At 43.8% G+C, this 61,187-nt stretch overlaps 1 protein-coding gene across 2 annotated transcripts; it reads left to right on the top strand.

The window, feature by feature from the left end:
• The first annotated feature begins 34,512 nt into the window (after positions 1 to 34,512).
• ddhd1a (DDHD domain containing 1a) lies at positions 34,513 to 60,246 on the top strand. Of its 2 annotated transcripts, XM_069662049.1 has the most exons (14): positions 34,513 to 35,771; positions 37,213 to 37,389; positions 42,397 to 42,498; positions 47,383 to 47,511; positions 49,525 to 49,672; positions 52,017 to 52,126; positions 52,664 to 52,770; positions 52,858 to 53,120; positions 54,223 to 54,298; positions 54,551 to 54,700; positions 54,995 to 55,059; positions 55,158 to 55,330; positions 55,772 to 55,969; positions 56,528 to 60,246. In XM_069662049.1, the coding sequence occupies exons 1-14, from the start codon at positions 34,976 to 34,978 to the stop codon at positions 56,713 to 56,715; spliced, it is 2,682 nt and encodes an 893-aa protein (XP_069518150.1). In that variant the 5' UTR covers positions 34,513 to 34,975; the 3' UTR covers positions 56,716 to 60,246. The 2 variants fall into 2 exon arrangements, with proteins under 2 accessions (XP_069518150.1, XP_069518151.1); XM_069662050.1 differs by lacking the exon at positions 42,397 to 42,498.
• Positions 60,247 to 61,187: the final 941 nt, after the last annotated feature.

A 61,187-nucleotide genomic window follows, 5' to 3' on the forward strand; every position in this document is an offset into this window, starting at 1 on the left:
CCTCTCATTACCAGCCATGTTGTTCCTATTACGCCTCAACATCCTCTGCTCTTATCAAGATGAATGCGCTGAGATATCATTTCATGTTCCCCCTGTTTTGCTCATTGCCAAACACAGAACACAGGTTCACTGCACTGAACTCATTTGCTGCATGGTTGTGGTGTGGGAGATTTTTTTTTTTTTCCTTCCATCCCTCCTTTCTCTCTTTTCTGTGAAAGCTTTTCCTCTGACTTTCCTGGCTTCTCCGCTCATTTTTTCCCCCTTTAACATAAGGAGTTGTTTACTTAGCTCTTGTTAAAGATGGAACTCAAGCCTCAGAGACTCGAGTGATGCAGAGAAACGTGACAGATATCCATAACACGGAGGACGGTCAGTGAGCTCAAAGAGGATTACAGCTAGGTTCCACATCAGAAGAAGAATCGGGAGATTCTTATTTTGAAATTCCAAGTTGTTTACAATTTTTTGGTCCCCGACACTAACTGAACTTGCTCATAAAACTCGTGAAGGAACAGTTTAGTATCCTTCGGGAAAACATCTTTGATGGACGATTCCAAACCTCAGGATTTAGGTCTGCAATCAATTCTGATTTAGGAGCATAAAAGCTTTTATACACAACTCTGTAATGACCACCATATTTATCAAAACCTTTATTTTGATCGATATACGGCGGTCAATGATGATTGAGTCTTTGGCCCATTAAAAAGCCCTTGTATTTGCAGCATTCTTCAGTATTCCCAGCTGTGTGTTGCACCAACGTCCAAGTGAAAATCCAAAGTGGTGTCCATCATTAGGCAGGGGTTAGTGGGCCACAGATAGCATACTGGTCATACTGTTTTGTCTGGTCTCTGCTTCCTTTACCTGCCTTTCCGAAAGAAATGCAAATGTCCTCAGGTTTTCTGTCCAACTTTTGTACAGCTTACAATTACAATGGGGTGTGTTTGGACCCAAATGCAGCACACTGAAAGCAGGGGCTGTAGGTAATAACCTTTAATCTTAGCTACGGCAGGTACGGGAGCAAACAGGCAACAGAAAACACAGCTCAGTAAAAACTACAGGCTAGAACCATAAGAGTCATGGACTGGGATGGGCTGGGTGAGTGCTATAAGGTGATGGCTCACACACAACAGTTCATGGAAGGGCAACAGTAACGTGGAGGAGCAGGCTGGAGTCATGGTCAAGGGAGCAGCGTGTCCAGAACCGGGATAGCACTCAGCTGAAGCCGACAAATGAACCAAAAGGGAGCAGGCAGAAGGTAAGTTGGGGCCAGGTGAGGAGTCTCTGAGCAACAGTAAAGCAAAGGTAGGTTACAGTAAGGGAAAGATTGTAGGTTGCTGAACAAATGTTGTCACCATAATCCATCCATCCATCCATTTTCTTCCGCTTAACTGGGTCTGGGACGCGTTGGCAGCTGGCTAAGCAAATTAGCCCAGATGTCCTTCTTCCCAGCAATTTCCAGCTCCTCCTGGGGGAAACTGAGGTGTTCCCTGGCCAGGTGGGATATATAACCCTTCCAGCGGGCTCTGGGTCTATCTCAGGGTCTACTTTCAGTTGGACTTGCCCGGAAAACCTCCAATGGTAGGCACCCCGGGACATCCTAATCAGATGCCCGAACAACCTCAACTGGCTCCTTTTGATGCGAAGGAGTAGCGGCTCTACTCCCAGCTCCTTCCGGATGTCCAGGCTCCTTGCTGTATCTCTAAGGCTGAGCCCAGACACCCTGAGGAGGAAACTCATTTAGGTCGCTTGTATCCGCGACCTCATTCTTTCAGTCACTAGCTTGTGACCGTAGGTGAGGGTTGGAACATAGATCAACTGGTAAATTGAAAGCTTCGCCTTACAGGTCAGCTCCTTCTTCACCGCTACGGTCCAGTACAACGCCTGCATCACTGCTGATGCTGTACCAACCCATCTGTCAATCTCACGTGAACAAGGCCCCAAGATACTTGAACTCCTTCACTTTGGGCAGTACCTCTCTTCCCACCCCATGTCACCATAATGTTAAAAGAAAAGATTGTGCTTATGGCACTTTTTTCTGGTATGAACAAATGTATTTATATCCCATGTAAGATTAATAACCTTGCTTTACAGGTAGGGAGACAAACGGGACACTACCAACTGCTCTGTTTCTCAATGTTAAGCTGTATTTGAAGGAAACAAAGCGCAGTGACTGGTTACCATGTAAGATGTTGATGTTTAACCTGCAACAATCTTGGTTTTGGGAAAATTATGTTTGCCAAAGGTGGCTAAAACTGAAAATGAAACAATGATTACATCTTATTTTTTTAATTGCCATCCCTGTCTAGACAAATGAAGCCACTGGATTAAACCATATCATACAGTTAAGCAAGATTATGTTGTAACAGCCATTGTAGAATCAGGTTTTTTCTCCTGGTACAGATGTCTGGTTTCTCCTCATTTCTGTTATTTTCTATCTTGTCCTTCCCCTCTATATTAACTGCAGTATTGAGAGAGAGAGGACGGGAGATAGTTAGAGACCCAGCGCGAGAGGGAGGGAGAGAGGGAGAGGACGGACAAGTCCGAGCACAATTAGCCAGTGTGTGAACAAGCTCTTGTTTATTGACTTTCAGGGAGAAACTTTATTAACCTACCCTGCGCTGAATGGAAGACACCTGCTGTTGGCACTTAGGCTGTCATTACTCTGGTAGAGAACCACAGGGAGGCTCCTCGCCGTGCCCGGCGCCGCCTGCTGTTCCATTGTCCAACACCCCATCATCCAGCAATTGAGTGCTACAACGTTTACAATGAGATTGCCCTTTGTTGGGTATCGGCGCTAAGCTGACAGACCCTTTTTCCCCTCTCTTGTCAGCAATCAAATTATAGAGGACGAACCCACCGACTCCGGTTTTGTTCCTTTTGTCTGACGGTAAAAATAGGCGCTGCCCGTGATTGACTGTTTTGTTGAGGTTGCCGTTGGTGAAGTGGGTGATTGGGAAAGAATTAAATTGACTACAATGCTGAAAAAAACAACCAGTTTGGGAGGATAAAGAGGCTAAGTGGGAGACACTGAGTCATTGTTAGCTATAAGTGAGCCAATGTGGACACAATACCGCAAATAAGACCGGGCCTTCTGATATCACACACTCTACTGTCAACAAGGAATTAAAGCTCTCTACATCTCCTGTCATTTACAGCTGCTCTGTTAAATTAGCTCTCTTGAGATGATTTAGTTCACCCTGGGTCTTATTTTGGCAGCTCTGACTCTGATTATTGATGCACTCACCAAAGTAATGGCTAACATTTTGGGATCCAACAGCATTATTTCAACAGCCCCTTTTACGCTGTTGGTTCAAAATGGGATTATTACGTCTCTGTTGTGTCTCGTCTTCTATGTAAAACGAACGGAGGAATGGTGGGGCGAAGTCATTCCACCTCTGAGGTAGTGACAGAGGCGTAACAGAGACGAAGCGGCATCAGTCTAAACAGTAGCCTTTTTTACACTGCGGTTTCCCCTCAGCGTCCTCATGCCACCTTTGTCATTTTAAATTGGACCAAGCAATGCCGGCAAGTGGAAGCAAAACATACGCGAGGTGTAAACAAACAGCGCGTGCTTCAAATACACACACACGGCGCTGTTCCGCCCTGCCGGCTCTGCAGTTTACACAGATGCCGTTTCGCCTCTATTACTACCTCAGATGCCGGCTCGGAGGCGGAACGACTTTGCCCCACCATTCTGCCTCCGTGCTTTATACATAGAAGACGGAACGTAACAGGGGCGTAATAATCCCGCCTTGAACTGGCAGTGTAAAAAGGACTAGAGAAGCCAGCAGGGCAGAACAGCGCCCTGTGTTTGTGTACACCCAGTGCACGTTTTGTAAAGTTGTAACGCTATGTAAAAACACATGCAAGGGTGGCTTCATCCCGGTGTTGCTTGGTTCAATGTAAAATGACAAAGGAGCTCTGTTGCGGCTCTGTGGAGGAATTGCAATGAAAAAGGGCTAATGACATTTGAGGAAGCAAAAAACATGAGAAGTCTGAGTGTCAGACATGTTGTAAAGAGTTTAGCCAGATAATCCAAATCTTAAAATGAATGCACAAAAAATGATTTTTTTTTTTTGATTTTTAGTTTTTGTAAAACCTGCATGGCAAACCTTCTGTTGCCTAGTTCCTTGTTTAAGACCTGAGACTTCGTCCATTAGGACTTAAAAAAAAGAATAGAATTATTACCAAAGGGAATAAAAGCCAACACTGAAAAAAATTTTTTTTTTGTTACCACAATTTTCCTTTAGCATCTGCTGGATAGAAACAGAAAAGTAGAGTGTCTTATCAACTCCGAGAGTCCATAATCAAACATGAAACTGAATCATAAGTATTGTAGCGACAGTAAAAGATTTAATAGCAGCCGCTCTCTGATATGTCTCTATGTTTCTGATCCTGCTCCAGAAAGGGGAAGTAACTATCACTGTGGAGACGAGAGGACAGATAGGTCCCCCTACTGAGTGATACTTCCTCCAAAGTGCATGGTGTCAATGGCTGACTTTCAGCAGAGCAGATAAAACGCAGCTATCCTGGCTTTTATCGTCCTTCCTGGGCTCAGGGAGCACTGATACCGCCCCATTACAAGGACAGCAGTGAGGCGAGCCTGGATGCGTGGGCTTCGGTATGTCTGCAGCTAAAAGGAGTATCTGTGTGTATACGTGTGTGTGTGCTCGTCCGTTACCTCTAAAAAAAAAGAGATCGAATTATGGCGATAAAACCGGAGTGCGTCTAAAGTCTCTTTATGCGAGTGTGTATTTATTTATTTGTTCTCATTCAGGAAATTAGGTAACTGGAAACCAAGAGCAGTTTACAACCAAACATCCACAAATATACAAGCTGTGTGCATCCAACTTTTAACCTTACTGGGGCCAACATGTACTCTGTGGACCCCTCAGGCAAACATTATGTTCATGATCACAGTTCAACAAAAATAATGTTGCAAACTCAGCTATTGGCTTGTCCTTCCGTCCTCCCAGCGCTCTGCAACGAACTATTCAATTTGTTTATACAATGTTGGAAAGCGGTTTGATAGCGGACACTGAATTTCCTGCTTTTGCTTCTTTGTGTGCAACTTTCTTGCGCTCATTCCTGTCAAACTGGCCCACAGTTCTGAGCATGTTATGAGGTGATTAGCTGTTGCAAATTCCCAAGGATTACCAGTCAACTAACAGTTACAGGTCAGCCCTGCCTGCCTGCAGAAATACCAAACTGTAAACAAGTCAAAGCATGACATAAGCACATGTTTTGGTCCGGCTTTGCATTCTACTGTACCCTCAAACACGCTGCTGTATGGTTTTATCTACAGAAAATGCATTCGGTGTGAATGAGGTGTCGGCGTATGTGTGGAGTGTGGGGAGTGTTAATTAGGTGTGGAATGATGACCTTTGCCTGGCCTAAAGGGACCTTTATGCATAGCAGCCATGAGGAGATTAATGGGTATTGCTAGGCAACGTGAACGAGTGGTCTGCAAATTCTGCCTTGGGTCATTAAAAACACTTCATTTGGCCGTGCCGACACCTAAACTACATGCAGTGTTAAGGCGTGGACTGTGGAGGCCATGATTTAACCCATTAAACTAAATTAATTTTGTTAATGCCATGTTACCTAAAATAAGTGACGTGTAACTTGTGGCTTCTTTGTGACCAATTAGCTGGCCAGAAAATCGCTACATAATAAACAATGCAAAGATAACAGAAGCTATTTGTGCAAACGAGGGATGAAAAGTTCATTGTTCTCCCACTTAGCCTCACACTCAATAGAAGATATATCTTTGAAGCCTGTTAGACTGATTGTTGTCTGTGTGAATATAAATGTATTGTCGTCTCTCAAAGGCATTCATTTAGCGACTCCCAAAACCTCCATTCCAGCCTTCGCCAAGCCTGCTGCATGTTGGCCAGACTCTACTAACCAGTCCGGATCAAGAGAGGAGGCAGAGAAAAAATGAGGTGGATAGTGCCGTTTAAATAGATATTAAAACATGAAAGCACCGCCACTTTCTCTCTCTTTCAGTATTGACTCATTCTGTCGGCTCCTGTATGCGTTTAAGCCACTTTTTGTGGTGCTTTTCAAGAGGAACCCCTTTGAGAGGCAGCCTCTCGGGGACTGGGAACAGGCAGTCGGCCAGCTTCCAGAGTAAACATATAATCATCTCTCGGACAGCTATAATTATATCTGGGACGTGAAGGAACAGAAGCGAGCGAGAGGCAGGCAGATACACAGAAGCCGAGGTAAAAGCAGAAACTCTGCTCTTAATTTTTGTTTTCTGCCGTGAAATAAAGCTCAGGTTGTGTTTGGGGTCGATGGAAAAGCGAGTAGGCTCGAAGCCTGCTGTGGGGAGTTTTGAGTTTCGTTCTGGGCAGTGGCCGTTTTTTGCTAAAGCGTGCATGCACAGAGGCAGAATGTTAAGACACGTCTGCATCCACACACCTTGCATGCACATCTCCACCCACAAACAGTTGAACCACACAAGAAACAGTGGGTGGTTTCAGGGCTCGCCTATGGCCTGTTCTTTAATCCAACATCTCCTCAACAGACCAACTTTAATGCGGTTGGCTAACTAGCAGGCTTTGTGGTCAGCTACCATTCCAGCGAGCCTCGCTGAAGAGAAATTGATTACAGCGCCTGTCTGGAAAAGAACTTCCCTGATGTTTTTTCTGTGATTAAAAATGAATTTGTCGCTTTTGAGCAGTTGAAAATGAACCCGGCCGGTGAATACCTGTTTTCCTTTGCATCACCTGACTCAGTTTGAAAGCAGCCAAGCCTTCGTCTTTTATGTGAAAGTTCCCCTCTAATTTTCCTTGTCTATGGTGCCCCGAGGCGAGTTGGATGGATGGATAGGGGCGGGGAAGGATGACATCACACCATTTAGGCAAATTCCATATGAAAGAAAAAAAGGATCGGCTAAAGCTGTTCTCCATAAAACAGTGGAAACACTATAAAGTTATAGGAAGCGATTAGCTGATAATTAAGCAACCTAAACAAACCCCCCACCGTTCTTACACATCATTACTGCCTCCCAAACATGCTAAGAAGTGCACACAAACACACACACACAGTGGAGGTTGTCTCCAGGGCCGCAGGTTCAGGCATCAGGAGCAGCAGGGACCGTGAAGGGAGGGCCGAGGGAGCGGGCTGCAGCTGGGGTCAGAAGAAGGCACGTTAATCACCGCTATCCTGTCAACAACAAAGAGCCAGCCTCACCCAAATGCTTCACTCGGTAGCGATAATAACACCACTGAGGTATCACTGTGAGTCAGGCAGAGGTGTCACTAGAGGACCGAGAAGAAGGAAGTGAAGACATGGTGTGATGATGCAATTACAGAAGTAAAAATGGCAGAGAGGAGGAACAGGGAGTGGAAAATACTGGAAAAAATCTGAATTGGTTCCTTTTGCTAGCTTAAGTATTACTTACAATCACAGGGGGGATTTTGAGAGGGATCCCACACACGTTCACCCCCCAATTAAAATGCAATAAATTGTCATCATTGGCTGGCATCTGACATGATTTATTGCTTGTATGCCCCACTCATCCCCATAAAAAAGAGCTACTCTTTTCAATCACTGACTAAATGTTAGGCACAGAACTAAGATACAGGCACAAGTGCTTCCAGTACTGATACCAGTATCGGAAATGCCTCCGATACCGCCTTAAATGTGGGACTCACCAATTACGCCACTAGTGCACCAATCAATCACTGTAATTCATACCCCCAAATAAAATGAACTTGATTCACTGAAAATCTGCTCTTATTTGCCGCCTTAAAAGAGTAGCCTACACTGCAAACTGCACTGTAACTACTGTTGTAGAGCAGGAGCAGCAAAGAACTGATTTCAAGTCAAAAATCATTGTTTCTTTGGTTCGGTGGACACAGCAGGTCTGAAGGGGCTGTAAGCCCAGCAGCTGCTAACGTTAGCTTACCTTGCTTGTTCGCGCTCTATTTATTTTGAGGTTAGCCTTTATTGTTTGTCACTCCTGAGGTTTTTAACAGGAGCTGAAGTACAGACAGAGGTTTCCAGCACACCAAAACAAACTGACCTGGTAATAAGAAACGGTTAAAACACTAAATAAAGCAGTTTCACATCAGAAATTGTGAGCCTGGCTGCGGCTAACGTTAGCTCTGTTGTTTTGTAGGCACTCTGCTTGTTCTTAGGTTAGCATTCCTCTATCGTTCTTCGTTCCGGGGGTTTTTAAAGGTGGCCAAATTAAACACAGAGGTCTCGTCCTCTCCAAAACGAACTCACCTGATAATAAAGCACGATTAAAACACTGAATAGAGCAGTTTCGTTCAAATTTGGTGTTTCTCTGATGTTTCAGCAGACAAAGCAGATCCAGAAAGAGTGCGAGCTTAACTGCAGCAAACATTAGCTTAGCTTATTCAAAGGCACTCCCCTATCATTCTTTGTTCTTGAGGTTTTTAATGACCGCGGAAATAAACAACTCAAAAAACAAACTGACCTGGTAATAAGAAACGGTTAAAACACTAAATAAAGCAGTTTCATGTCGGAAATTGTGAGCTTGGCTGTGGCTAACGTTAGCTCTGTTGTTTTGTAGGCACTCTGCTTGTTCCTAGGTTAGCATTCCTCTATCGTTCTTCGTTCCGGGGGTTTTTAAAGGTGGCCAAATTAAACACAGAGGTCTCGTCCTCTCCAAAACGAACTCACCTGATAATAAAAGCACGATTAAAACACTGAATAGAGCAGTTTCGTTCAAATTTGGTGTTTCTCTGATGTTTCAGCAGACAAAGCAGATCCAGAAAGAGTGCGAGCTTAACTGCAGCAAACATTAGCTTAGCTTATTCAAAGGCACTCCCCTATCATTCTTTGTTCTTGAGGTTTTTAATGACCGCGGAAATAAACATCTCAAAAAACAAACTGACCTGGTTATAAGAAACGGTTAAAACACTATATAAAGCAGTTTCATGTCAGAAATTGTGAGCTTGGCTGTGGCTAACGTTAGCTCTGTTGTTTTGTAGGCACTCTGCTTGTTCTTAGGTTAGCATTCCTCTATCGTTCTTCGTTCCAGGGGTTTTTAAAGGTGGCCAAATTAAACACAGAGGTCTCTTCCTCTCCAAAACGAACTCGCCTAATAATAAAACACGATTAAAACACTGAATAGAGCAGTTTCGTTCTAATTTAGTGTTTCTCCGATGTTTCAGCAGACAAAGCAGATCCAGAAGGAGTGCGAGCTTAAATGCAGCAAACATTAGCTTAGCTTATTCAAAGGCACTCCCCTGTCATTCTTTGTTCTTGAGGTTTTTAATGACTGCGGAAATAAACAACTCAAAAAACAAACTGACCTGGTAATACAAATCCCTTATAGTACAGAATAAAGCAGCTTCATGGTAAAAATCAGTGGCTCTCCAGGTTTGACAGAGACATGTCAAGTAAATATTCTCTGTACTCTTTATTTTTTCCTCAGTGTATGTTCTTTCGTAGTCATTCCAACTGTCAAACCACTAAAAAGAAGACATTTCTTTGTCACACCATCTTTAAGCCAGGAAATAGAACAATTATAGCCATCATATCACATCCATGCACGATTAATTGTGTACAGCTGATGTGTTTTAGTCGGTATCAGCTAATACACAAATTCAGGTATCAGAATTGGTACTGGAAAGGAGAAAATGGTACAGGATCATCTCTACTACTACATTGTCTTAATTTTCTTATGGTATCTCTATAACATCTGTAATATTCTTCTAAGTCTCACTTCTCTGCCTACACAAAAGCATGTACCCCTTTATAGTTTACCCCAAATGTGTTGTTTCAAGCGTCAGTGAATGAAACACAAGCTTTTCCTGCAGTGACCAGACTGCGACCCCACACGGGGTCACATTACTGAGCGATGGACATGTTTAGATTTTTCTCTCCAAAAGAAAACATCATTAGGATCTGAGAGTGGATTTCACTTTTCCCTCATGTCCGCAACTCAGAGGTAATCCTGGCCTCCCCCCACAGCCAGGACCGTGGCCTTAGACCTGACCTTCAACCTCCTGGCCTTCCACAGTACACAAACACACACACACACGGACTACAAATTTCTGCATTTAAAATCTAAAAGGACATTTTCACTCGCACGAGCAATTTCCGAGAGGTCATTTTTTTCTCTTTCTTCCATCTGGACTGTCTCCTCTCCAGCAGTTGTCTGATCTGACACTCAGCCTGATAATAGGGTCGGGCCCAAGTGAAACCAGAAACAATTTGTTTTGGTCTGAGCTATCATTCCATTTCCCATAAGCCATGCCTCTCCCTTCTCTCCTCTCAGCCCCGCTTTGTATCTCCTGCCAAGAATTAAAAGGAATGACTTTAGACACAGTTACAAAAAGCAGCTGCTGAGTAACTTTCCTCTTAGAAACACACTAAAGGCCATTCCACATTTACATATCTTATTCCAAAATCACAGACTGCATGCCTTTTAGAGAGCCCCGAGGCTGAGACAAGGTCTTCTGCTCGCTCGGATGGAGCAGCGTTTCAGAGCTCTCCTCTGGAATGAATAAGGGAGGAAGTGGAGAGGCCACACTCACCCTAAGGCAGGAAGTGACATACGCTCGGTGACGCTCAGCAGCAGTTGTTTTGAATCTTGTAAGACAAAAAGAACGTTCTTAAGAGTGAAGGGGAGAGGATGAGGAAAGGAAAAAGGTAATTTGATTAAAGTCATTGCCTACAGCAGCATTTCCAATTCCAAACATGTCCGTCCTAAACCCGCTGATGTAAACACGGCATGCTCTCTGACCTTTGTGGTAAACATCTGCTCAGGGGTAGGCTTTCACCCGCACTCCAGCACCGCCTGACATGGCATTGATGAATACGCTTTTAATCACCAAAAGCAACACATAAAATGAATCTTCATTATCTACTTAAGCAATAAGTAAACACTTCTGTCGTGTGAGCACCAGAGCCACAAGTAAAGCTGTACAAGCAAGCTTTATTGACACAAACAAAATGGACATTTCAAGCTTGTGATTAAGGCTCTAATCCGTGTGGGTTTACACAAAGTTTTTAAGCTACGAGTCTTAAATATCAAATCAGCGTGGGCTGAAGAGTGTCTAATTTATTTATTCAGGACTAGCTCCTCTTCATCACATCTAACCACATCGGAAATTAGCATCCCCTGTATCTGTCCTCAAACTCCCCCAACAAAAATACGTTCCTCATGTTTGTACAGTTCATCTGAAAGAGGAGACCATTGGAGTCTCGTGCCTTAGGGGACAGAAGGACACCCCTTAGGAGAAAAAGAAGACCCTTGAAAGGGTGAGCAGCAGTCGGTGGGTCCGGGGCCTAGGCCTCGTAAAAGAGCTGCAGCCGGCTAGGCCGAGGGTGGAGGAAGGAGGCAATTAAAAGACCTGCAAGTGGCCTGAGCACTGGGAACCAGCTGATTTTTATCGCGTCATGAAATAGCTGCACTGAGGGGCGATGGCAAAGACAGCAAAACGGAAACTAAAAAGAAGGAAACTGAAGTGCAGGTAGGTGGGAGTTGGTGGTGTGACTGCATGCAAGGTTGGGGCTCAGACCTGACCGGACCACCGCTGAGAAAAGGGGCAGGCTATCAAGACAGACGACTTCCTACTGGAGTCTGATTATCCCCCGGAGGCCCAGGGAGAGCCCTATAAAAGCCTCCTCATTAAGACCGGACCATTTATAGACGGCTTAATGAGTCTAGGCCACTAAAAGAAGAGAGGGAACGAGGGACTGATAAAGAGAGTGTCCACTTACTACTTTGGGGTTCCTGTCTCTGCACCTCCCTGCCCTTAGAGGTCTAGAGGGGGAAAAAACTACTAACCAGGCTGGGAGAGCTGCCCAAACGGAGATTACTCATTCATTTTACCAATTGTTAGTCGATATAGTTCACTGATTTGAAATTCTATGTGGTCATTAGTGTGTCAAGACCTTTCCGACATGCTTCCGTTTTACCCCAAAGTGTGTTGGAATGTACTGAAACCTCCACTGAACTTTAAGACGATTAAGCGGTAGGATAAAGCTGCTGCTTAGAATCTCAGTCACAACTGCTGTGCCGGAGACATGTGCTCAAATTTAAACACATTTAGCCCTGAGAAAGATCTTGTGTTACCGAATCCATTATGATGTCAACAACTGATGTCTTTCTGACTTTGCAAAACCTGTTCTGCAGATTTCCTGTCTTTCCTGCAGTCACCGCTCACTTGAATTTTTGATGATTCATTCCCCCGAAAAACAACTCACACTTTTTTGCCTCAGAGCTAAAAACTGAGCTCCAACCAATTGACTAGCCGGGCCCTCGGCATCTGATAAGTCCCATAGTACAAACAGAGCGATGACCTCCTAAAGGTCATTCGTCACGCCACTCCCCCTCCAGCTCTATGCATCCTGGTCACCGCCCTCCATGTCTGATAAACCACACTGATGCTATCTGTCCCTGTGGGAACAACAGACGCTACATCTTGACACCAGCTCTTTAAAGTCACCCTAAACACACAAACACAACCATGTGCAAGTGCATGCATACCCACCTGCACTCAAGTATTAAGATGCACCAACACAAACTGCTATAACCTCATCAGAACCAAATGCTCCTTAGTGAGATATCTTCGAGAATGATTCAACCTCAATCAACAAGTAGAGGTTTCATGTACGCACACTGTAAAATCCCCTGTCAGAGTTATAATGCAACACTTACAACAAAGCAATGCCCATAAATAGTGCAATAAAAGTGCTGGCAGTAGTCCTGGAATCCTTTCACAGGGCATTTCTAATAACTGCGGATGGATTGGTCGCTCTTCCTTTTACACTCGGCGGCACACTGGGTGTTATTCTCCCCCTCGGAAATAAAGAGGCGTTTTGTTCCGTCAGAGAGGAGCTGTGGGGTGGTATCAGTGCGCCACTTTGTGCCAAGGCAGAGAAAAAGAATGAGCAAGTTAGACAGTTTGAGGAAGAAGAGGTTTTGATGACAAGCAGAGGGCAGTAAGGGAGGGATGAGACGCCACAATAAGACAGGGTGAGAAGAATCCTACACATTTAATTATAAACTTCCCCTCCTCTGGACGCCTTTAGCATTTGAATTCAGGTCACAGAGTAATCCCGCCCCGCCCCTGTGAAAGGGATATCATACAGAAAAAATAGTGTCCGACAATCAAAGAATAGCTGAACTCGAGAGAACTTTTTTTTTCTCTTTCAGCTAAACCGGGAAGCACCTTGGAGCATGAAATGTGGCTCCAATTGTTTCTCTGTGTGTGTATCCACCCAGAGCGCTACAGCAGGGTTATTGGCAGGCAGGAGGAGGGGAGTTTCGGGAGGGGATGCTGAGCTGAGAATGCCAGGAATGTCCAGCCCTGTTTACAGCCCGGGCCGGTTCACACCTGCAGGTCAGGGTGCTATCACCAGCCCCCGGCCCCCTCCTCTCCCTTCTGCCCTCCTCATTACAAGAGGGTCAAGCTCAGAGGTGACCTAATTAGAAGCTCATTACATCACAGACAATCTCCATTAGCATGCCAAGCTGGCCTGTTAATCCATTAGCACCACAGAGGCCCCCCAGGGCAGCCTTTACATTCCTGCCCCTGTGGCCCTCAGTCAGGGCCCCCCGCCACACACAAACCCCATTACACACACCTATATCTCTTATGATGGGAGACACCAGAATACTGTAATGCTCTACAATAACACAAGCGCTAATACAGTGGTACCCATAGCCTAATCAATAGCTAAAATTAATGCTAAGTAGTTAGCATGAAGGCGATGACCTCATGTGTTAAAGTTAACGACTGTATCAAGTTTAAGTGTTTGTCAAACCAAAGTTGCAATAAAAGCTAAAATAATTGATGTTTTTATAACTTCTACATGAAAATTGGTCTTATGAAACCTTGGATACAGAAAGAAGCCACTTTTATTTTGGCGGGACTTGACACTTTAAGGTCTTCAGAGGACGGGGAGAGAAGGGGAGAAAGTGTTAGAAAGCTACTTCTGCTCTTTTATACAACTCTGAGTCTCTGAGTGTTTTGTCTGGAGACAAACTAAAAACATGTTCGCTCCTTTCTGCCTTTCTACATCTGCTGAAGAAAATGTGCCGCTCCAAGATAAATCCTCTCCTCCCCCTTTTGACCATTAGAGAAAAATGAAAGTCATATTTCAGCAAGCTGTTTTCTGGCACTGAAATTATAAAGTTACAACCCTTTGAATACTTCTGTGTATTTGCCCTACGTCTGCTTGTCATTATCCTACACTAAAGTTTTAAGAAAGTCAAAAATTACAGATCCTCTCACAGGAAGGTGCTGAGGTGGAGTCAAGCATGTGTCAACGAATTTCCCGGCTCCCTTTTTCCTCTGTTTACCCCCATAAATGAGCTTCCCTCCCTGTGTCTTTGTTGGCCTCTAAAGCGTCGGGTGCAGCTGTGGGGTTGTGGCCCAGCGCTGGGTACTGAAAGAGCCGGTATCTTTCTCCTCACCGGGGACCTGGGAGACACTGAGCCCCACTAGCTTCCCTTTGAAACCTCTCCCCTCTGGTGACTGGCAGACCATACAGCGCTCAGAGCTTTGTAAGTGACTCCATTGTCGGGGGCAGATTGAGAGGAAAAAAGGGGGCTAGCCCTGGGGATAGAAAAGCAAGGTGAAACAAAAAGGTCTGGCTCTGTGGTCTGAAGAGGGCAGGACTGGATCAAAGGGCCGGGTGCTGACCTGCGGCCTTTGTCCATCAGACAGCCCTGGCTTCATTTAACCTCTCTCTGGAGGCCGGCAAAGCCCACTGGGATATCGTGCTACACAGAAGCCGTGCCCTATGGGGACATCTCAGTGCCTCCTCTGCAACCCCTCCACCCCCTCCACCTGGGACAATATCACAGGTGAAAGTGGATGGGAGGGGCTGGTCTGTGCTTCGCCCCAACCTGTCAGGGATCCACCACAAAGGGAGCTGAGCTCTCTCCGGATGCCCGGCGGCCAAGTCTTACCTTACTACACAGTGTTCACATGGCCCTGCTGCCTCCCTGCCCCGGCTCCGCTGGGAGAGCCACGGAGGCACAGAGGGAGTCAGAACAGAGAGGAGCTCTCAGTCGCTCACCTGGGGATGGTAAACCTCAGCTATGTGGCAAACAAAGGTGAACTTAGTGGATCTCTGCGGCATTGTTTAGATGGGGAAACTTAAATCTTCTAGCCTTAATGAACTGTTGAATAGAGAGGATTTTCTATGGTTCAAGGGGCCATGTGTGACTTTTAAAAACCTGTCCATCATGCTTTCTATAGGTGCAGGTCTGTGCACAAAAACATCCAAAACATCTGTTCTAAGAAAGTCAGAAGCTGCATTAAAAGTGCCCTGCTTGTTTTAAGGGAAAGCCCTGCTCATCTCACATTATTACAGGCTACAAGTAAATGCCTAGAAAAGTTACGTTAGCACCAGAGCAACAGGTGAGAACTTACAAATGATTTGTTAAGCAGAAGACATTTGCAGAATCCCTGTTTCGTTTTACCTTTTAAGGAAACATAGAGGTCAAGGTGTAGAACCGTTCAATCAATGAATCTATATATACAGCGCCAAACCAATAGAGCAGGTTTAAACCATACTCTTCGCTTCATTATTTACAGAGACCCAACTTATCCTGCCAATGCACTTGGCACAATGGCAAGGAAGAACTTCCTTTCAACAGGCAGAAACCTCGAGCAGAACCAGACTCATCGATGGATAGCCATCTGCCCGGACCGGGTGGACTGAGAAAGGGGGATAGAGGGAGCCATTATAGTGGCAATGACAACAATAATAGTAGAAATATGGCTAATATTAGCTCTACAAAACAACTATTATAATGATAGTATTAGTATGACTGATAAAAATAATTGTAGCAGTGGGAGTCAAGCAGCAGGTGGTCCGCAACAACCTCTCCATCAGCTGAAGATGGAGAAGGAAGCTGGAAATTGGAGGTAAATGGAAGCAGAAGAAGTACCTGCGCTGAAATGGGGATGGGGGGTCTAACTATGTTGGGAACGAAAGCGGCCAAATCGTCCTGCTTTCATTAGCGCGCTGAGTGAAGCCTCGGCCGAGGCCTCGATTCCCAAGACTCTCAGATAACAAGTGGCTTCCCACACTGAGGCTTTCTGTTTTCTGTTTCCTCTCCAATAAAACCAGCCAGAGAGCGGGAGAGAGAGAGAGAGAGAGACGGGGGAGCAAGAGTGATAGACGGGTGGGGAAAGGGGAGAGGGGAGAGGGGACCCCCTTGGTCTGCTGTTATCTGTCTAACCCAGTCATTTGAAAGGGGGGGGCGGTTTGGTTTATTTTCCCCAAGCCCAATGAATGGCTGCCGACAAGGCATTTCTGATGGCTGTGATAAGATATCCCACCCCCGGTGTCCAAGCCTTCCAGCCCCCGACCAGACCTCCAGCCCCGGCCTTTCAAGTAACCAGGTTAACCGTCCAACCAAGAGCTGGTACTGAAAGATGAAGTAAGGTGGTCTCGCGCTGAAATGCTCAAATGTAGCAGACTGAGTGAAAGCGGAAAGGAAACGAGTGGAGGTCACTTATATGACCTCCCACACACAGTAATGCACAAGACAAAAGCATTCCATAGGCCATGCCAGCCGTCCTGTTAGTGATAGGCTCTAGATAGGGTCCACACAGGACTCTACTCCACACAGCTGGCTGGTGTGTTCAGGGAATGTTGTGTTTGTCTGAGGCCCAGCCGTGGTCTTATGGATGCAAACATTTCGGATGTAGAGAGGTCAGCACTCTGCTGTTTAACCAGCTGCCAGCTGCTTTCATACTGTACTGTTAACATGTATACTATATATATACAGCAGGGATGGGAATGTATATACTGCAGGAATGAGAAAGCAATTTTTTTGCACATACAAATAACGGATATAAAGAGCTCAAAGTAAGAACTTGTAATGCTTTCTTGTCAACACAGAGGAAGGAATTAAAACCGAGATGAGAGGCAGCATGAGCACAGAAGCGAAACACATGTACGCTAACACACACAAAAACACACCGCCACAAGCTGCTTCTCATTTAGAGGGTCCACTACAGAGCGCGCACACCACCAAATGGTCCTAATCGAACCTCCCCGCTCTGCCCCGTCCGCTCACCTCACTGATAGCAGCCGGAGGACGGGTGGAGGGAGGGACAGCAGGCGGGTGTTTGTGTTGGAGAGGTAGGGTGGCAGGGGTGATAAACTGTGACCTTCTCCTCATACTGCAACATGCCTAATGGCCGCTCTGAGTGCTCCAGCTCAAGGTGTCTGAGCCTCTAAATGGAGGGGTATTTTTATCCTACTCACACACACATATTAACAAACACTGTGTGAATGGTGTGTGTAGCCGTAGCTGACGTCCGGGTGCACCGCAGGGTGAGCTAGGGGCTGGTGAGTTGGCACGCAGCGCTGGCAGTACTCAAGTTCCTGATAGCTTTCATGGGCCTTTGATGTTCTTTGCATCCCACCACTCCATCCCCCGGCCTCCCCCTCGCAGGAAATTGCATTCTGTCCGCTGCCACAGCAGATAAATGAGGCAGGAGAGGGGCTGCACACTGTCACCAGCCGACCTGGCCTGTCTCACACAGCAACCTGTGGTGTGTTAGCCGCGTGTGCTGCTATCCGGCGCCCACGGCGGGCCTCAGGCAGGGAGAACGCATGTGCACATACATGTAAACAGACATGCACTAAACTGTAGAAAAGTATTACATTGTATGATCTCACATACACACGTTAGCTTGAAGTATAGATGCTAACAAGTGTTTTTTGCAAGCTCAGCATACACATGAATTAAATGTACAACACACTTTATCTCTCTGATTTAAGCTTCAGTATCAGACAATGATAACAACACCTTTCCCGCTTGCAGCTAGCGTGTCACATCTGATTACATCATGGTGAGATTCCTGCGATCCCTCCGCGGACATTGTCTGGGAATGTACGAGAAATAATACGGCTAAAAAGGACTGCTCACGCCATGGGGACCCCAGTGGTACTTACGGGCACGGAGGCGACTACAAATTTACGGGACGTTGCCTCTGAGCATGTGAGCATGTTCATGTGTGAGATCATGCTTTGTGGTGTTTGAGATTGTGTGTAAGTGTGCACATGTGCGGCTAAAGGTACATGTCTGACATCATGGGCGTATGTGCGAGGGACTCGCCTCAGCCAACAAGTATGTTTGATTAGTGTTGCACTACATGAAGGGTCCGCTGCAGCAAAATGAGTTACAGCTACAAGGTGATGTCAGTCCTATTGGAACCCAATAGTGCAACCCCACCCTGCATGCTATAGGCCTGAAGCCCTTATGCTAGGGGACCACTGTGTATCAATGTTAAAACCTGGCACTCTTAGATTTTTTAGTTTCACATAAATACATCAAGTCCAAGTGTTATATACAAACTGCTGACTGTGACTCTTATCTTTATAAAACTGTTTCAGAGATATTTATTAACTTAAGGGGGTGCTCACACATTTCCAAATATTAAGTTTTATGTTCAATCATGGAGGCCATAAGCATGTTCATAACATGGAACATTTATTACTTTAATATATGGTAGTTTATCTTTCCACTCAGTAGCCCGCCTCTTTCCTGAAGTGTAATGACTGAAGATGTTTGGCTTAAACTGAAGGTGATCCGCTCCATGTTCTGAGTGTGTGTGGCCTGAACAAGAGAGGATGTTTAGGACGGCCATTTTTCTTCTGTTTGTTGTTTCCTTTCACTGAAATTGTGACTAGAGATAGACCGATATGGTTTTTTCAGGGCCGATACCGATACCGATTATTAGTAGTCAAGGAGGCCGATGACCGATATTTGAAGCCGATATTCATTTGCAGTAAAAGTGAAAATATTGGCGTCAAAATTTTGAATAATACAAACTCCAACACTTAACTTTGTTTAAATGCCTTTAAGCATATGCATCAGAGCCAAAATAACCCAGTTTTAAATTGATCTCTTATCGGCCGTCGGATTTAAAAAAAAAAAAAAAAAAAAAAAAAAAAAAGGCCGATGCCGATATGCGTCAAAATGCTGAATATCGGCGCCAATAATCGGCCCGGCCGATAATCGTAATTGTGACACATTAAATTACTTCTTCTTCCTGTATTTTGGATGGGCAAGGCCTCTAAGTATAAATGATGTCATCTCTGAAGAACACAACTGGATACCTTCCTACTGTTTCATCACTTATGGGTCCTTCAATAAAACCAAACCCACATGACAAATGTCCCCACACTAAAGCCGCTTTCCCACTTGTCAAAAAACCCGCTAACACACATCTTTTTTGCTTAATGGGAAAGGCTACAATCGGCATTCAGACCCGGGTCAAATGAGTCTTCAGTAGACCCGGGTAATTATCGCCTCGGCTCAGATCGGCAATGATGGGAACACAAAACCCGGGTTGACACGCTAATCTCCGCCCCCTCTACGGCGCGATGCTATGCTCCGTCTGTAACTTCTGCGACTCCTTGTCATCTCAGCTACAAATTCCACCCGTCTCCGTCCAAGCAGCGCTCAAACATCATTCCAGATTTGTTGCTGCCGAGTTTGATAAACAGACTGGATGAGTAATAGATACAATAAAGAGCTAACCACCATGACATCTTCACTGATTACTAACCCTGTCTCCGGCAAGTTTGGTCACGCAGCAGAAAAGAGACCGAAAGCAGGATACTCCACACTGGCATCTGTATGCGGGTCTTCCCAGGCCTCCGCTAATTTCGGTGGGAAAAGGGTATTACTCTACTCTGTCTGTTAGGAGGTTATAGATGCTACCTAGCGGGGTGGCTGGGTACAAGCTCTGGGTCAGTTGTCTCTCAGTCGGAAGGTTGGTGGTTTGATCCCCAGCTCCAGCGATCTGTCCTTGGGCAAGACACTGAAACCCCAATTTTCTCCCGGTGGTGTAGCCATTGGTGTGTGAATATTACTAGTACTGACTGACAGTTGGGCACTATACGAAGCAGCCTTTGCCATCAGTGTATGAATGTGTGTGTGAATGAGTGAATGTGACATGTAGTGGAGTGCTTTAAGTCTATATAAGTACAGTCCATTTACCTAATACATTAAATAAGGTTTATCATTTTGAACCCAAAGGACACGCTAGGATAATGTTCATTTTGACACAGAATTTTACCATCATTACCAAATTAATACATAATTCATAGTACAAAATAACACATACATATGTTTTTTTTAACAGGGAATTCAGCTTTTGTGATTTAGTTCATGGTGTTCTTTAATGAATGCGTTATTACAAAGTGCACCTGCAACAACTTCCCCCGTCTGGACTTGACCTGAGGACATGCAGTTGCAAGCACCCCCAACAATTAATGTGAGTTCCATATGTATATATACTCTGAACTCAATTTTTAGTTCTGAAAGCCAAAAATGGAGAGAAAAAGTTTTTAATTGCAAACACGGCCTAACTCCCCTCCATTCCTCCCTCTCTGTAACACCCCCCTCCCCTCCAACACTCTCCTGTTGATGGGAGTGATCTTGCATGTGGTGAGTGAGCAGAGCAAGGACACCATGTGGTTCTCTCCTGTGTAACACACACACCACATGCACGTACACACTTTTATGTACACACTGATCCCATTACCCAGCAGCACCACCTCCGCAGCTGCCCCACATGACCCTTCATCCTCTCCTGAGCTGTAGCAGAGCGCCCCTACACATCAGCGGGCTTCTGATTGACAGGCCGTGAAGATACACCAACATGGTCTCCATTTAGCTCAAGTACCGCACCGCCATCACCTCAGAAACCCCGCCACCCCCCCCCCCACCCGCCCTCCTCTTCACGTCCCAGGAGAAAACACACTTGAGCCAAAGTGTTTCAGAGCAGGATGTTTCCTGGGGAGAAAAGGTTTCGTCTCGGGTCAGCGTGCACCGCTGCGATGGAGGGTGCTTTTTCACGAGGGTGTGGGAGGGGGGGGCGGTCAGCTTATGGTGAGAGGATGGAGGAAAAACGGAGAAGAGGAGGGGTAGTGGGAAATGGGAACAAGGCATGTGGATGTTTGAAGAAGCGGACCCTGGCATAGGTAGGCTGGCAGGAGTGTGTGTGTGTTTAGAAGTGGAAGTTGGATGAGTGCGTGGTGGGGTAGAGGGGTGTTTGGGGGTTAGAGAGTTTGGAGAGGTGAGGTGGCGGAGGGGGTGCAGAGGGTGTTTAGTCCTGAGAGGAAACATTAGCAAAGCGAGGAGGAAAAGCTGCCAAATTAACTTCTCACCCTTTCAATCACACCCCTGAGAGTTCCTGCCCCACTTTACTTCTGCCGATCTGGCTCCCCTTTTTGGAAGAAGAACTTGTTTCTTTTTTCATCCCTTTCCTTTTTTTCCGCCTGCTCTGTAGAAACATTGCACCCTGACACCCCTCCAAGGACAACCTTATGACTGTCTACACACTTCCCCAGTGATCATATTCACAGATTCCTTCCGAAAACACACTCAGAGTGGGATGCTCAAATGCTGGTATAGTGTCTTATGGCCTTGTTCCTGGTTGTACACCATGTAAACACAGGAAATCTTACAAATCCTTGTTGATTTAATGCTTCCAGATTGATAACAAACTTAAAACACATAAAATAGTGAAAATCCAGTGGGTCATCGAGCCATATTTCAAGTTAAAGCAGCTTATTAGAAAACTATCAACCGCACAACTGCTAGCATTTCAACCACTTCTTAGCTATTACTGTTAGCTTGAAAGAGGCTGAATGCTAACAGTAGGCTACCTCTTGAGAGTGTTGTATGATAAAATAGGGAAGGCATAAAAAGACTTAACTTTGTAAAAACAACACATGTAATAACCAATTAACTTCTATCAGATAGTGGCTAATGTTAGCATTCAACCACTTTCTTGCTAGTGGTTAACTGCCTGGAAATGGATGAATGCTAACATAACCTTATGGGAGTGTTGTATGATAAAATAGGGATGGCATAAAAAGACTTAACTTTGTAAAAACAACACATGTAATAACCAATTAACTTCTATCAGATAGTGGCTAATGTTAGCGTCTAACCAAAGGAACTTATGCCTTTCCTATGGTATTAATACTATCGCAAGGAAATGTTAGCATACAGACACTTACTGGGTAACAATAGTCTAATATTAACAAGAAAGTGGCTGAATGCTAACACTAGCTGTTAGCTAATGTGTTTGTGTAAGCTAATATTTTGTTTTAACTTGTGTTATGGTCCATTTTTTCAATTTCTTATTAATCAGTAAATGGTGAAATGATAGAAATGATTCCCTACGTTCATGCCCTCTGTTGCCCCCATTGACAAAAACTAAGCCCAAACATTAGCCCCACGGTTAGTCAGCTTGCAGGACCTCCTTCTGCCTCTGCTCCTGATTCTGCAGCAGCAGAGGGGCTTCAACATGCTCGTCCAAAATAACAGTATAGAGTATCAAGAATCAGACTCATACCTTGTTAAATACACACTCTCAAAGTCAAGCCAAAAAAAATCATTCAAGCCCAAGGGAAAAGAGAAAACCGCTCAATGTATCACATCATTCTAGGAAAATAAAAAACTGCATTAAGTGGGTTTAAAAGATCACTAGAGGAGTGCAGCAGATGGTCTTTCATGACTGGCGCTTTTGTAAAGCCATCCATGTGCATTCAACTCAACCCGCTCCAGCCTGAGCAGCATGGTCGGTAATGTGCTAATACAGTTCAGACCTCCTCTCCGCCATTCTCTCCCGCCCTCCCTGACATTCCTACGCAGAGCCATTCTGCCCTAATTTGTTTGTATTTGTGCATTTTTTTCCTCCAGCTTTCCCTACTTTCTTCTTTCCTTCCTCGCTCCCTGTCTATCACGGACCAGATTAGGTGGCTGGTTCCTCCTCTTCAGGTCCCTTCAATCTAAAATAGATGATTAGAGTCATTCTGCAAGACAAATGTAACTTTTCTGGACGCTCTAAATCTGTTTAGGCACATTTAATAGTGTCAATTATTGTGGGGCCAGACGGGGGACTCGGGCCTTTCTGTAGTCAGGGCCCTTAATAACATTGGCTACAATGAGAAGCAGATGCTGACCCGCTTGGTCCCTTTGAAAAAAGACATTTGAGTAGCTCTGCTTCTAATTTATGAGCCCTCCTCCACATCTGGAATTCTTTATAATTAAAACATAAACCCCAAAGTTCTACTTCCACCTGTCAAACGTTGAGAAGATGAACATAGTAATGGGCTTCTCCTGCACTGGTGGAGAGATGGAGAGGCTGCTTTTGCTTGTTCTTTTTTTATGGGAGGGGAAAAGGGGCAATAAGGGGTGCAAAGAGAGAGAGCCCTTCTTTTGTGATTGTTGTTGCTTTACGGAAAGGTCTCGTGCACAATGTGATTCTCAGCTCTGCAAGTTTAAACCCAGCCACAAATATTCACAGAAATTAAAGCAAATTAAAAGCATGCTTTGGGTTTTTGAAGTGAACACAGTCTAATCCTTTCTGGGTCAATTATAGGTGAGAAAAATGAAAGACGGAAAATGTTTTTTTGGTTCAAAGCGATGTGAGACAAAAGCATTACGGCGAGACGGAAGATTTCCGATCTCACACTCGAACAGGAAACATCACGTTCAGGATTTCCTTTTCCTCGTATTAAAAAAGCAAAAAAAATGGATTTGCCATGGCTTGTGAATAACATAATTGCTCCTAATAGGGTTTGCTCCAACAGATCAATAGGACCTACATGAGCGAGAGCTGAGTGTGTGTGTACGTGCCTGCAGAGGTGTGTGAGCGCAAAGCCTCTCAGACTTAAAGCTCCCTTCATTAAATCGAATTAAGATCCTGCACCCAGCAGATTAATTTTCTTTGTCTTTTTTCTTCTTTTTTTCTTCCCCTCCTCCTCCTCCTCCTCACACCCTCCGTCTTTGGAGGGCAGCTGTGAGAGGGGCCGAGGTTGGAGAGTGCAGCTCGTGCAGTTGATCCTGCTGTGAGTACGACCATGAGGACGGCATTCCTTCCATTTTCTCTGCAAGCACCAGATCTGCAATTAAGTCTTCAGTGTTAGCCGGACAAGCCGTACCAAGCTTCCCCTGGCTACTGCATGAAAATGAGGAGGGGGTCCCTCATACTGGATTTAGGAGGAGAATCTTCTCCCAAATGCACACCTGTAACACCTGCAATATGACTCATGGATATGTGATGGATGGACACATAAAAAAGCATCCAGACACATAGTTGTATCCCCAAAGTGAAGACCTGCATCCTGTGGGTATCATGCGCCTCATGGGGTCCTCGCAAATCTTCCTCAGCTCCCTCCTGAAGACGACCGCTGCCTCCTGCTCATGATCTAAGGAGTGATGAAGAGAGGCAACATCGTCTGCAGGTGTGAGGTAGTTAAAACCAGACCCAAGTAGTTCCCAACAAGGACATAAAATGCAAAGCCTAAAAGGTGATGTATGCAGGTGTTTTCAAAAGGGAGGATTGGTATCCTGAGGGAGAGGAATGAGCACAGTGTGGGACAGGTTTGCAGGAAAAAAGTGGGGTATAACAGGGGAAAGAAACAGGTAAGAAGTTGGACTGAGAAGAAAAAGGTGTGCTGTAATTTGTGCGCAAAAAAACTGCAAAAAGTTGCCGAAAAATAGGGTGAGAGGATGGGAAGAGAGGCAAGGGCGAGCTACTACAGAGGGAGAGAGAGAGGAGGGCCTCTTTGTGGATCATTGACAGATAATGGGCTCATTAGGCCAAACGTAGCTTAAAAAGGCTGCCGCTCTCTAAACAAACAGAGCGGGCGTTGAGGAGACGGACGTAAGGGCCCAGCATGGAGAGAGATATAATGAGGCCCTCCGCCCGCGTCCTGCGGAGCAAAGGGAAGCCCGCTCAGCGTCCCCCAATGATCAGCCAACCTGCTGCAACCCAGGTCAACCTCAGCCTTCTTTACAAATCTCTGATTCTTTTTACACACTAACTATTCCTACATATAAAAACACGTCTTTTAATCTGTTATAGCATTCTGTCAGCTTTTCAAAAATAGCTTTGAAAACGTGTTTCCTCCTGGTTTGGGTTTGGCCTTGGGTGAGGTCATGGTTAGGTGTCGCAGAGATAACTGGTTGGAGTCAGGATAGGGTGGGGTCGAGGTTATGCGTCAGAGAAATGAGAGGTTGGAGTTAGGGATAAGTTTGGCCTCGGGTTAAGCCAGAGGGAAACACAAATTAACAGGAAAACTGGTTTCTACAACACTAATCTTGTGCTTTATTGTGTAAGGGAGGTTCACGACGAGGGCCTGTGTGAACACAACTTCCTGTCTCCACTTACTCTCTCCATGCAGTGGTTAGCGCTGTCGCCTCACAGGTTCCTAGTTTGAGTCCCAGTCCGGACGACATTCTGTGTGGAGTTTGCGTGTGAGGGTGAAAGGTTGTCTCTCTGTGTCAGCCCTGTGATTGACTGGCGATCAGTCGCGGTTGTACCCCGCCTCTCGCCCAATGACAGCTGGGATAGGCTCCAGCCCTTCTGTGACCCCGAACAGGATAAGCAGTACAGATAATGGATGGATGGTTTTATGTTTTATGTATTTACACCTTTGAATACTTTTAACTAAGGGGAAACTAACTTTTCCTGTATTAAGACAAGGCAGATTCGGAAAGCAGTCATGTACAGAATTTAAGATTCAGTACATCCTGTCTCATCTGCTGTCGTATACGTTGCTCTCAAAAAGAAAAAGGATGAGAAAAAAGAGCGTTTACCCTTTTTTGTTTGTTTGGAGCCGTAACATATACAGCTATATTTTCAAAATCCTGCACACTAGTCTGGATGCACATTGTTTTGACACATTAATGCTGCTTTTGGAGTACAGCCTTGAACACAAACACTTTTCAACTCCCTTCACTCCACTTAGTGGCTTGGCCCACTCATCGGCCTGAAGACTCACTGACTGTAAGCGGTTCTGTTTGTTGACGAGGGGTGAAAGACTCATTTTGACTCACGCATTAGACTGGTTCTCCTTCACAAAACACCTGGACTTATTTATTTTTTTTCACCTGATTAAAGCTGCGACATCATTTTGTACACCCTCATGCCGTATTATTCACTCCTCAGACTTGGTGACCCAGCACTGTCCTCAACCCAAGTTCTCCCCAAGGAGCAATATCGCCTCAGAAAAACCCTCAAGTAATGCAAATAAAATGTTCCTGCGAAGGAGAAAGAAATGTGAGCTGCAGTGTTTAATGCTTGTGGTAAAAGGACGCAGTTCCAACAAAGCCGTTTGTGGGAAACTTGAATTCCTATTAAGCAACCGGGATGTGAGCTGCGTTGCCAGAAGGGGGCCGGCTTTGACTCAGATGCCGCTTACAGTAAAGAACCATCTCTATGCAGCAGATGCTTTGATGAAAAACAAATTCCTTTAGAGGGCCAAATTGATATTGTATGACAGCGCTGTAGCATGCTATTAGGTACCCTGGCTGTAAGCAATAACAGAGCAGCTCGCCTTGAACTCCTTTGTAATCAACTCAGGGAAACGTTAACACAAGGCACGACCATCCAGCCATTCAAGCTGCCACGAGATTTATAGTGAGAAGAAGTAAAGAGGCTGCAGTCTGGGTCTCCAGGAAACCAAAATATCTTCCTCTCCTCTCCCATTACACACTGTTTGCCTTTGTTTAGCCTTTATTAATACCAATATATTACACTGGGGAAAAGCAGGAGAGCATTACTTGGAAGGGCAGAATAAAAAATGGAGGTATTGTGAGGGAGGCCCGGGCGGTTTCTGTTCATCTCCAGCTGCTTCCCTGCTCATCACGCTGAGAACTAACATGAAACACACTCACGCTACGGCCTCCTCTCACACACATCTGACATCCATTAAGGACACTGATGGAGGACCAAGCCTCTGAGGGGACTTGCGGTCCCATCTCTCAGCTCCTCTCCTAGAACAGAAAGGAAGGGAAGGGGGAGGCAAAGGAGACTGAAAAAGGGGGATATTCTTAAAAGCTAGAAATGGTCCAAACTCCTCCAGATTGGCACCCAACATCTTCAACCCTTTTTTAACCTAGCCCGTATGACAAGACATATATTTTGCCATGGTTCTGTAATGTTTTGACTCCCACTCAGAATTCCCAACTATTTATTCCCTTAATACCCGAATCAAATCAATTCGACATTGCATTACTGAATTTTCAGGTCACAGGTTAAAGCATAAACAGGAAAGGTTGTGGAAAAGAATACTGAACAGATGGGGCACAACAATACTTTACTCATTAGCCACCATGGCATGCCACCAAACATCACATGGTCCTATTTCTACTACACGGCTCAAGACTTTGAAAAATATATACAGTGTAAATATTGTGCCCTTTTTATAGCAGCAGCATTTTTGCAGAGCATGGAGCAAACCTGTCTTCGAGGGTCCCCGGGCCATTCTGTAAAAACATTCCAAAGCTGTCTGTGGGACATGTCTATTCCCTGGGAACTTTTTTTCCCCGCTCCGATAAGTCAACCCTGACAGTGTGAAACATCATCTGAAAACACTGAGGATCGGCCCAACACATGTAGGTCTCCACGCAGGGCCACGGAGGTCCTAAGGGCAGAGCACGCTCACCTTGTAAATGACAGGCAGATCTAAAAGGGAGAATTTACTCACGGACAGTGCATGAAGCATCACCCTGGTGCTCCTATAGGGATTGTCTTTCCTTCTGGGAAGAGAGAGTAAAAGGCATTGGAGGACCTACTTTCATACAGGTACTGGATATAGTGAAACAGCTGGCCTTAAATATTAAAAGGGCATATATGACATCACAGTTGAGAGTCTCATTAAGCATCCACAAAAGTCTGAGTGGACATAAACACTCATAACTAGAAAACATAGATCAAAAACGAAATGTTATGACTATAACTTCTGTTCCCTGAAGGAGAGGTACAAGACATACAGAATGGGATATGCGTTGTACCGAGTGAATCGACTGAAAGTGAACTGCTCCATTTTGATTGACATCTGCCTGGCTCATCTGCACAGCACTGGGGCATGTGGCAACCCTGCTGTGCTGTCTTAGGCAGAATAAGAAGACGAGAAAGCCCGGCAATTTGAAAGTATTTATTTGAATTAGTCGCCTAATGCTGAATCACAAATTGCTCGTCTAGCATAGTTAGCATACAAATGCTACGTTAGCTAAGTTGCCCATATTTGTTCTCAAAGCTATGAATGCAGAGTTAAATGATGGCTCTGTAGCGTTAGCAAGTGAAACTCCCCCCACGGACGCTCAACACCTGCTACTGAAAATAGATCATCAACAGCTTGCAACTTTCGAAGCCAAAAATAAAGAAAACTTGATGCTCAGCTTGCAGGTGACGCCAGCGCTGGGTGCTAAATATCTGCCGTTGGACTTTCCCTATGATTGGAATGTGGAATTAACTAAATAACAAATATCCCAGTAAAGCTACGCCCAATTCAAACATAATATCAGGAAATTATGAGTGTAAGACCCTCTGTCACATGGTTAGAAGACTCATGTGGATTTGAGTTCCCAGTAGGTTTAGCATGTTATATTTTATTAGCTTAATCAATACAAAAACAAGTTGTAAAATGTGAATTTGTGGTTTAATAGGGGGATATGTAATGGACCACTTTTTGTCGTGTACTGATTGTCTTCGAATTTATGGCAAAATAAGACACACAACTCAAGGACGTCACTGTTTCCAGCCAGGAAATACCTAACCCTGTGCTTCCAATCTTTACGCTAGGCTAACTAGCTGCTGGCTTTAGCCGAATCATTTGTGGACATACTGTTTAAGAGTGGTAACAATCTTCTAAATTAATTCTCAGTAAGAAAGAAATTAAGCCTGTTTCTCTGACACTTTAAGGGAACAAGATTAGCTTTTAAAAAAGAGCGATAGCTGCGTGTGTAGATTGACGAGGCTAGCATTGGGAGAAAATGAGCGGAGGAGGTGTTTGTCCAAACAAGGTAACACTAGCTCCCTGTTTGATGTGTTTAAAGCTGAGTGAGAGGAACATCACCCTGCTGTCTCCTCTCCGTGTTTACTTCGGCATGTTACCCCATCGAGCCGCCTCACATGGATCCCCGCACACATCGCCCCACAGCCCGCACAGACAAACAGAGGGATAAAGAGGGGGATAGTGTGAAAGAGAGGAACGACACACCTCATTAATCTTCCTGGCACTTTCCACTCCGCAGCTGTCTGTTTTACCAGCAGGTTTACTTTTACGTGGAGGTGAAAGTGACTGATCCCCAAACTGGCCAGCTTTATTAATTTACACTCTTTCGTGCCTCGTTTATGCCCTCTGCGTCACTCTTGTCTCTTAAATATGTTTGGACGAATACTTTCTCCTCCTGGCTGACATGTTAAGGAGTGAGACCAGTCTATTATGACGTGCTGAAGAGAGAGCACATCAAAACTTACATGTACAGCTTCTTAGTTTTCACGATTCGTTTCATTGTCTAACAACGGCCCTCGTGAAGTGCTCTGACTCACTCACGGCAAGTTATTTCACTCAAGTGAAAGACGTCTGTCTGCAGACACAAGCCAGGCGGACATGGTGGCACTTGTCCACCATATAAAAAGGTCCAGCGTGTCCTTTTGTTCTAAAAACAAATCTTTTAAGGAAGCGTTGGTTTGGCGGTGTGTTAAAAGAACCGTTGACCGACATTTTCGGGAATATGCTATTCGAGTCCAATCACAGCGGCTCTCATTATTTGACTCCTTATGATGAGGTTTTCAACCAGCAGAAACAACAGGAAGTTGCTGCTCCTGGGCAAAACATATTCTGGCACTCCTCTTAAAACCGCAATATGTCATTGTTTGTTGTTTCATTCGATTAAACAAAGAGGACACAGCATGTTAATCGCTGAGTTTAGAGTTGAAGGAAAGTTGCAAAGAGCGAGGCTAGCTGCTTCCCATTCTTTATGCTAACGCTAAGCTAAACAACTCCTAGTCCCGTCTTTAAATTGAATCGACAGACACGAGGGTTGCATCAGTCATTACAGCTAAATATTTGCAAGAAAACTAATGTAGAGTACTTCAAAAAATGTCCTGCCAAACCTTTCTTCGATGATCTCTTACAGGCTAGTCACTTTACAAAAGAAAACGGCAGCACATGCACTAAAACAAACAATAGACTTGATATTAAGTTGTCTCTCCTGTAAGGACACATTGTCATTAAATTAGCACCACATATAAAGGCTCATTAGTCTTGACAGGCTCACATTCTCCCACACAAACAAACACAGGGACAGCAGTCAGGCAGCCCATCCCAGGCCAGGCTCCAGAGCGGAGGGATATCAGACTTGTGAATTGTAGCGGGGAGCCTGAATGACAATGGGTCTAGTAGCCCTGGAGGAGATCGTTATGGGCAGCGGGACCAGCAAACGGCTGCCGTGTGCTGGAGTCAACAGCCCCAATCACCCACCTGGAACCTGGAGCCCAGACAGTCGGGGGGAGGTGGAGCCGCTGGCCGGACCTCGGCTACAGGCTGCAAGGACGGAGGAGCCCCCCCGGCTCAGACGCATCCACCGGGGCTGTGATGCGTCTCTGCTTTAAGTCCCACCCTGTTGGTGACCTGCATATGCCCCCCCCTTCCATTATATTTGCCCAAAACCAGCCTTGTTAAATCCCCAACTTCTCCTTTCCGGGACCCTTTCTGACCACACCCAATCTATCCCCACCTAAAACTGGTGCGCTCCACTTTAATCACCTCTGGATGTGGGTGTAGGCGGGTGGGGGGTGGAGGCGAAAACCACAGATTACATCATGTATTTACTTATCCAGGGTTGCGAGCGAGTGACATGGAGAGTGGAGCTGAGGGTGAAAGGTGAAGGATTCAGGAGTAAATGAGTCATGACCACAACCAAAGGGTTGGATTCTGGGGGACAAGGCTGCTTAAACACCAAAAGGAACACGACACCTCCACAAAGACACCAACATATCTGTGGTCGGAGCGGAAAAGTCCTAAAACTTTTCACCTGGGGTTCATGTGATTGCTGCAGACAAATTTCCAAACTAATCCTCAGAGGTTTCCCAGATGTACACGTCTTGAACATAACCCCATAATGTTTCCCAGGATACAGAGTAAGCACTTTGAGATTATTTGCTATTAATGAAAACAATTAGGGGCTCAGGCTTTTTGGTCGCCTGCCAACTACTGTTTCAACATTTTTCCCTCCTTGCAAGTGGAATTTGAACCCTCTAAATTGCTTCCCTTTGGTAACAATGCAGTAAACACCCTCCAATCCCCTCTCAACCATCTGCCCATGGTCAACATCACCTCAGTAAGTGCTAGTGACATGTGCCGCTGATCGGCCTTGTAGTGCGTCCAACTACCCCACCTTAGCGAGGTGGTGCAGCTCGGAGAGACCAACCAGACCCTGTGAAGTCAATCGACAGGCTGTTCCACTTAGAGAGCGGGATTTCTTTATTTCAATGGCCGAGATCCTCCTTACTGGGAAAGTTGGCGATCAAAATGGGGTGAAATACAGGTAATAGGACAGAAAAAGGCAGGAACTAAGATGTTTGGATGAACCTCCCCATGTCCCAGCAGCCCTTTGCCTGTCTGTTGGAGCGGCAATGGCCCGCGCGGAGACATCAAGCACATTCCAAGAGTCGGCCCAATTACGGGCAGATGAGGGGCAGTTCTCTTTGTTTAAGAACAAAGCCAGAAGTGACACAACTGGTCTTTAAAGGGAGCTCTCACAGCCGTGGCTGGGGGAGAGGGGTGGGGGGCGAGTAGGTGGGGGGTGTGGGGGGGGGTGACCAGCTGGTTATAAATATCTATTTGGTCAGTTACTGGAAGGAAAATTTGCAGTTTGTTTGTCATCCACTCATCCAGGTGGTGGGCCCGGTCGTTGCAAAACATCAGAGCAGAGTGAGAGAGAGAGTAAAAGAGAGAGAGAGAGAGAGAGAGGGGCCAACCTGTTCGACTTTGACTGCCAGAAAAAAGGAATTTGACTAATTCGTATATGAAAGCCACATGTCATCCTCAGATGTAAACCTGCAGTGAGAGAAAGTTCTTGGCAGGATCTCACATGCCTATTTAACCCAGTATTTATCCTGCTCTTACAAATTAGATATTACATCAATGTGAATTAATCCTGCACACATGATTGCGCAACAATGGAGCCTTTTGTAATGACTATCATCTGGCAAATCGCAATATTACGATGTGCATGTTGAGTAACCATCTCTACTAGAAACCTATATCTACTAAAGAATGGTTACAATAAATTTAAGTTGAACATCTTCCAGGTTTTGGCCTCTAAAGCTGTTCTGTTTGTGTCATGCTTTTAAGCTATTTTTGAGTACCAAACACTCAATGGTGAGTTTCTTTGTTGATGGTGAACAGCACCTGTGTAGAGTTTGAGTTTAATCAGTTACAATGTCCGCAGGTGACTTAAAAGCATCTTAATCCGCTGCAGATTTACCCACTTCTCAGCTGCAACTCATCATTCTGCACAAACAGAGCTACATTTCCTGCTTCCACACTGTACCATTGCCCTCATAATCCAAAGCTCTTCCAGAAGCGATTTCTTGTCGTCAAAGACCACATCTTTAACAACCACTTTTCAAGCCTGCAGGGGGTGTGAATTCGATACTAAAAAGACTGATTTTGGGTGGAGTAACACTTTAATAACGCACATTGTGCAAGTGGTTGTTGATGGCCAGAAGCATGGAGTTTTGGACTGCAGAGGGGCGGGACGAGTTTAAAGTTTAATTCCCACTCTGCAGTAAATTAGAACACAGCAGGGTAATGTCTGTTTATCCCAAATACAGCTGCCTGGGCCTCTCTGCGATCCCTCTCCTTCTCTCCCCACAGACCACACCACGAACCCCAGGATCACCTGGACCAGCACACACACACACACACACACACACACAACTGGAGCTTCACAAAACACGCATTATGCAAACACATGCACTTGCATAAACAAACATAGCAGCACATGCATGCATAAGCACACAGATACAAACATAAACTCACACTGGCCTCATGCACTCGCACACACAGTTATAAACACAGTGATACATAACAAATAGATTTTGGAGTTCAGTGACTCCACTGACTTGTGTGCTGAACTTAAACAGGAGGCAATCACTTTGTGGGTACTGTCATTATAGGGGATGATTGCATCTACAACTATCTAAATGTTATGTCTCTTTTTCGACCCTATTAGTCATACAACAATCAGATCAAGATTTTGTTTTGGAAAACAGTCTGTAAGAAGGAATTTTTATTGAGACTGTGTCAGAAAGGTTTAGAGAATTGTGGCTGCAACAAAGTTTAAAGTGAGATGAGTCTGTTCCTCTTATTTTGTGCCCTCCTGTGACTAGAAAGGCTGCAGTAGTAGTAGTAGTGTAACATTGTTTCAAAAGGTAAACTCAGTTTAATCCCTCCAAAAGTAACTGGCCAGTTGGGATGTCGGTATTGCCTGTAGTTTTAAAATGAATAGGTCTTTGCTGCCCTCTAGTGGCAGGCCAAGTCATCGCATAATGTGAGCAATTAATCAGATTCAGAATCAGTTTTATTGGCCAAGTATGTGTTCACACACAATGAATTTGTCTCCAGTTTTACATTGCTCTCAATGTACAGACACACAAATAGACATATGCTCAAAACAAGACAAGTTTGACAAGGGTAACACTTAAACACTAAACTACTATGTACAGGCCTATGTATATAAATATATATTAAACATTTCATATTATATTAGTTATATCATACATAGCCATATTTTTTTAAATGCTTTTTATTGCCACCTACTTTTTGTCCTTTTTTATTACTTTAGTACTTTACTTAATTTGCCTGTCTTGTGAGCAGCTTTAACAAGTAAATTTCCCCTGTGGGGGATCAATAAAGCTTATCTTATCTTTTCTAATCTTAAAGTATTAATATATGTACATATATGTTATACACAACAACCCTTTAAGATAGAAGACAAAAGACAGTAGTGCAAAAGAGAGTGCAAAAAAAAAAAATTCACCCAGGGAGTTTATTTATGTATAGAAAGAAGCTTTCTGTGTGAATGAATAGAAACCAATAAACCACCAAAATGATGTTGCTATGACTTTCTGTAAACCAAGGTGGTCAATATGTTTACATGTTGTGTCAGAATGACAGCTGACCTCGGAAGAATGTTCTGCATCTCCCAATTTCCAAACAGCCTTGTCATTGATTTTTTTTTTTTTTCTGAAACTAACAGACTGAAATTTAGCAGCTGAAAAATATTGACTTTAACACACAAAAGCAAAGTCCAAAGTTAAACATTGCACTTTGTTGGGTCATTTTTTTGTATAGCTCCAAAAAACAATCTCCTGTCTCATAAAGAGAAGGATCAGATTGTACTGTTTGAATAATAACAATAATAATAAAAGATATAGGAAAAATTAGAATTTAAATAGACACAAAACATGTCTATCAAGTCAATAAAAACTAGCAACAAAAAAGTCCTATTACATGCAGTAGTACACTTCAGTAAATTAAGGCCTATAACCATTAAAAGATATTTGTCTCCACCTAGTGCACAATAAGAAGAATGCATCTCATGAATGGATTGGCTATGAGACCGAGCCTTGTTGTCGTCATGTTCGCGCAATTTCTACGTGCGCGTTCACGATGAATCCTGTGACCTATGCGTCAGCTGTCAAGCCACACACACGCACGCTCTGGTTCTGTCTCTATGCAAGATTTGTTTGGACAACGAATGAATCGGAAATTCCACAGAGACCCGGAACACTCAAAGTATGGTGACTCCAATATTATTCCTATCAAGCTGGACTAAAGGGACTCGGTGACAGGATAGTGATTTGATTTAGATATATGTTTGTTAAATTAGAAAAAAAGAAAAGGGAAGTGGTTTTCTGGTTGGAACGTTGCAGACTTGCTAATAAGCTAACGTCGGAGTTCTCCAACCGGCTTCATTAGCTTAGCTAGCCAGCTAGCTAGCAGGCTAATGTAGCTGCGGTTCACTCAAGGAAATGCGGCGGAAGCTTGTCTGGTGGTCTTTAATTCTGTTGAAACTCTCATTCCATCACTGACTAGTATGACATCTTTTGATAGCTCTAAGTAGTGAGAGTTGGTTGAGGTGAAGCGACAGAAGAGGAGGTGGTGAGGTTGGGTTGCTCATATAGTTATGAGCAGTTTCAACATCACAACCAAAACCTCCATATTAAGCTCATCTTTGGGCTCCGACGGGAAAGGTTCGCCGCTCAGCATTGACGCCGCTAACAATAACAAGGAGTGGGATTTGGGTAGCGATGTGTATCCGTGCTGTCAAGAGATGAGTCCCATGGACGACACGATGCAGGCAGGGATGTCCTCCGTGCAGTCGGGACTGGACGGACACCTGCCGCTTCTGCACGCCCGACACCACAGCACCCAGGACGGGCTGCTGTTGGACCTGAGCTCCCCAACAGCCTACCTCGACAGCAGCTCACTGGAGTACAGCGACAGCGATGGGAACAACGCGGGTCCGTTGTTCGAGAGGAGGAAGAGGTCCAGGTCTAACAGTTCCAGACACCGCTTCAACGAGGTGGTCACGGAGCTGGGTCCGGAGGAGGTGCGATGGTTTTACAAAGAGGACAAGAAAACTTGGAAGTCCTTTGTGGGGCATGACTCGCTTAAAATTGAGCGTATGTTTCGGAAATACTGTGAGCTGAACCCTGGTGCTACAGGCTCCCATGCCAGTGGAGGGGAGGAGGAGTGCAGTAATAACGGAGTGGAGAGTAGGGGACTGAACGGTGCTGTGCCTGTGGAGACCAGGACCAGCAGTGTGCACGGAGGCCGGGGATCCCTTGACACGTCCACCGTGTCCTCGGAGGAGAGGGACCCTGAGAGCATTGAAATCAACGTTGAGCCTGTTTGTGTCCGGGGAGGGCTGTATGAGGTGGACGTCAAAGAGAAGGAATGCAACCCTGTTTACTGGAAACGTGAGTATTGTAAACAACACATGATCAAAGTGTGTAAAATCATTTTCCTGCATCAGTCACACAAAGCTTCTGTAGATGCAAATTCCTGTTATGTGCATACATCTCATATACTACTTAACCTATAACAACAAACCTCATAGCACTACTTTTTGTGTTATTTGACTGAAGAATTTAACATTTGCCTCTATTAGGAAAACAATAAAATCGTATCATGTAAAGTACTGATTTAATTTAATATCAACACAGGTTTGTTTTAAAGAAACAAAAAGTTTCACAGAGCATAATATTGGCTTGTTCATGGCTAACTATTTTGCTATCCCCTACTTTATACCCTGCAGTATAATGGCTGACAGCTCACAAGATTAATGACCCAAACAAGTCATTTCAATACCATCCCTTCTCCCATGATAAAAACCAGCAGCTGATTATTAATTAAATTTACCGAACCCTCCTCAGTCCTGCATCGTTACGTGCAGATTCTTCTCTACTAAAGTAATTACTTAGCCTTGTCCTTTGGGGGACATCTCAACAACCAGAGAAGTCAGTCAATTGGGCTCAGCTGATGTGTGCTAACTAATTCATGGATATTTCCAGGAAAAGCCAGGGAACAAATGAAGGCGGCCACTGTAGAAGCCTCACCAAACCTGACTAGGATGAAAGGGTTCGTGGGTAGCTGGTTCTTTTGAAGGTTAACGCCAAGTGACATTTAGACAAGCAGTTATTTTCCTGAATGTTCATGCTGTAGATGTAGGGGCCTTTGTAGTCCCCTCAGACCCTCGCTGTGCCTTTTCAGCCTGGCGTATATATACCACTGCTAACGCAGTGTCATGTTAACATTGAATACCCTGCTGGACTATGTTTGATATTATTACATCAAAAGCATATCAGTTAGGGGGAGACAGGCGAGTTAATGTAATGGGAGAAGTGAGTGGAGCGGGTTACAGACTTATCTTCTCTCACCAGAAATGAACCACCTTACAAAAGAGTGAATAGTATCTCCTGTGAGCTTCTATCAGGGAGTCTTTCTTGTGTCTATCTTAGTGCTATCATGTTGGTTAGCCTCCCCATCTGTAAATAAGAGTACGCTCCTGTGTTTTTATATTTGTCTCACTCTGTACAGGATGGGCCCTCTCTTTTGCACAGTGTGCTTACATTCAGGACTGCCTGTACACTCTTATTCACCACATGAGACTCCTTTAATAATGTCACTGTAGACTGTAATCAAACCTGGCCTCACTCCATAAGCCACTGAGACTTGGCCCTCCTGGATTTACCAGACTTGTGGAGTTGCATAAAAATGAGTCAAAGGCAAAGCACTTGGTTGCTTAAAAGAGAGTGTTGTAAATCTGTTGGGGATTTTAGGTTGCATTAGAAAGTTAAATTTATTTACCTATCTGACTCAGAAATATCCATCAACCGTGCAATTTTTCCCGTCTCACAGAACAAGACCATATTCCAGTCATGAGAGGCCAGTGGTTCATTGACGGTACCTGGCTCCCGTTAGAGGAAGAGGAAAGCGACCTCATCGAGCACGAGCACCTGAACCATTTCCGTGGGCAACAAATGCAGGACACCTTCGAGACCGACTTGGTGGTCAAGACCGTCGATAGCAAAGATGGTGAGAAAACGGGAACGGGGAGAGTGGATGAGGTAGTTTGTTTTGAGGAATTTACCTTATTCACACGGAGTTCATTTAACTCTGACTTCATGCTCAGGGAGGAGAGCTTACATGTTGCTATAGTGATGTACTGCCAGGTGGCAAGTAGTACTAAGTATTAGCCAAAAGACTATGCATAGGGAAAATCCAGTGGGACCGCTGCATGTATTTCAAGTTGTATTTGATAACCCATTAGCTACCGTTAGACAACAGCTAATGTTAGCATTCAGCCACTTCCCAGCTAACATTACTGTTTGACAGTGTTACACGACACGGTATGAAAGAAGTAAATGAGGTCTAAAATTCTGTTACCACACCTACTTTTATATCCCTCAGTAATGTTAGCTAAGAAGGGGTTGAATGCTAACGCTAGCTGTTGTCTTATGTTGTTTTACCTTAAGATTTTTTTGCCAGATGTCGCTCCAGATGTTCACAATTCATGTTGTTTCATTTGCTGATCATACAGCAAGTGTCTCTCTAGAATCTTATTGTTTATAGAACTTTCAGCCTGAAACACAGCAAAACGCCATTAGCCTTTTGCTAACAGCATTTAAGCATCCGGCCTTGAGCGTGACATCAGATGAAAAATGTGTGCCGTGAGTGGCTTCGGGCCCGATCAGACAGAACGCGTTTTAGCAGCTGGGGGCAGCTTTTTGTTTTCAATGTGAGGGGCAATTTTTGCGTTGCTGAGCACCTCGCGTTTTTGAGGAAACGCTCTGCGCACCTCAAGCTGAAAAAACTTCAACTTAAAGCGCCTGACGTCATTGCTGTTTATTCTCCTAGTCCAATTGGATGAATGGAGAGGCGGGCCTTCTGTCAGTTTACAAAGTAACGGTTAATGACAGCTAATGATTCGGTCGTTGCCTTAACAACAGGCGCAGCGAGCTGCTCTTGTTTTTAACTGTAGGCTTCAACAGAAAAGGCAGTGTGGTGCACCTCATGTGTTATAGCCTGCAAAACACGCTCTGTCTGATCGGGGCCTTAAGCCTTAAATTTAAAGAGCTACACATGGTTTAAAATCTTCACAAATCATAACACTAACGCATCCATTCTACTAACTAATGTCTCAATTAATATATGTATTTAATAACTTGAATGTAACTACATTTGATGGTGAATGTTGTCAAAGAGTCAGAGTGGTTTGGTGTTAGAACAAAGTGACAAAACATATTATTTCTCATGCAAAAACTCTGAACATCTTTATTTCAGTGTTCATCAACCCTTCAGTATTTGTATTCCAGGCAGTATCTTGTAAAAAGCACCACATAGTGCTGTGTAAGGGCAGTGAGGAGATGAAGTGCTCCCATCGGTGTTATTTGCAATAAATTCCATTAAAAAGTAAAGTCATGCTCTTCACAATAAAGCCGGAAGAAACGCATTGTGAGCCATAAATGGTGAATGATGTGACAGCCCAGCCTGCTCTACTATCGATCCACAGTTGAGAGAAATGAATGGAGCAGGTGCCGCCATTCAGGTGCGTGTAGGTTTTTGTCATGTCACGCTCCCGATGTAAAGCAGGTGCACCTCGTACATTCTGGCACAAACACTCTCTCTGGCAGCTCTGGCTCGGGCAAAACGTTGCAGGCTTTAGCTGCGACGGGCAGGAAGAAAGAGGTCCTTTGATTCAGCAGTCTCCTTAAGGCAGTCGGATCTACAGGACCTTCAGTGGTGATGAATGTGCGTGGGTGTGCGAATGTGGCAGATAAATAGAGCGAAGCAGAGAGAAAAGGATGCAGAAACTGTTAAAGAGAGTGTGAAATGTTTAGTCTGCAGTATGAAAACTGAGCAAATGTGCATGACAGACAAACATGAACCAGGGTTAGCCGGATTGTTTATGCAAAATTTAAAAAATCAGCATAAATTTATGATCAAATGAGCTGATTTGTTATGTTAGAATAATAAGTGCATAATGGCTACAGAATCACTGCTATAAATCACGCAAAACCTTGTGTCTGGCTCTGTTGTTGACATGTCAGGACATGTCACCCCCTCTGCTCAGAATAAATTAAGGCCTATAAATAAAGGCATGATCATAGCAGGGGAAAGTGATTTACAGTAGGTTGGCTTTGGTGTAATGTCCTCTTGGCTACCTGCACTTCCCTGACCTGAATCACAGAAGTTTTCAGGACCAAAACAGGAAGGTCACTGCTTGTGTAAAAGCATTAGCTTACATGTAAACATGGACACTAAAGCACCTGTATATTCAGCCACAGAGGACAAAAGATCAGATTATGTGAGAGCCGTATGTGTGAAATATAATGCAAGCCAAGGGCACACAAATTGGTTGTGTGACACTTAGAGGCCCCCGTCACAGCACAACACATCTGACCTTAGCTTGTCCGGTCAGTGAGCTGTATGACTGCAAGGCTGAACAGTGCAGTGAAATATATTATCCTTGCACACAGTATATGTTATTAAAACCAAATGCCTGCTGCATTTTTACATGTTTTTACTACCTGCTTTAATGCATCGGAGTCGAAACACTGAGCATCTGTTTGAAACCCTCCCGCTGCCTTCTGTTGGCAGATTGTTTCACACACTATATTTAGCAGAGCGGTAAAGCAAAGCGAGTGATAGATCCTGGTAATTCACGTCACGTTGTTTGCTCAGTCTCTGTAGCAGGGAGCCTTTTACAGTAGAGTATTTTATCTGGGAACTAATAATCTGAAGCAGTCGCAGCCATAAGAAGGCTGCCTTGAACTGCATTACGTTTGATAAATGGACCATAAAGCCAGCGAGCCTCGCTCTGACATTACTGCAGTACATACATTTCCCCCTGCGATCTCTCCCCTGTCCTATCTCTACTCTCCTTCTCCTTTCTCCTCGAGACTGAGACGAAAGGTTAGCAAAGCTGAAGTCATATGGTAGGCATACCAGCGGGCTATATGGGCATAACATCATGTGGGCAGGACTACTGTGGAGTACAAGAAGTACATGAATGTTCTGTTCTCTCGTGACACAAATGTACTTACATGCTTATTCCTTGTTTATCGTGAAGGACGGAGGCCAACAGTAAATGCTTGATCCATGATATAGGGTAACAAATGAACAGTGGTAGTTTTCACTGTAGTTCTTTCACAATATCAGGATAAATGAGGATTAGTTTGATGGTTTTGTGCACTTGAAATGGTGAAATATCCTTCACAATGTGCTCTTAAGTTTGCTTAAAGAGAGCACAGAGGACAGACAGGAGACACAGATTGCTAACATGTGGCATCAGAGAGGCACTCCAGCCTTAACTCAGTTACTGAGGCTACTAATACCAGTTCCATCAAGAGATTATTAAGTTTGCAAATGTTTTTAACCAAATCATGAGAATGTTATTTTTGATTTTCAAAGAAAGAAAACATTTATTAGAAGAGGATCCCATCCATACAGTTGTAGCTCCTGTGATTTGTGTGTGTGTACGGGTGTAGAGCAGAGAGTCTACGGTGGAAACTAAAGGGTGTGTCCCAGTCTGTGAGGCTTCTAAGACGTCAAGGGAAAATAAATGCAGCGGGCTGGGCACACAGTCATCCGTCAGCACAACGCTTTTGGTATTTTTGAGGAAGGCAAGGCCCTTATTTTTGTTTTGTGTCCACTACATATTCAGCTGCTTATTTATTTATCTAACCAGCAGATGAGGCTGGGAACCCTGCATGACTAATGAGTGACAGATGCTTAAAAGAATTTGGTCATCTAATGACTAGACAAAAAAAAAAACGTATTTATTTCATGCCAGAAATCATTTAGATTTGATTCTCATATCAAATGTGTTACAAATCATCACATGGCGACCGTCTTATACCTTATAATCAAACAAAATCTACCTTTTATTGTTTGATCTAGGAATGAGCTCTTATGGTGCCTTCAGGTGATGCAAGATCTAAACTCCAAAGACGCTCCTATACTTCAAACTACCACACATATTAACTGAACCCAAGTACACCCATTTAAAGATCGTACAAAGTAGATATTCCAGTCATCAGGGAGCACCTATTTATGGATGAATCCATCAGTGCTGTAATGCCCAAATGGACTTTACTAATAGCTTCTACAGCAAACAAACTTCCTGTGCACTCAGCAGGTCTCCTCCTCCTCCTCCGCCTTTCACCTCTGCTGAAGGAGACGCTGCTGACATTTGCAAGTCTGATGTCTGTGTTTTACACGGAATGAATGATTTAGTCAGATCTGAGACTTGTGGACTTTGCTGATTTGATTAACAAACGTGGAGACGATCTTTTTTGTTTTTTCAATGCCAGCTCAAGACTTCCACTTACAACTGAATTTGTTATTTCACTGACATTGCCTTCGTCCTCTGAGGGGTATTCAACATCCTGTAAAACAATTCTTTCATGCAAAACAGGAGCTATTTATTTACCCAAATGGAAACAGAAGCATTGCTCAAGGCTGTCTGATACTTTTGAGGTTTTGTGCTGTTACTTGTGTATTTCTTCTTTCTTTGCAAAAGGTTTTGAAATGTTCACTAATTAGTGGTGTTTGCTTTGTGCCACATAATATACAGTATAATTGGATATTTTCAGTGATTTTCTCTTTATTTTAGTCATGTATACACAATACATTACTTAAATAAGGAATGAAACCTACTGTTTTCAAATAATAATACACATTTGAGAAGAGCAACAGGGTATTGGACTGACAACAAACTTCAAAGAAATGGAGGTAAACTTTGTAAAACAGATTCTACCACAGTCATCTTTGGCAAATGTCAAGCAGCGCTGCATTTTGAGCTGCAGGCTCGTGAATACCCCCATCCTACAACTAAGGCACAGTTTGGGGTTATTTTCATGATATCCACCTGCAGCCACCAGGTTCTGTCAGCAACCACTACAAGCTCTGTGTCCAGGGCATTGAACCTGACTGCAGCGCTACTTGATAGATTGCCCTGCTCAAGAGCGATGACGGCGGTAGCCTGTGTGATTGACAAAAGGGGTAACGGCAATTACTCACTCTTTTTTTGGTTGTTAGTTCTCTCCCACCTGCCCCCTTTCTACCTCCCTTTTCTGTTCAAATGGAGTGGATATCAGACGAGTGCTAAAACTACATGTCACAAGCGCAAACGCTGCCAAGGTACTGTAAAATACCAAGTTCTTCTTTTCTTTACCTCTGCTGTATTAGATCTGCTAGCTTGTGCCCTCTCTCCTAGTAGATCCTAGGTCCTTATGGAACCAGATCACCCTCTCTGTTGTGGTTCAGACCTGTTCAATCTACTCTATAGAGCTAGACCTAGGCTCAGTTAGACACGGTTGTATTAAAATGGATTTAAGCTGCTCTCCCAGTTCTCCATTGCAGCCTTAACTGGGCCTAGTCGCTAGAACTTCCCCCTTTGTGCTGTGACCCAGAGTTTCGTACCACTGCTGGCGCTGCTTTTTGAGGAAACCTATGTATCTGTCTCTCTTCTCCTTGCTGGGAAAGTGGGCAGAAAACATGGTTTACTCATCCACTAGGGCAAGACCCCTTTAAACCAGTCGATGTGAATTCAATAAGCTGGTCCTCAAAAAGCCACCCTTCCTTTTGCCCCTTGTTATCTCTCCAGACCCGTCTCCCACTTTCTGTCTCATTGTGTTCGTTCTTTCATCCCTTCTGGCTGTAAGAGCGTCTTTAATGAACCACCAACCCTAGCACTCGCTGTAAGGGCAATGAACAAAGCTCTCTGTTGAGAGCCAGGCACAAGTGATGAGCCAAACAGAGGAGCCATTGTGGACCTCTACTATTGCCCCCTGACATGCTGTTTAGTGGTCCATCACTGTCCTAGTTCTGAGTGTATTGACCCTTGTTAAAAATGCTGAACAGAGAGGTCTCTGGGTCTGCTTCCTCATCTCATAGTAGCTGACATAGCAATATCCATACACCTCCCAAAAGACCAAAACACAAGACGTTAAGGGCTGAAAGTCGATCAGTGGAGAAGACCCCTGAGTTGAGTCGCATTTTGTCTGTCAAATATCTGCGCTTTTATTAAGCTGCATTTATATACAAAGAGCAATCAAGAGCACAAGCATGACAGGCTGAAAACATTACAAGCTGTGTCTCAATTCAGAGGCTGCATCCTTCGAACTGATTTGAAGGCCAATTGCGTCACACTGGCGCGTCCAAGGATGTCCTATTTTGAAGGCTCCTTCAGATGCGACCAACAAATGGTCCTTCTTATCCCAGGCCACGAAGGATCCATTGGGTGCATCCTTCATGGCCCAACGTATCCCGAGATTCATTGCGCGCTAATTCAATTAACATGGCGGACTTTAAATGACAAAGTTTTTGGTTTCAGCTCAATTAAATAGCTAGCATACAAATGTTAAAAAGCAAAAGAGGCCTGGAAACTTTAAATTATCTTTAAAATGATGGTTAAGTTACGTGACGTTAGTTATGTTAGCTAGTTAGCCAGCTAGCTACCTGTTGCTAGGCGACAGGAGAGCAGTTTGTGATGCGAGGGTAAGGGCACACAGGAAACCAGACCATCTCATTTCAGTGCGGCCTTGGCGGCCTACGCAGGCTGCGAATGACTCATCCTTTGTAGATGCAGCCCCTGAATTTACACACAGCTTACGGATTTTCAAAATGACCCCTCGGAGTTTAAGATTTTACCTCAGGGCTAAGTTATTGTCAGAGGCCCTGGTTAAAAAACATTGGCTAAAGAGATCTCACCTTAAAAATTGGCGTCTCTCATATGTTCTTCGGTAGGGCTTTGGGAGCTGCAAGCTGAGCTACAGCTAACGTTAGCTTTAACTATTTTCATTTCTGGCCCAAAGTTGGAGCGTATAAAACCCAATCCACTCACTATATACTGAGTTGCGTACTCCCTAATAACATTACACTCATGTTCTGTCTTTACAAGACATGCAAAAACCTTTATCATGCTATAGCCAAGAAAAGGTTGTAACTGCTACCTTTCCGCTCTTCACAATACCAGACTGTCATCATCGCACATATTACACATGATCAGTTTGAGGAGCCCTTTTTTCATATTTTTCTCGCTCTGTGCCTCCTGCATCCTTCCCAAACTCCCACACACAACTTCCTTGTTTCTGTGGCATCTCAACGGTTTACCTAGTATACAGTTTACCCTATGTCACATTATTTGCCTACATATTTTCCCCCCTACTTTTAAAGCCTCTCTCTCTCTCTCTCTCCCCGTGTCCCTCAGTATTTCACTTTAGCAGTGCTGTCTTAGAAAAGTCCCGCAGTAAACTCTTTAACCTTTCTTGGTTGACAGCCAGCTCCTTTGTGTACTTCGATCCCCAGTCTTTCTCTCTCAGTCACAATGCATTGCTTATCATTGTAAAACAGGAAGTGTCCTTTAGTGTGTCTCCACCATACTGGCTACAGGTTCACCTGTAAATCCTATTAAATTAATATCATGTAATGTTAAAGCCAGCTAACTGGAGAAGTTCAGCTAAGTCTTAATTCTAGCTGGACACACACTTCCTGTTTTACAGTCACTCTGCTACAAGTAAAGCTCAACAGTCTGAAGTGGCCTCCCCCACCTCTGTCTGATTACAGTCTGTAGGTCTCGTGACACCTACTGCCATCCTTTGCTCCTTTGTCCTAGTAAGCTGTGAGGTCAATGAGGAAAGGAGGCCACTTCAAACTGTTTGAGTTGAAGCCAAACTAATTGGTGAAAGTTTCTCTTCTCGGAACAGGTGGTTGTTTCCCTTCACTGCTGTTCTTATAATGGGGCTGAGTTACATCCTGTGTTGTGGGTAGAGGTTAAGCATAGGTTTGCTTTGCTGTGGAGTGGGTTCGTTTGGAAACATGTGACAGATGAAACTGTGTATGCAACTGTATCTCTCAACTTAACTTCCTCAGGACATAAGCTGTATTGTTTTATCTGGCTGGGAAAAAAACACAATATCCTTCCTGCTGTGATTCCAAATTGAGCCAGAGCCCTTTACTCCAACTCTTCTGCTCCTTGTTACAAAGTAGTCTTTCTTTAGAGGTAGCCGTCCCTATTCACACTGGTTGCCCTCAGAGTTAGCAGGTCTCAGCTAAGGTGCAATAAACACTTGGCCTGACATCACCTTCCAATCATGCTGGTCCGATAAAGAAATTAGCCTGCCAGGCTGCAGCGGCCCAGCTTAAGTCCCCCGTGTGATACACACAAGACCTGATGGATATACATCTTGTTTAATTCATTTACATGGGAAGTAGAGAGACTGCAAAACTTTTGAAATGCTTGACTTGATAGTGCATTACCAGGAAATGCCTATTAAATATGTATGTGAATGAGAATGAAATATTTGTTATGACTATAACTTCTGTTCTCTGAAGGAGAGGAACGAGGTACAACACATATACCTAGTATGGGATATCACGGCCTTGCTATACTATATGTGTACCGAGTGAATTGACTGAAAGGGAGCGAAATGTTATGACTATAACCTCTGTTCCCTGAAGGAGAGGAACAAGTGAATTAACCTAAAGGGAACGTAATGTTACGACTAAAACTTTTGTTCCCTGAAGGAGAGGAACAAGTGAATTAACCTAAAGGGATCGTAATGTTATGACTATAACTTCTGTTCCCTGAGGGGAGGAACGAGGTACAACACATAGACCTAGTATGGGATATCACGGCCTTACTATACTATATGTGTTGTACCGAGTGAATTGACTGAAAGGGAACGAAATGTTATGACTATAACCTCTGTTCCCTGAAGGAAAGGAACAAGTGAATTAACCTAAAGGACATGAAATGTTATGACTATAACTGAATCAACTGAATCGACTGAAAGGGAACGTAATGTTATGACTATAACTTCTGTTCCCTGAAGGAGAGGAACAAGTGAATTGACCTAAAGGGAACGTAATGTTACGACTATAACTTCTGTTCCCTGAAGGAGAAGAATAAGTGAATTGACCTAAAGGGAACGTAATGTTACGACTATAACTTCTGTTCCCTGAAGGAGAGGAATAAGTGAATTGACCTAAAGGGAACGTAATGTTACGACTATAACTTCTGTTCCCTGAGGGGAGGAACGAGGTACAACACATCTAGTATAGCAAGGGCATGATTTCCCATACTAATATGTGTTGTACTGAGTCAAGTGACTGAAAGGGAACCAATAGATAGGATGCATAGGTCTGACATAAGTGATTCTATGGTAATAAAATACATTAAGTAAGTCTTTAAGTCTCTCAGGGTGCTTCTTGACGCACCATAATAAAACAATAATAACACTTTTTGTTGCATTAACTTTCGCACTCTTTGTGGGACTATATTGTTACAGATTCTAAGATCACAAAAAAGGTCATCTGGAACATTTTATTCCTCTGAGTACATTACCCCTTTCTCAAGGCTTAATCCCCAGATTGGTTCAGACCAGTACAAGGAACCATGACTGTGCACTGGACCTACGCCAAAGTCTTCCGCCTATTTCATCCACATGAACTTGGCTGCACAGGACATTTCAAAGGACATGCTGCAGAGTCATAAATAACCCTCTCAAGTCAACCAGTTTCATTTATCGCTCCTAGCTTCTGTAGTAAACAGCGTCCTCTCTCTAGCTGTATCTCTGCTCTTACTTGCACTCGTCACTGCATTATACTAAAAACATGGAGAAAGATCCAAGAGCAGGACGGACAAGTAAGAGCTGAAATAAGCAATCGTGGTGTGCCATAGTTTGATGTGTTTTTCTTTCAAACTGCAGATCAATGCACCAGACTGCATTTGATTGAGCTGTGTGAATAGATTGGTGCTACTTTTTGTGCTGCATTTAAGATGATAACAACTGGGTGCAATTCATACAGTGTCTTCAACCTCCCTCTGTACTCGCTCTGAGATTTGTAATCACAACCCTCTGTATCAGTTAACCTTTTTCCCTTACCCCCCCCTCCTTTCCCTGACTCTTTCCCCCCTTCTCTTTGCCAAATTTCCCCACACCATCTGCCAATGCCCTCCTCTGCATCCTCTGTCTATTCATTCACTCACTCACTCCTCTCTCACTGCCCTCCCCCCTGCAGCCATCCACAGTCTGAAGCTGAGTCGGACCCACGTGGATTGGCACAGCGTGGATGAGGTGTACCTCTACAGCGACGCCACCACTTCAAAGATTGCACGCACAGTCACGCAGAAGCTGGGCTTCTCCAAAGGTCTGTAACTCACACACTGTCAACGTCCTTCCAGATAATAAGAGGCCCTGCTTCCATTCTAGACGTGTGTGTTTGTACTTGTGTCACGTCTGTATTTATTGGAAGCACCTACAATGTAGGTGCAACATATCATACATAGATTTAACAGTGTTTTTGCTGTCGTGTTTTCTGTGAAAGTTAATATAAGGTCAAACTAGACCAAGACATTACAGCCACACTAGCAGTGACGCCTTCCTTAGATAGAGCAATGGTTAATTTTAAATGCCAAAGTCTGCTTGTCCACATGTTCACAATGACTTAAGGCTGTTAACAGGGTAATGATTACCATTTTCACAATCATAGATTTGTGCAGACACGTGTTGCTGACGATGGGGCTAGTTAAACAGTCAGATCTACTATTATCTATTACACTGAAGTGGGCATGAATATGTGGAGCAATCTATCCAATAGGGCTGTCAACGGATATTCTACATTTGAATATATAACTGAATTGTAATAAAAATGTATATTCAGTTATTAAATTCAATATTCAATGTGAAAAAAATCAGCACCACTGCGGCTGTCTCGCGAGCTGTCGCATGTTCTCGTATGTCCCCACGCGCGCTCTCTTGGTTACGGAGCATCTTTGAATGCACACAGTCACTCGATACTACGATACATCATTATTTAACTTTAGTCTAACTGAAAGGAGCTAATACAACAACCGTGTGCTGTATGGTACTTAATAGTGGAGAATTCAAATCCCAGCCTGGCCGGAGAGAGAGAGAGATTCTCGCTCCCAGCTAAACACAGAGGTATATGTTGATTTTATGTCATGTTTATGTTTAAATAAATATACCTGTCACAGCACAGCTTGCTCGGAGCGCTGAATGTCCGTTCCACTGTAACCTGATTATTTTATTTGTTTATTTTGCAAGGTGTAGGAAGCCTATGTTGATCTTTTAAAAGGCATGTTCATGTTTAAATAAATAAATATTTGAAAGTAAGTTTGTCTCTCGTTGGACTGGCGTGCCTTCTTGGCGACATATTGCACAAAAACAAATTTTCAAATTGTTCATTTTTGGCCAATTTTGACAGCACTACTATCCAACAGGTGTCCAGATATGTCACTAAAAAAACAACAATGTCCAACTCATAGTAGAAGAAGAAAATAACTGAAGTTCTAAGGATTCATCCTGTGGACATAATGTACAAAACTTAAGAACAATTCAACCACTAGTTGAAATATTTCATGCTTTACCAAACTGGTGGACTTAACCGACAACAGACGTAGCTAGAGTTAGCATGGCTAGAACCTTTCCTGCTTCCTTCACCTGTCCCCACATTCCTGCACATCTAGTTAACACATGTTATACTTACAGCTGCATTCACAGTTTGTTTTCATTTGCTATGTTCAGCAACTTAACTGGATTAGCTCAGAAAATCACGCACTATCCATCTGCTATTTTAACTGATTAGGTTTGATCAAATTGGCCAAGTGCAACCATAAATATGGAACGTCTGTTTTGATCCTCTGTATGATGTCTGATGGCTGATTATCATCTTATAAGAGTAGATTTTCATCTCCTTCTCGAAGGTTATAAGATAAGGGGTTGGCATTGGTTATCCCAGCTTTCCTCAACAAGCGCTCAGTCAGTGGAAATCTATTTAGAGCTATCTACACAACAAATTCCTTTGGCTCCTATCGTCTGGCTGCTCAGCACATGACTGGACCAGACTATAGATTGCGTATAAGGACACACACGTAACCCTGCAGGCACAATGTAAGCGCTGCCAAAGAGTATTAGTCACTTTGTGTCTCACCTACTGGCCTCGTTGGACTCAGAACAGCATGTACTTAAATACCATCATCTAGATATTTATAGCCTCCGAGTGAACTCAGTGGCAGTGTTTGTGTTTGGCAATACAGGACAGAAATGACTGTAAAAACATGTTCACAAATGTCTTCCTTTTCTTACTGTACAACCAGCCACGATAGGCAATAGTCTGACCCTGTCCTCTGTCCTCTCGCAGCCTCCAGCAGTGGCACGCGCCTCCACCGGGGTTATGTTGAGGAAGCCTCGCCTGAGGACAGACCTCCGCAGACTACGCACATTGTCTTTGTGGTTCATGGGATCGGTCAGAAGATGGACCAGGGACGCATTATTAAAAACACTGGAATGTGAGTTTTTTAAAATGATTTTGATGTCAGTAATACCGGGTTCACACCACATGATATTTTAGTCTCTTTAAATGCTCACTGTGTTAGATTAGGCTATAATAGAATCAAATGTTCCCATGGCTCAGCAGTAAAGGGGCTAATGTAGGTTTATATGTTTTAACACACTTACAAAATCCAACCTTAATTCTACAAAAATCCCCCTTATATATGATGACGTTTGTTTTCTGCTCCTCTTCTCAGTCTGTCTCTCACACTTCTCATTCTGTCAACACGTCTCTTTACTTCGTGCCTCTTGTCTCTTATGACAGAGGTACAAAAATGTGATAAATGTGTGTTCCTTTATCTTGTTAAGAATTGTGCAAGAGCATTTTTCTGTTTGTTCCAAGCATCCTGGCTAAGCTGAAATTACAAGTTGTGTGTTTTCTACAACCAATGAGGAGTTTGAGATACAAACCTGTCTGGCAAGTTCTTGTGTTTCCTGATAACTTCTCATTTATTGCCAAGTATTTAACTTTATGAAATGCACAACTACAGTCCTCAAAAGACATTGTAGGTGCAGCTAATTACATAAAAACATCTGTAAAAGCATTTGGAATCAGATTGCTTATTTATGCATTAACCAAATTTAGGAATATCACTGTTTCCTTCTGCTGTGTTCACTTAGACCCACCCGTAATTACAAAAGTGGAAGTTATTTCTAACGATGACGCTGCAGCCTTTTGTTTTTACTTCTCCTCCCCTCCTCTCTCCATCTTTCTCACTCTTTGTCTTCTCCTGCTGTTCTATTACTTTATACTACTGTGATATTAGATTGCCTGAAGTATTACGGCAGAGAAGCACAAAGCTCTGAAACCTGAGAAAACACAAGGGAGCGTTTAGTGACGCTCAACAAAAAACAGAAACATACAGCAACATAAGGGAAATATTTGTGTCTACTCGACGTCATGCTATTTTGGTGTTAAAACTGAAACTGCAGTGGGCCTAGTATAGTTCCGTTCGAGGCCCTTTGCAGCCCAGCACCCCCTCTCTCTTCTCAACCACTCCTGTCTCTCTTTATCTGTTTAAAAAATGAACTAACCAGTTCATGTCTAGTTGTTTAACCGACCTTCTGACTTCTCTTTCTCTTTTTAAGCCTAAATGTTTTAAAGAGGAACTAAAAAGTAGTTATTTGTGGGAAAGTTACAGGACAGAACAGTAACTTCCCCCTTATGACACATGATCAAGCAAATAACACACAGTGTTATTCAAACAGTACTGGAGTGGATTAAATTTGAAATATCACCCTAGCTGAAATCAGTCATTTAGTCCTGTATTTGTATGATGGACTGTGTAAACACATTATCTGACCCCAAACGACACCACTGTCCTGGCCCGGGACCATCAGCCTTACAGGCACTAGTGGACCAGAGCCATGTGTGTCTCTGTGTCACAAAGTTAACGCCGGGCCTCGGCCAGCAGCTTAGGCCAGCTTAGCAGGTAAAGTAGACCACGTCAAGCTGCAGAGCACCTTAAGCCTCATTCCTAGCTCCCTGTGGATTACAGCATTTATGCTTTTCTCAGCCAGGAGGAAAGATCAACGTGACACGTCTAGCCAGCTCCTTGTTGTGCCTTTTATTTAGAATCCCAGTTAATTTTAGCTCTGTGTCTTTTTGAGTGTCATCGGAAGCTGTAACAGATGAAACTGTGTGGGGTTAGGCCATTATTAGGCTCTACAACAATGTCTTTTTAGTCTATTTCAGCTAAACCTGCAATGTCAAAGCTTTGCCGCCTATTTACTGCCAGTCAAAAAGCTTGGCAGCCCTTGTGGGTGCGGCACAGATTGCTTTGAAATGCAGCATTCAACCCTCTGAGCATTAAAGTTCCCCTGCAGACACACTAGCCTGTACATAGTCCTGTCAAAACCTGCATTAGGTGCCGCCTAAAAGCCTCTCTCAGCCGTCCACTTACCCGTTTCAACACCCTACCTCACCCTCTCTCTCTTTGTACGTTTAGTGTTTCCCGCACGCTAATGCTGCCCCATATAGGACCAGTAGCACTGCAGCCATTGCATGTGTGTATGTGTGCTGCATGAGCGAAGCTGCTGCATCAGTGAGCAGCAAAATGGGCGTCATTCTTGTCTTCCAGACAGTCATTAAAGACTGTGAGAGAATGGGTGCAAACAAGGACTCTTAAGTATTTAGCAGGGCTGGTTGTGTGATACACCTCTGCCAAGTCACTGTGATGATGACATCATATCTGAATGTTTTAGCAGATCAGCCAACATTTACCCAAATACACTCCAAAGTAATAAAGCTGTGCAACATTGTCCTCATGTACTGTGTTCTTTATTTTTCTGTCTGTTTAGGTTGAGGGAGGGTGTGAGGAAGATGGAGGAGAAGCACTTTTCAGAGCACAACGACGAGCATGTGGAGTTCCTGCCCGTGGAGTGGCGCTCCAAACTTGCACTGGATGGAGGTCAGTGTGTGTTTTAACAGAAGCTTTTGTGCCTGTTTGGTGTTTGCTACAGCTGTGAGTTCTTTATGTGCGTATATTTCAACACGTCAAGTTGCTGCTTTAATGCTGTTTGGTCCAAAAGGACTCCTCGCTGTGTTCTTGTTTTTCATCTCTAATTTACAACCAAAGTCCGTCTGAGATCGCATTAGTGCGGCTCTTTATGAGGGTGAACTGACCCATGTGTCACCTGCCTGTAAACTGTAAACAAGCATGCGACACTGCTTCTGTCACAGATCTATATCTCCAGGAATTTGCTGTTATTTCCCTTGGAACATCTGTCACTGAAAAAGCCATAAAATGTACATGCCGGTGCGAAAGCTTGACAGGCGTAGCAACAGTAACCAAGGGGGGTGGGAATTGGCGAAGGGTCAATTATAAACAAATGGATTAACTTAGATTTTGTAGGTATAGCTTCCAAAGTGGCCACTGAGTGTATGATTGCATTCATCAAGTAGCATGTTAATGTTTAATCCTGTGATATTGTTGCTTTGTCTGCAGACACGGTCGACTCAATAACACCAGACAAAGTGAGAGGACTCAGAGATCTACTCAACAGCAGTGCCATGGACATCATGTACTACAACAGCCCTCTTTACCGGGATGAGGTGAGGGTCGCGGGCTTCTAAACACTAGACATTACATTTCTCCTGACGCGCTATTCCTCCTTTAAACTTCCCTTCTACTTCCTCCAGATTACCAAGGGCCTCACACAGGAGCTGAACAGACTGTACTCCCTTTTCTGCTCCCGGAACCCCGAGTTCGAGGAGCGCGGAGGCAAAGTGTCCATCGTGTCGCACTCCCTCGGCTGCGTCATCACGTACGACATCATGACGGGATGGGATCCCGTGCGCTTCTGTCTGCAGGAGCATCACGCTGTGGAGGAGGAGCTCGACCTGCGCTGGATGTCCTATGAGGAGAGGCATGTTCTAGAGCAGCTGCGGCTAACAAGGAACAGGTAGCTAATGCAGATTTATTGTCACTTCTTTGGCGAGAAGTATAACTTTTGATATACATTTTTGTGTATTCATTTGAAGAAGGAGATAAAATGTGTTATGTAGTATCAGAATAACACCTGGTTGTTTAGATTGGACTTATTCTTGATAATCCCGCCGTCGAATTCAACATCAAAAACAAGCATTTCTCTCTCTTGTGTTACACATAATACAGTGCGTGCTGTGAGCTGCACATCTCATGCTCCATTGTCAGGTGGCAAGTTGTGCTTCCTGTTTGTTTTTGTGAGGCAGCTGGGTTTACAAAGGGAAGGGAAGAGGCTTTAAATATAACTCATCTGCCCTACCTGTCATACCTTGTGTGCAGTATCATTTATTGTGTTCATTTATCTTTGGGAAACAGTGTTGATTGTTGTTGATGACTTAAGATCAATATTTATATATATATGATTGGAGAATTAGTTTGTGTGTCTATGTAGCCTGAATGCAATAAGGTCACATTCAAAAGGGAGTGTATTACAGTGTTAATTTCATTAATGAAAATTATGACGATAAATGTTCGTCAACAAACTTTATTCCAAGATGAAACGCTGACGTGCTTAAAATAGATCTTTGATAATAAAACGAGACAAGACTGGACTAAGTGTTAATGATGGGCTGTCGGACATTTAAAATGCATATTTTCCCCCTCTGTGCGTCTAATCTGTCTGTCAAGATACAAGCAATTCATTCCTGTAACTTGGCACCCGGTTGGAGATAAAGGCTATCACGAAGCTGGTTGTGAACGTTCTCTGTGTCACCCAGGCTTTCTGTTTCAGGCTCTGTCAAAAATTTGATGCTTGTTCCTCACAAAAAGGAGCGATCGATTTAAATGAGAAGCGATGATGAAAAGTAATCTTGAGATGCTGTGTCCTCATCGTTCTTTTCCTGTATGAATGATCAGTTGAAATTTGAAGTGTTCATTTTACCTGAAGTGGGTTAAAACGATTAAAATGACTTAAATGTGACTAAAACTAATCGTCTGAAGAGTTAACACTGCTATAGTTTAATTATGTTTTTCTTTATTCTCTAGTTTATTAACACTGTTTTCCTCTCTGCTTCTTACAGGTTACGGGAGCTTGAAAATCAGCTCCAAACACTGGAGGCCTCGAAACCCTCAGCACCACCAGCTCTTAGATTTAAGGTATGATGCTTAACTTTGAACGCACGTATGAATACCATTACAGTATAAGTACGTAGTTCATCCACTCATCACCAAATACCATGACTTAATTTCAGTGTGTGTTATTTTTATGTGTCCACTTATATGAGGAAAACAAAACAGAATTGTTTACATTGGCCTCTGTAGCATTGCTGTTCTCAGCTTTGAACAAATGCTGACTCTGTAAAGTCCGAGCCTCTCTGTAGGACATTTTCATCGTCTTCTCTCTCTCAGGTGGAAAATTTCTTCTGCATGGGTTCTCCTCTGGCCGTCTTCTTGGCCCTGAGAGGGATCCGCCCCGGCACCAGCTGCCACCAGGACCACATCCTGCCCACCCCCATCTGCAGCAGGCTCTTCAATGTCTTCCATCCCACAGACCCTGTGGTCAGTCTACCTTGTTTGACCCTGCTCATACAGATGCTCTCTCGCTCACTCAGGGTTATGACAACAAGTGAAGACGTTTTTTTCCCCCTCCTCTTTTCTTTATGATTCAGCCCACACACATTTAGGGTGTGATATATAAGCAGGAATCTGCTTTTACTGGACTGGACTATGTCCGCTGTGCTTTACTAATAGAAACCAGATCTCAGTCAGATGTTTAGATTAAAAATGTGCACTGTGCATACTTGAAAACGTATCTGACCTGTATCCTAAATGAGGTTTTATTGCTCTTTCCAGGCTTACAGACTGGAGCCTCTCATCCTTAAACACTACAACAATATTGCACCTATTCAGATACACTGGTAAGCACTCAAGTCTTACATTGTGTGACATTTAATCTTTGATTAAAACATTTAAACTGTGTGTGTTCTAAATATATGCTGTTTCCTTTCTCCATCAGGTGTAGCGCCACTAACCCCACATCCTACGAGGAGGTCAGGCCGACCTTCCTGAACCCCGTCAAAGACCCAACATCTGACACTGAGAGCATCCCCAGCCCGAGCACTTCTCCTGTCCTCGCCCGCAGGCACTATGGAGAGTCCATCACCAGTCTGGGCAAGGCCAGTATACTGGGTAAGACACGCCATCACTTTTAATAATTCAAGGACTTCCAAGACTTGTAAAATGGTTAAATTAAAGAAATATAGGTCACATTTAACTACTTCTTTAGGGTGTCTAGGATGGAGAATGTACCTCTCTACATTTTCTTTTAAGCTTGCACAGGGAATTAATGAGTTCTGGCACTAAATGAAAGCTCAGAGAATGAGCTGAGTTAATTAAATTTCACTCTTGGGATCGTCCTAATTCCATAGGTGAAATCCCTTCTCTGCTGTGAGGTTCAATATTTGAAGTAATGTGAGACGCTCACGACAATTCTACATCAACACTGCCCTCATGTGGAGACATTGAGAATTGGCTCGTTCAGTTTGCCTTCTCTTTACTTTGGGAAAAGGAATAACACAAAACATCCCGCCTAACATATCTCTTTTTTTTCACTCTCTCCTTTCCATGTAGGAGCGGCGAGTATAGGGAAGGGCATCGGAGGCATCCTCTTTTCCCGTTTCTCCCGCTCCAACAGCCAGCCCTCCGTGTCTTTAGGACTTGAAGGAGGTTCGAACCCTGAGGAGGAGGAGCAGAAGCGGACAGAAAGCCAGTCAGCATACGGCCTCTCCACCCTGACTCGGCCCACCTCACCCACTGCTGACACATCATGTAAGCTCACGTAAACTGTCTATAGCCGCTTTCCCACTGGTCAAACAACCCACTAACACCTGGCCTTTTTTGCTTAATGGCAAAGGCTACAATCTGCATTCAGACCCGGGTAATTATCGCCTCGGCTCCATTTGGCATTGATGGGAACACAAGACCTGTGTCGACACGCTAATCTCCGCCCCCTTTCTGGCGCGATGCTATGCTCCATCCATAACTTCTGCGACTCCTCGTTATCTCAGCTAGAAATTCCGCCCGTCTCCGTCCAAGCAGCACTCGAACATCGTTCCAAATTTGTCTGCACCAAGTTTGATAAACAGACTGAATGAGTCTGTTAAACTGTAACATCTTCACTGATACTAACCCTGTTCCTGGCGCTAGATAGTGACGCAGCAGAAAAGAGACTGAAAGGAGACAGTCGGCACCTATAAGCGTCTTCCTGGGTCTGAAAAAAACGCTAAATTTAGGTGGGAAAGGGGTGCATCACTTTTATAGAGACAGCCTCAGTTATAGTGTTGTGTTAGGAGGATGTAATAATGCCTCTATTTCTGTCTCTTTCAGTGGAGCTGGAGCGACGCATCGACTTTGAGCTCCGTGAGGGTCTGGTGGAGAGTCGCTATTGGTCAGCGGTGACCTCTCACACAGGCTACTGGTGCTCACATGACATCGCACTCTTCCTGTTGACCTTCATATACAAGCAGAAGACGACGCCCTCTGACCCCGCAGAAGATGCTGCGGATCCAGACTGAGGCGGCACGTTGGTTACAACACAAACACACTTGAATGGTGTCTTTTAACCCTTAAGGACGGAGTCGTGTCTTGTCTTCTCAACAAGACACAAAAATAAACCTCATTTATTTTTCTTGCACACAAACTGCTCAAATACACTTACCATGTATTTTTTTTTCCTACGTCTCCCTGTGATTCAGCTCTTTTAACACTTGGGAATCATTACTAACAGACTTCATTCCAAGACGTGCATTTTTCTCTTTTGTGTTGTTAGTACACTATTGTGCACCCTAAGGGTGACAGTGTTGGACAAGGAACCCCTAAGGAGGTGCACCCTTTGCCAGTATGACCATGAGTTACAGATGAGACTAATGAGTTTAATGCACCTAGAAGAAGTTCACCTTCAAGACAGCTGTAGCCTGTTGATAAAGTGTCCAGACAGTTTCTGTTTATCATCGCTCAAGTCCAGCCTCCCTCCCACAGACGCATTCAGGAGCCCAGTGACACACATCTGAGGCTTCCTGCTCTGTGCTTTTAAAATTTGTTTTTACATAAATGAGAACATTAATATCTGTCAAAAAGAAGTTTTGTCTTTACACTAAACATTTAAAAACTACATCTCAAACACTCTTTAACAAGCAAATGCAATGCCTTTCAAAATTAGCCAAATAATATCACTCATACAGTTTCATTCTGTTTAGTTTTTCTGAAGAAAAAACGTAGGGCATTATCCCTTTAATGTTTTTTAAGTATGACGCAAGAAAAACATGCTCCATTATTTTTTTACGTTCACTTCTTTTTAGCATTGTTTGACTCTTTAAATAGATATGCACCAAATAAAACATGATCTTACTCCACTTTTATAAACTGCACAGTGAAGTAAAACATAATTTCCTCTCAAGATTCTGCATCTTCACAGCACAGTTTTTGTTGTAACACCAGGGACAGAATGTCTGGAGCATCAGTGTGACATTTTAAATACAAAAGTTTACGACCACATGGAGCTGGACATGCATATTTATTTACTTAAACATATTTTATTTCTAATAATCTCTTGATGTCATTCACGAGGAGCCAAGTCTCAGTGAAACACTCTGATCATTCAAACTCATCACCATGCTAAAAGGTATAATAAGTAGGATTTTTCCTTGCATTTTGTCAACAACACATTTAAACTGGGCCCCTCCTCTTGGGCTCTTTGTCACCAGAAGCTCACTCTCACTCTCTCATGCCAGAACACGCCCACCCCGCCGAGCTTACATCGACAGCCTCACGGCTACCTTTGCGCTAGCATGCTAACCGCCGGTTACCATTGCGCTAGCATGCTAACCGCCGGTTACCATTGCGCTAGCATGCTAACCGCTAGCTTGTCCCACCCGGTTTGAGGCACCTACCTGTCCAATAGAAAGAAGGCCAACTCTGCATCGCTCTGTCGCCACCTATACGCTGTTATTGGCGAAGGGAACCACAACAGCGCCCCTCCTGAAAAAGTCCCGTGCAAAGCAAAACAACAGAATAGATGCAGAGGGAAGGGTCTGCACACACACTCACCAACACACATGTATAGAGGCCCATAAGTGATGATTAATATTATATTATATTTAAAAGTCTATATTTTATTTTTCTAGGAAAATCCTACTTATTATACCTTAAAACATTAAGGACTAGTTATGGTGAGAATTTATTTCTTTGCTATATCTTTATTTTAATATCCAGAAGAAATCCGTCGCAAAAGATGTATTTTTACTAAAAAAAAAAAAAAATTAACAAAAGAAATATTTTTCTTAGAGAAAAGCTTTCCGGCTCTTGTGGATAGAAACACGGATCTCCTAGTAGGGAAACTGGGATTCAAACATGTGGCCAAATAACATTTATGCTTGACTTTAGCGATGCTAATGCTAATTTAGAAAAACAAATGGGAAGAAGTAGCTTTTCGTTTTTTATTTAGAGGCTTTTGTGATACACTGCACGAAAAATTAACTGTATCTCATTTGCCTTTCTTTTGTGACCAACTCACACTTTCCCCTTTTGACCAATTTGATATGATAGCTTTGGTTGAATTAGTATTTAACAGTGATTTTTTTTTAATCTACATTTAACATATCTCATAATTGACACGACTTGCAAATTAACTGGACACCTGGAGACAGCAGGTTGTGATTTAGTTCTCTGAAAACGATAACGCCTTAGGTTTTCAGAGCAGTTATTAAAAAGAAATCGACTCCAGGCCCTGTTATGAATATACAGATGTTACAACACTTACTCATGTTGCATGGTGTCTTTTTAACAGTGAATGGAACATCGCAGAGAGTGCCAACACACATCGAAAAACCTGCTTTGTGCTCTTAATTGAGTAGAAACCCTCCTGATTGTTAATGAATTTCTCTTAAGAGGACATTTGGATGAAGAAATGGAATAACCCTTTACATTCATGTTTATGGGGTTTGTTACATTTGACAGACTTGATTGCTGTCTTTGTGTCCGGCTTGTTATAATGTAATCAGAGTTTAATTTGCTATTGTGAAAGCAGCTGTTTACCACACAATCAAGGGCTGTTGTCGAGTGATCCAATACTGAATGGAATCCATTTATTGGTAATATTGTGTGTGTTATTTATGCAAAGGCTTACTGACTGAACCCGGGCTGCCTTTCAGATGACTCGTGAGGTGACCCAGAGTTCAAATGGAAGCAGGGACACATAAGGGAGCGGGATATTTGATCGATTCAACAGCTATAATTGCACAGAAATCATAAAGAAAGCAGCCCGTTGTTGATTTTATATGTTCCTTTTGATGAGCATGTGTTATGTTTTTAAACGTGTTACTCGGACGGCAGGCATGCAATTTACCTTGGAGACCTTAGACATGTAATGCAAAATACAAAGACACTTCTATTGCTGCCTCTGCATCTTTAAGGCAGACACAGCAAACATGATTGACAGAGTGTGGACAGACCCTCCGAACATTAATCTCCCTGCTAGTGTTTGTGATCTGGCAGTGTGTGTCCAAAATGATTTTCCATTGGAGGAATTCTTGAATCAAGCACAGATTTCCAACTGTTTTCACTCTGCTTGCTAAGAAAAATAACTTGCAACTCAACTGGAGGAACTTTTAAAGATACATTGTACTCTATGAGCATTTAACGCACAGCATTTTTGAATGACGACAGTATATTTTTCTTGTTCAAAGGCGCGACGAGCATCAGGGAAACGTCTACTGTTACATGTTTTGTAGATTCAACGTGTTGACACCAGTTTGAAGCCATTCTTGAGTTAAAGTGTTTCGTCAGACTTTACAATGTTCCTCGGTTTAATAAGGACGGGCCTGCAGCGTGTGAGAAAGAAAGACGCGTCGACATTTCTGTGGCTGTATTGAATGAAATGTGTTACATTCGTGTCAGATATCACTGTTACTCTAACTTTGAATGGATGTCCTGGAAAGTGTTTTTGTCTGTCCTTAGAGCTGTGCAATAACCCATGCCTGTAATGGATTCTAACTGCCATCCAAAGCACTGTATTTATTTCCTTTTATTAAAGCATTACTTTTTTTTTTGATACAATGACTACTTCTTTTTAATCTCTCATATCCCGCTGATAATAGCAGGGGAACATATTGAACTTGGGCTCTGTTTGCTCTTGCGTAGGAGTAGTAGGAGGTTGATATTTCCAAAGGAAGATGCTCCCATTGCTCATTTCCAGGCTGATTTTTCTTGGACAATAGAGCCGTGTGTTCGTCTGCAACTCGGATTCTTTCCGAGGCAGCAGCAGCCCCCCTGATGTCAATAACAAAGCTGACTTATAGATGGTGAATAGGCCACATTGTAATCCACAAGCAGACACGGCTTCCACATGAGTTACTGGCGCTTTAATGCAGTTAAGCAACATCTGCAGAAGCAAAGGCCCACAGATGGGAGCGTTTAGAGCAGAGGTGACTCTGATAAATAATGCATTTGGCCCTGCTGTTCTGCATTTGGCCAGAAGAGGTCAGTCATCTATAGGTAATGCTGGAACAAAGACTCCTATTGACCATCTGTTGTCTGTGCCCTTTCTCCTTTCCTGCTTCCATTTATTGCCCTCGACTAATTGAGCTATTTTGACAGTTGTCAACACTTCTTTCTTATTATTGTGTGACTTGATTGATTGTGTTTTAGGTTCGGTAAGATGTGTTAAATTCGCATGAGAAATGTATAAAGCCGCACTTGCCAAAATCACACCAATTACAATCTAAATGCTGCAAAACTACAACTGCAAGCTGACAATGCAGCCCACCCATTACATCTTCCTCCTCCTCCTCCTCTTTGTCCACATCAGCAGCAGCTAGTCAGCCCCCGATCTGACTCCCCCCTGCTCTGCATCTGACTGACTCCAATGTTTACTTCGCAATTAAAACACAGCCTATAAAAGGCAACAGGTTCGAGTGCCAGACACTGACGGGGGGGGGGTCGGAGCAGCAGGGAGAGTTTACAAATCGCTTTGATGCAGACTGGAGAGAGT

Source organism: Semicossyphus pulcher, unplaced genomic scaffold (genome assembly GCF_022749685.1).
Source record: "Semicossyphus pulcher isolate SPU_LCO1_2020_fin unplaced genomic scaffold, fSemPul1.0.p SCAF_14, whole genome shotgun sequence".
Classification (NCBI taxonomy): Eukaryota; Metazoa; Chordata; class Actinopteri; order Labriformes; family Labridae; genus Semicossyphus; species Semicossyphus pulcher.

Bases quoted from the DNA above. Each gene is read 5' to 3' on its own strand.
- ddhd1a (XM_069662049.1), top strand. From the start codon at position 34,976: ATGAGCAGTTTCAACATCACAACCAAAACCTCCATATTAAGCTCATCT. The intron at 37,390-42,396 runs GTGAGAAAACGG...TTTGGTTGTTAG, and splicing joins GACCGTCGATAGCAAAGATG to TTCTCTCCCACCTGCCCCCT. The intron at 55,970-56,527 runs GTAAGCTCACGT...TGTCTCTTTCAG, and splicing joins ACCCACTGCTGACACATCAT to TGGAGCTGGAGCGACGCATC.